We start from the raw sequence: 72,089 nt of genomic DNA on the forward strand, positions 1-72,089 counted from the left end.
ATAGCACTGCATCATGGGTTGTTTTTCAAACTTATCTAGGGCATGTGAATGTTCATTGGAGGCCACCATTCCCATTGCTGTTACTGTAAAAGCACTAACAACAAGCTATTAGTTCCCATTATAGTTATAGTGTGTATGATAAGGTCATTCTATGGTATCAGTTGCACTGTGGTAATGCAGTAAAGGTGTCCAGAATGTTAATGTGTGACCAGAGCAACCATTAGTTTCTGGGGGACACTCCATGTTCACCTCATAAACTCATGTTTGCTTAAGCCATGCTTTCACTGTCACAGTATTTTCTGTTGGAACACTGTTGAGCTATTCTAGGTGTGTTTCAGCTAAATATTTGAGAGCAGGTTGCATAAGAACCCAGGGACAACAGCCAACCAACAGACCAGGGGATAAGTAAACACTGGTGTTATTTCGTACATATACTTCAATTTCGAATAACATATTTGGTGTGTTGATAATAGTGTGACAGGCTTGTCAGTCTGTTTGCGGTACTCCTATCTAAACTCTGGGCAACAGCTATTTTCTGGCAATAGCCCAGTGCTTAGCAACACAAACCATTTTACATTTTACTGAGGCAAGGTAAAAAGGCGACATTTGGTTTGTTGGAAATAATGTCAAGGGCTTCTGTCTGTCTGTCTGTCTGTCTGTCTGTCTGTCTGTCTGTCTGTCTGTCTGTCTGTCTGTCTGTCTGTCTGTCTGTCTGTCTGTCTGTCTGTCTGTCTGTCTGTCTGTCTGTCAGTCTGACTGTCTGCCTGTCTGCCTGTCTGTCTGCCTATCTGTCTGTCTGTCAGGGCGCAAGACCATGATACACACCATGAGCTGTGGTCCGGTGGGTCAGGTAATGCTAGTCTCTTTTCCTCACCTGAGAGCTAACATTTCTGCTGTGTGTTTTTGCATGTGAATTGAATGTCAGCTGGAAAAATGCAGTCAGGGGATTTAATGCTGATGTTCCAGTGCCATCAAGTGGAGCAACTTGAAAATACAGTACATTCAAGTAAAAGCTTTCCTCAGAAAGACTTGGAAATACCCACCAAATGGTATCCTCTCTACACCATTTCCCTACACACACACACACACACACACACACATTCACACTCTATCAATAAGTGGTAATTTGGTATAGGGGCTTCCAGAAATCAATGGTTTTCATGCGTAAAACCGCCTAGTAATCAGTTACGTTTGCCGGTTCGGGGAATCAATGGGGATTACTCGACCAAATGTGGACCATCGATTTGGCTCAACAGATACATTCTGTTATTGGAGAATTCTCATTTACTGGAAGGACCGTGTACTCATCAGGTCCAATGTCACTTTCACTTTATACAAGCCTTGTTCTAATTCCTGTATTGATCGCTGACTAAGCTAGAAACTGCACTCCCATTCTTTTAATATTCACCATGCTGTGTTTCTGATGGAAGTTATAACACAAGTTATTAACACAAGTTCACTTCCACACTAAAACCATACTGTTTTTGTTATTAGGAACAGTTTACCATACTGTACCTACCTACAGCATGTAAATCACCTATAGACAAGTAGACGAGTATGATGTCAATGTTTTTATCCTTCTCCTTTTATGTAAAGCACTATGTGCTACATTGATTTGTATGAATAGTGCTATATAAATAAAATGACATTGACATTGATGTCATTACACATTTTGTAAAATTGTATTAGAATTACTCTTCATTGTCCAGCAGATGGCACCCTGTATACCTGTTTAGGGCCCTATCACCAGGCAGGTTTTCTTGATCAAACTAGGATATTTCCACTGTTTGCCAAGACCATAGGTTTTGAAAATGCATTGATGTTGGTCATTGTGAATGGAAATGCTCGTACAGTCCACTCAAATGGCTTATGTATGGCAGTGTAAAACCTTCAGCTATGCAGAGTTAGATAAGGATTAGTTGGCAGCTCTGTGGTATGGTAATCTCTCTGTTTGGAAAGAAAACATTTCTCCTAGTGCTGGCTGTTTTCTGAGACCAAAGTGATTCAACATTTGCTAGTAACAGACTTTTATGTGAATGGAGAGGGCATGGAATCTAGGATTTCAGTGGAGATAATATTCAAAGGAATTAATTACATCTTCATGCAGTATTCATTATATTATCCCACTGCCCGACAAGCACCGTTTTCCACCGTCGGCCTAATCCTCTCTTTGTCAAGTTGTGAAACTCTTCAACAGCCGACATTCTGTCAGCCGTGAGATAATACCACAGCCTGCTCATTACAGTAAAGTCAAACGCTCATCTGACCTCTCTAAATGGATATTTACTCTCAACTGAATGAACAGTCATCATCGTATGTGGAATTAGAGTTAGATGAAAAGCAAAAGAATCAGTAATCACCACTGATATTAAAGGTGAGATATATCTTATTGCATTAGAACAATCCTCTGTTCCATTGGCACAGATCATCAAATGTCTAATCACAGTGTTATGAAAAGGACTGGCGCTCTTGCTCAAAATGTCAGAACTTGAGAAATCAAATATTCATATAAAATAGAATCCAATAATCCTACAATTCTGCATTGACTGGTTCACATGACATAGGAGCTATTGGAGAGAGAGGGGGGGGCATTAGAGTCTTCATATAAAATAGAAAAATAACTAAAATCCAATAAAAAGAGGTGTGTCTTTGATCAGTGTAGTTGTAATATCTGGTATTGATTTGGCGTCACTGGGTCACATGACATGGGAGCTATTGAAAAAAAGATGAATTGTCATTTAATATACAGTATTCATATAAAATAGAAGAAAAACTACAATTCAAAAAAAGATGTGTGTCCTATTCATTCAATGTAGTAATAGCCTACAATTCGCCATTGATGTGGAGTCACGTGACACGGGAGCTATTAGAAAGAGAGAAAAAAAGATGAGTTAATAAAAATATTAAAATAAAAGAGTCACTGAAATTCTATAAAAAGAGGTGTGTCCTATTTGTCCAGTGCAATTAAGTATGACATAGTCATAACATATATTTAGGTATAGGCCTAATTGTTAACACTTTTACAATAGGTTACATTTGAAAAGGGTTTAAGCTACATTATTAATGGTCAGGTTTTTAACATTTATTATGTTAAATTAAAAACTGTACTGGGATAGATGCCAACATACACGTTGTTATAGGCTAAAGTTTTACCGGTTTATTGGATTATTTGTGTTTGAAGGTGCAAGGGGAACACATGATGTCTCAATACCTCTGTCTAGCTCTACTGCATTTTAACCCTGGGGTGTGTCGGCGTGAACAAGACCATTGGGCAAGACTGCCCCCGCCGTGGTGACTGATGAGCTGGATGGGCCAACAGGACTGATGAGCTGGATGGGCCAACAGGACTGATGAGCTGGATGGGCCAACAGGTTCTAATAGGCGCGGTCAAGTATCCACTGCTATATTAATAGGCGCGAGCGGTGAAGAGTTTAGTTTCACGCGATAAAAAGTAAATGGGAGATAGCTGACTACAATATGTTTACAACACAGGAAGAATAATATACGATACAGGTATTGTTTTCGACTCAACGATAACTATTTCCTCTGTGGACTTGAAAGAATTGCATTGAGAGCATTCCCGTAAGAAACTTTATCCGCAATAACTTTTTCAGAATTGTGTTTTTTATTATTTATTTTTTTATAATAGAACGATCCGTTGTCTTAATACTCAAAATGTAGGCTATTGTTCTGCTCTGGCTGAAGTGCTCAGAAAAAGTTTTTGTTGGTTTTCGTAGATTTCATTTGGGGGGTTAATACAATTTTTGACCATTTGTGCATTCATAGAGCTTTTTTTCAACCGTTCTGGACCTTATGGCTACAACATCCTGAAGAGAAACTGTACAAAGTAAGGAATGTTCTGAATACTTTTCTGAATCCATTCTCTTTGTTTTTTATCGCAGTCTTAGATCCAGACTTTAATCCTATTTCCTCCCTCCTCTCGCTCTCTCTCTCTCTCTCTCTCTCTCTCTCTCTCTCCCTCTCTAGAGTGCTCCATCGTTTGGAGGGCACCCCGGACCATGATGCACCAGCAGTCGGCTCTGCCAGGTAACCTGGCCATCAGGCTGTGTCTGAGTCAGAGCCAGCCCCTTTGTCACCTACTGGGTGTCTCCTCCTTGAAACCCATCTGTCCGCACACCCAGCTCAGAGAACCCCAGGATGCCAGTGCCAGCCTTCATCTTGGCCAGTGCTCCTCTTCATCATCCTCCTCGCCGGAGCGTTCGGCGAGCAGGAGCTGCGTCCGCAGGGACAGCGATAGCCACAAGAAGAAGCGAGTCGTCTTCGCCGACTTCAGGGGGCTATCTCTCACGGCCGTGCGTCTGTTTTTCCCAGAGGCCCCCTCCCCCGCCGACGACGCCATGTCCGCAGAGCCCGTCTCGCCCACCGGCACCCCGTTCACAGAGCCTCCACCGTCCGTCCGACCGCAGGCTCAGGGGCCATCGTCGGGGCCGCGCTACAGGCTGCGCCTGGCCTTCCCCCAACCCTCCGCGGACTTGAACACCTTCTACTCCCGTCTGCGGGAGGCGCATGTGCAGCTGCAGAGCTGCAGCGTGACGGAGCGCTCTCTGAGAGGCACCGTGCGCATCTGCGGCTTCGGCTTCGACAAGGCCGTGCACGTGCGAGTGAGCTTCGACTCCTGGAAGAGCCACGCGGACGTCCCCTGCTCCCGGCTGCTGCAGCCGCGCTACGGAGCCTCCGACTCGGACGAGCTGTTCTCCTTCGACGTGGCCCTGCCCCAGAGCCTGGATCCCAAGGAGTGCGTGGAGTTCTGCGTGTCCTACCGCCCCGGAAGCGGCGCCCCTCCGCTCTGGGACAATAACAAGGGACAGAACTACAGGGTGTGCGTGGAGCACGAGGCGGGCTCAGGCGGCGGCCCAGAAGCCCCCGTTTTTCTTCATCGCACCCTGACCTGCGCGCGCCAGCGGCCGCCATCTTGGCCCAGGTGCGGTAACCCCGGTCTGAGGAACCCCTACACCCCAGGGATGTTCTCCTACCAGAGGAGCTGGGATCGGCTGGAGAATCCGGCTCCTTTCTGTTAGAGGGGAGCTGACGGATCTTGATCGGTGTCAACTCTGTAGCATTGACATTATCAGCGTAGCCGAGCATAATGTGTCATGTGGAACCTGATGCTTTTAAAGGAGTATTTAGCATCATAAGCCCTGTTATGAGGTTATTTACAATCAATCTGGTCCATATAAATATGTTAACTAATTCTGCACTATTGAGATATAGTGCTCATTGCTCATGCCACAGCTAAGTACACAGTGGATCTATATGGGAATGTGTTGATATTGCTAAATACCAAACTACTCCTTTAAGTGGGTTTCGATTGAGCTCCTTCCAGTGCTGAACTGTGCCTAATTTAAATGTGAATGATTTTTGCATTCGTTTTTTTTTTTTTTTATCCTATAACATAGCCTTGTTGATATGACTTCAAGGCTATATGGAACCTAATTCAGACCATCTTGCCCATGTGTATATTTTGGAATATTGATTGCACACAACCTGTGACCTTTCTCTGTGAAAGAGCTGAGTGTTTTCTATAACTGCTATGCAGACACAGGCCACGTAAGCTTTCTTTGACATAAGGTGTGCCAAGAGCTTTTATTAAACATTTTTAAATAATCTGGTGTTCTCTCACATCCTCTTTCATAACTATGGTGTGGCAGATGCTTCAGGTTTCTGATTAACTAAAGCAGGGAGTGGAACTAAAAGATTGTTCAATTTGATATTTGCTCCAAGGTTATTGAAGCATGAACTTCCAAAGACTAAACTGATGCCAGTTTTTCCATATACAATGGAGCCCTAGTACTCTCAAATGAAGAGTCGGGTACTGTTACTAGTTTGAGGTCCTCATTAAGCAGAGCTCTGACATAACAGTTACAGTAGCTACAGTATTAGGCCAAAACTTATGTAAGTTGGAAGGGGGCTTACAATTTTTTTTGACGGTTTGTGCACTCTTGAGATATTAGTGCTCATTGCTCCTGTCACAGTAAAGCACACAATGGATCTGTATGGGCATATATTTACTTTGGCATGAGCACAGAAATCCACTGTGTACTTGTACTCAAGAGTGCACAGTTTGTCAAAATCTTGATGTGGACATATGTTCGCAAATAACCTTATAACAGGGCTTACAGTATAATGCTTAATACCAAACTACTCCTTTAAAGTATTCACTGTTCAACAAAAGAGCATTTTAGCAGCCGAGCTCAGCTACTGTAGGCGATCAAGTGAGTGCAGCTTACAAACAAAGGTACTTAGGTGCTCTTAGAACATGGGAATAGACACACTGAACAAAAGGTCCCAGGCATTCAAAAAGTATCCGGACTGAAGTTTTAAAAGATTTATTGTGGCACGGCTACATTTTTAAAAACATCAACATGTTTTGACCACGCATCTGATCTTCATCAGGACATAAAAAATACAACAAAAGGAGCTTTTGTGAGGGTTTTGTGATATTAGTCACGCATGTAGTCACTCTTCCTCTGAACATCATCTAGGGCAGGGCAATTTCTTCGGTAAGACTCCAATCTCCAATTTCCTGTCTTTTCCTGTATTACATCAGACATTCCTGACAGAGGTAGGTGCTGGGAGAAATTATACAGTATCTTATTGGCATGCCATTACTATGAACCTCTGGTTCAGGCACGCCCAACCATCCTTCTCCGTCTGTCTGCGGTTCACTTTCGCCAGGATGCATCGCCCCAGGCAACATGAGCATCATTGCACTTGCGATGGTTGGCACAGCAAGCAGTTGGTAACCATGGCAGCACCAGGGCCTGTGTTTACATGCAATGTGGAGTCATGGTGTCATGACCAGATGAGCTGTGGTGAGAATGGGTTGAGATCTTCTCTCTTTTTATTACTCACCATTTCCGTCTCCTCCAGGCTCTGCTATCCTCCTAGGATTAGGAGGCTTTTGTGAGTTGTACCAGCCAGCTAAATGAAGTCAGGCAAAACTTTTGTTCTTATGTATGTATCCTGTTTGTTTGTATGGTTATTGTCAAAGCATGAAAAAAAGCCAAGCCCCGTCCCGTCTCATATTTTCTTTTACTCGGACTCAGGTGGTTTGAGTTCTTGTATCATGAAAGATGGCTACATGTGACATCATGACATAATTGCTTGTGTACAACAATTGCTTGTGTAGTGTGACTGTTTGAAAAGGTTTCTCTTGCTTCACTCTTGTTTTCTCTGGATATATCATATTTCATTAATAATATTGTCTCAGTATTATTGACACTATATTGGATGGTTACCAACTGACCAACGTTCCCCGGCCTGCAATCCACTGGTAGATGCTGTGAAGTGCTCCAGCTCTACAACCATTTCTTACAAAACACCCTGCTCTAAGAATGAATAGATAGATAAATAGATAGATAGATAGAGAGATAGATAGATACTGTAGATAGATAGATAGATAGATAGATAGATAGATAGATAGATAGATAGATAGATAGATAGATAGATAGATAGATAGATAGATAGATAGATAGATAGATAGATAGATGGAACTCAATTCATAACACAGCAACAAGAGTCTGGGCCGATGTGATGCTGGCTCCGCCATCATACTGGTTCCAACCGACACACAAATAAAGTACTTCCACGCAATCTGTTCTCCCCAGAGCCTGTCTGAAATGCCGGATGTTGTCTGTTATATTCATGAGGCATTCTCTCAGGCATTCCTCCCCCCAGTGACATCCTAGCAAATACAATGGCAGGGAGATTCTGTTGCTGTGGGAACAGTGTCTCTTTGTCGCTGCCATTCTACAGAGTGACAGGAGGTAAGGGGAGATGGAGACCAGGCCTTTTGTCGGCGAGCACGAACACTTTTAAGACCCAGAGGCATTAGGAAGTGGACAAAACTGAGAGCTAGTCACGTTGTGTTCTGTAAAGGCTGAAGAGCGAGACCTTCTGGCTCCATCTTGGTGTCCTGTATGCCAGTATGAAAAACAAGCAGTTTATTTTAGCATTCACACCTGACCCCACCACCACACACACGCACACACACAAACACTTACACAAACACACACACATACACCAACTGAGATATCAGCACATTCCATTATCTTTGGAACATGGATCAATCCAACCTGGCTTCATCAGCGATATCTAGCTTTGGGCTGTGAGCTATTGGGCCATCGCTCAATGCTATCTGACTATAATAACAATGGCTGATTAGAGACTGTTGGAACGACTGATCATGATATTATTGAAGTGTGCTTATTGTCATCATGGGATGTGGTCCAGACAGTGTTTATGAGGTATCATACAGTATTACTGCAGTGTGCAATATACAGACAACAGCTCCCTCTAATGGGGATTTGGGTCAATTTCTTGCATTTCAGAGAAGAGCCCCATACAGTAGCACCTCCGATTCCCCTCCTCTTCCTCAGGGTCATCTAACAGAGTGAGACACAATTGTGAATTTCTAAACAAATGGAAGTTTATTGTCCAAAGATGCTGTAGACTTTTGAAGAGGCAGAGGAATAATTCAGTGTCTAGTGGTATAGTAGTAGGCTACATGGTATGATTGAGAGGTAGATTTACCAGGTAGGTACTAAAACAGAATGAACAACTTGGATGTTAGTTGCCGGGTTAAAATCAAAGTTAAATGAATTGCATGCAAGGACTAATGTATGCCATTTGTACATTCAGAAAGCTGATTAGGTTTCTTGTCTTTGAGTACGGAGCAGAGTAGTCTAGTGACTCAAGGTTCTCAAGAAGCCTTAACGACAGCGGTCGCTGGGCAAGTGCTGGTTCGCAGGGTTGTAGCCAGAACGCGCAAAACACTCGGCAGCCTTCCTGTCACACTTGCAGATGAACATCTCACACTTGTTATTACGTCCTGAAGGTGCGAGAGAGAAGAACAGAAATTAGAGGTCAGATAAAGAGAAGCATAAGAGTGTGCAGCAAGTGTTTCTGGTAGGCCATTTTGATGAGGTTCAGTAAGGTCAATTTGGAAATGATTTTTGGTGCAACTTACTCAAGCAGGTGACCTTCCTCGCTTTCTTGTCACATTTGTATTTGTAGACCTCAATGTAAGGGCTGTCAAGGAAGGGCTTGCAATAACCACTCTTCCTGGCATCATTGTAACACTTGTCATGTGCTTGACAGCACCTGTAGGACAATACAACCGTACTCATCACAGGTTGTACAGAACATTCACCTTGCTGTCTTACCGTTAAGGCATTCTACTTATTATGGTGTATATGCATAGAGGACTACATGTATTTCATGCTCAGCAACCCATGCCCCCTGACCTGTCCAGATCATCCACAGGCTTGCCAGAGCCTCCCACTCCACAGTAGCAGCCGTAGTCAACATAGTCCAAGACGGGCCAGCTATCAGGTACGCAGCACTTGATTATGTTTCTGAACTGCCACAGGGCCCTGGACTCAAGGAGAGCCTGGGATAAGCCTGAAATACACACACACACACACAAATGGATGGCTATAGCATCAAACACTGGAATGTAATTTATTTTGTAAGAATTTCTCAAAATCTAACATCAGAATGATGGTAAAATGGCCCAAGTAGACATCTAATGTGCTGATACTCACCAACAGAAAGGCTGAAAGCCACAAGGAAGACAGCTTGGAGGGTGTTCATATTGTCAAGCAGGGAGAGACCGAACTACTCAGCAATAACAGCGTGGCAGAGCCGTCTTTATACCCACTCTGTAACCTTGACCGGCACTGCCTTACTCTGTAACCTTGACCGGCTCTCCCCTTACTTTGTAGTTCTTCTTTTTTCTGTGAATTTTCGAATCTAAACATGGAATTGATAAGCTGGTCTCTCAACGCAATCGACACAATCTTTTCAACAAGAAACTCAGGACCGGGGGAACCTATGTGCCCAGACGGGACCTTTGCCGCGGGCTACTCCAGGGACGCGTTGGACAAGTGGCAGGTTCTGTGCCTTGCGCCCCTTTCCATAGAGGACATTGAATACATTTACCTATTTGCCTTAATGATAACAGGACATCTGCTCTTCGGACTGAGCTTTGCCCTGGTCTATCGAAGAATTGGGAAGACGGCAGTCACTCTAGCCCAAAGGGTGCACGTCATGCTAACGGAGCTGGGCAGAGCAGTGAGTAATCTACCTGTGGTGATTTCTGAACTGAACCGTAAGATCGATACCCTGCAAGGCGACGTGGCAGAGTTGAAGATCAGGCTCGATAAAGAGAAGCATTACAGAGAGGAATGACCATTGGAATCTGTTGTTCTTCTCCCTAACCCAAACATCTAATCTACTTTGGCTCCCACCCGGCCGTCAAGGCCGTTTCGCCCAAACTCCCCTGAAGATTCACAGGCTAAAGAGGCGCTGCACCGTCCCCCCTCCTCCCTGCCCTCCCCCTGTTGACTTTTGGTCTTGAGGATCGATGACGTCACCATAGCAACCTGCTGTTATCGCTTAGACATTCCGTCAGAGTACTCGGCCAGAGGCCTTCAGGCATACACATACACACACACACACATGGACTGAACTCACGGACTCAGAAACACACACACACAAACCACACCACACGCACCCACCCCTTCCCCAGCCCTCCTCCACCCCATCCCCTCCTTTCGCACCCCCCCCCCCTCTCTCATTACAGTACAGTGCTGTCAGGTTATTGGCCGCGCCGATTGTATGGCTGCATGTCGAGGCTGGCTGCCTGTATGGTAATTCCCTCCCCCCTCCCCTCCCCTGGTAACTGTAACTGCCTCGTACTGTATTTTGTAACTGCCTTGTAATGTATTTTGTATGTCGTAATTGCCTTGTATTTTGTATGTATTGCATTTTTGTATGTCGCTCTTTCTTCCTTTTTATGTGTTATTTGTATTGTAAAGCGCTTTGTGCATTCGTGCTGTGAAAGGCGCTATATAAATAAAACTTACTTACTTACTTACTTACTTACTAACACTCTAGCGCCACCAATGTGTCACAGTTGGAGGTGCGTTCATGCTGAACCGTATGCCCGATTTCCAAATTCCGGTGCCGTTGGATTCCTTGGATCAAGCCGAGTTCAACGGAACCCATTAAGTAATTTCTCCCAAATTGGATTGTCCACCACATTGGATTTTATGAAAAAGTCACAATAAAATTCAAGGGCCACAATTTTCTTAAAATCTTCACCAACATCAGTACAGATGATCTTCAGACCAAGCCCCACAAAAGTTATCACATAGATTTTAGATTTTGTTCCCCTGTGACAGCCAATCGAAATCGGTGGCAAAGCCACCAAACAGGAAGTGGGGTCACATATCAACGTTTTGAAGTAGCAAAACCACATTTGGCACACTCATTGCTGACGGTCCTGTGACCCCTGTCACCAAGTCTATGTTGACACCTCAAACTCTCCAGCGCCACCAATGTATCAAAGCTGGAGGTGTGTTTATGCTGAACCATATGCCCAATTATCAAAACTGCGGTAGGGATTTGAATGCGGCTATGGCGTGTTTCACTTGGTACCTTTGATGCGATGGTTGCACTTCCTGCTTGGCCCCCATATCGCTGCTTGCAGTTATATTATTGAAGTGTGCTTATTGTCATCATGGGATGTGGTCCAGACAGTGTTTATGAGGCATCATACAGTATTACTGCAGTGTGCAATATACAGACAACAGCTCCCTCTAATGGGGATTATTGGTTCAATTTCTTGCATTTCAGAGAAGAGCCCCATACAGTAGCACCTCTGATTCCCCTCCTCTTCCTCAGGGTCATCTAACAGAGTGAGACACAATTGTGAATTTCTGAACAAATGGAAGTTTATTGTCAAAAGACGCTGTATACTTTTGAAGAGGCAGAGGAATAATTCAATGTTTAGTATAGTAGTAGGCTACATGGTGTGATTGAGAGTAGATTTACCAGGTAGGGACTCAAACACGATGAACAACATGGATGTTACAGTACTTGCCGGGTGAAAATCAATCTGATTAGAGTAAAATAAATATATGCAAGGACTAATGTATGCCATTTGTACATTCAGAAAGCTGATTAGGTTTCTTGTCTTTGAGTACGGAGCAGAGTAGTCTCGTGACTCAAGGTTCCCAAGAAGCCTTAACGACAGCGGTCGCTGGGCAAGTGCTGGTTCTCAGGGTTGTAGCCAGAACGAGCGAAACACTCGGCAGCCTTCCTGTCACACTCGCAGATGAACATCTCACACTCGTCATTATTTTCTGAAGGTGCGAGAGAGAAGAACAAAAATTAGAGGTCAGATAAAGAGAAGCATAAGAGTGTGCAGCAAGTGTTTCTGGTAGGCCATTTTGATGAGGTTCAGTAAGGTCAATGATTTTTGGTGCAACTCACTTGTGCAGGTGACTTTCCTCGCTTTCTTGTCACATTTGTAGGCATAGATCTCAGTGTAAGGGTTGTCTACGATGGCCCAGCATGCATCATGCTGCTTGGCATCACTGAAACACTTGTCATGTACCTCACAGCACCTGTAGGACAATACAGCCGTACTCATCACAGGTTGTATAGAACATGCACCTTGCTGTCTTACCGTAACAATGTCAAAATGTATTCTACTTATGATGTATATGCATAGCCCCCAGACCTGTCCAGATCATCCACAGGGGTGCCAGAGCCCCCCTTTCCACAGTAGCAGCCGTAGTCAGTGTAGTCCAAGATGGGCCAGCTATCAGGCATGGTGCACAAGATTATCTGCCTGAACTGCCACAGGGCCCTGTAGTCAATGAGAGCCTGGGCTGAAATACACACACACACACACACACACACACACACACACACACACAAATGGATGGTTATAGCATCAAACACTCAAAGTTAAGTTAATCTGTAAACATTTGTCAAAATCTAAGCTCAAGAATGGTGGTTGAATGGCCCAAGTAGACATCTAATGTGCTGATACTCACCAACAGAAAGGCTGAAAGCCACAAGGAAGACAGCTTGGAGGGTGTTCATATTGTCAAGCAGGGAGAGACCGAACTACTCAGCAATAACAGCGTGGCAGAGCCGTCTTTATACCCACTCTGTAACCTTGACCGGCACTGTACTGTAGGTGTGATGCACACTGTACATACCGTTCTGTACAGGTACTGCGCTGAGGAGTATGTTCTGGAAACCATCCAGCATGTGCAAAAGCAGGTGGCAAATCCCACGCTTTTCATTATTATTATTGCTACAGTACATCTTCCATCAAGCTAGTCAGTCATGTATTCCATTCTGCATATCAATGTGAATTCTATACAGTCCAGTATGTTCCAAATTGTCTGGTGTGTTGTACTGCTGTGCAATGCGAAAAAACAAAAACAATAAAGAAGATATGTCAGATTCACCACTATGGCTTTAAATCTAAGTGGTCGTAGTAAATGTACCAAATAACAATGTCATGGTAGTATTTATTATGTATGTACTGTAATACTGTATCATACAATAATCCAATGCTGATATCACACACAATACATGTTGTATGTTGAGAAATATGTTAGGGTACACTATTCATGTTCAAACATGTAAGCCCATCCACTTGTTAACATTAGGAGTTTTTTATCTGCCCAAGGTCAATGTCCTTTTCACCCCAACATCCCCAAATGTCCCCTTTGCTTGGAGCAGTTCTAATTTTAGTTTGACATATGGGCCCTTCCCTTAGATACCAGTGACTTTATAAGCAGGAAATATACATGCAGTGTTTGCGCATGGGAGAATGGAGGCATGTATAACACATTCAACTCTGTATGTAGGCCATTGTATGCTGGCACCATACATGTAGTTAACACATTATACTTAAGGGAAAATACACATTGTGATTTGAACTGGATTTTAATAAAAAGCACAAGCTTAAATATTATCGTATTATTTGTCCACCCTATGCTGAATCATTTTACAACAATCTTATTGTTGACTACTGTTTGCAAACCAAATTGCCCCTTGAAGACAATAAAGACTATCCAATTCAAACTAATCCAAGAGCATATTCATTGATATCTATTATCTATCTATTTTTATTTAAAATGTATTTATGCAGGGAGGCACCGTGCACCTTGTCTATAGACAACGGACACTGCACTACAGTTGAACAGACACCTGACAACACTTGAACATGGAACACTATGCACAACTGTATACTTGAACGGGATTTAGTTGCACTGCCTACTGTACATCATGGACACAGACATGGTCATCCATGATCGGATGGGATAAGTAGATGAGAATGATACTGATAAGACTGCTAGACGACGGATAGTATAATAAATTGCCAGTTTAGGAGCCTTTAAATGTCTGAGTACCTACAGGACTGGAATGAGGAACTGATTAGCACTGATAAGATGCTCTAAGGACAAGTGATTACAAGAATTCCAAAATACCTGTATCCACTCTTGTTACACATGGCAAATAAACTTTCTATTATATTCTATTCTATTTAGACAAAGATCTATTTTACAAGGAAGTCAGTGTATAATCATATCCACTAGTTGTATTTGGAGTACACAATCAGTAATTGGCCATTTAGTCAATTATATTCCCGTCGCACCCCCCAGAACTGGAGATATGGTAATCGAACCGGGCGCCATAGATAATGAATGGGGGAATGTATTTTGCTTCAGTCCATGATCCATGTATTTTGCTTCAGTCCAATTGCGGTCAATGAACACGAATCAACTATGATGTCCGCCTCTTGACATTTGGTTGATTTTACTGACCGCTAGATCGACCAGAAGACGAACAATGCTAACGTTGCTTAGCATAAGTGAGTGTAGTAGGCTAGAATATAGAAAAAATTAGCATCACGACTAGCGGACAATTTCTGCTTGGCACATGCTGTAAGAAATCCAAAGATGTCCACCTCTTGACATTTGGTCAATTTTACTGACTGCTAGATTGACCAGAAGACAACCAATATCATGCAACAACTGCTTGGAAATATCCCGTGAGAGGGTGTGTGATCCTAATGAGCGGAAGAGACACATTATCATTCATAATTATCTATCAGTAATTGGCCATTTAGTTGGCGCTAATTACCTAATTTAAAAATTCAGCATGGTCTGCCCAGAACCCCTGCCAGTGTCCGTGCCAAATAAAAGCTGTCAGGCCGACTGTCTGAGGTCAATGGGAACAGACAGCTCAAGAGTAAAGGGATCTGCTACAGCAGTGCTTCAGCTAGCAGGCTGGCCGGTGCTCCTCAGGAGTAGGACGTTTCGATTTGACATAATTTTGACATCGAACCGTTGTCATTCGACACCTCCAATAAAAGGCTTTAATTGCACTCCTCTCTCAGAGATACTGTTATTTTATGTTAGACATACAGTACAATTATAAATACATGAGATGCACGTAAATACATAAAATACAGATGAAAACAAAATACAATATACAGAACGTACAAAGTTGCAATTCACTTAATGAAAGCAATTATAAACATCAGGAAACCAGGCCAGGTCAAGCCTGGCTTATGGGCGGTGCCAGCTTGTTTCTCTTAAGGACTGTTTAGTATTGGCCCTTAGAAGTAAATTTTAAGTAACATAGTTCTTAGATAAGCTAAGTGTAGGTAGACCTGAAAGCCCAATCGTAATACTATCAGAATGACTGTTAACATAGCACTTAACAGAATTAGGTAATACACAACTCATGACTCAAACTTTTCCTAAATGCTTTATTAAACAAACAGACACAGTAAAAGTAGAAATAAGTTGTAATTTTGCACGTGCTCTCAGGACTGACCAGTGGTTGTGACCATTTTGGAATGAAGAGAGGCATGCAATGTACATGTAAATATGCATGCAAACTACAACAACAATAAGAACGACCACAACAATAGGTATATACATATAGACAGTGTTGTTTTGACTATATCTGGTCAAAATCTTCAGGATTGGTTTGCTCTGTTGACAGGTCTTCATAGTCCTTGGAATCAATACACCACAAATGGAGTAAAAAGACATTTTGCCAATTGAGTATGCTGGGTTAGTACACATGTGTGTTTGTGTGTGAAAACTCTGTTAATAAAAAGTGGGGTTCCTGGCATATGAAACGTGGAATGTGTGTTTATATGGTGGCTAGTACCAACACGTGTGTTTATTTGTGTGTTAATAAAAGGTGGAGTTGATGGCATGTTAATCACCTAATGTTCCTCCTCAGCCACTCTGTTGTCATCGACACAAGAAACTAATATTGGTAAATGTAATGAATTAGTAGTGTGAGAAGTTGAGGTAATCCTAGAATTGGTTTGAGGCAATGGTTTCACTTACTGTCTTGTGGGCACCTCTCAGATATAGCTGTGATTTTGTGCTTGACTTCCATAGTAATGGGGGTGGGATTGGGCTGGAGAAAGAGTGTGAGAGAGAATAGCAAATGCAGAGACACAGTATATCATAAACCTGGCTACAGTCGACAAGAGCCAGAAGTTTATGTTACTAGAAGCCAATCGTAGGCAGCCTGCTGATCTGGTCTCCACAGACTTTGGAGACATTCCATGGGGATGTGTATTAAGCTATCAAACTACTCTCAGTCCACCTTCCTGCACTGAAGTCCAATCAAACCTCCGCGGGCACAACCCGTGGTATATTGGCCATATATACCACAGTCCTCGAGTGAGTTACATTATCGGGAAACATTTATGGGATAAATACCTACTATTTCAGTGCCTTAATATCGTTTAGTGAGCTCCGCCAATAAAGTTAGTTAAAAAAACTATCACATTACTATGGAGTTTGAAAGCGACGAACAATGAGCCTTAGCAACCAAACTAATAATCCTGACCTACATAGCTAGCCATGAAGGAAGTGTATCCTACCTTTGCTGTGCAACTGCGAGTTGCAAAACTGGTGAAGATAAACCAGGGTGGTAGCTACAGGACGGATAGAACAACTCAAAATTGACATTGAATGTTTCCATTTTTCTTGAGGAGAAACCATAACCAATAGTGATAGGTCGGTCGCGAACGATACGGCTCTATATGCCGGCTCTTTTAAGTGAACGAACTGAACACTGTACAGTAGGTAGCTGATAAATAGAAAGTTGTTAGTTGATAGATTTTTTTATTTTATTTATTTATTATTTGTTATTTATGTTATTTGACTGTTATGGATAGATCAGACAAAGACAAAACAATTTTTTTCCACTTATCTTCTAGTGTTATCTCTTGATGCAGATTGTTTTGGTTCTATTTGTCCAGGTTTTAAGACATCTCTACCTGCTTTTTCAGTTAAAGTGGAAAGTGGTGTCTCTTTAAAAAGCTACTGCTGTAAAGGAGGAGGCAGTATGTTCCCTCATAGAGCTGGGAAGTGTGTTCCGTTTGATTGAGTGTGTTCCGTTATATTGAGTGTGTTCCGTTTGATTGAGTGTGTTCTGTTTGATTGTGTTCCGTTTGATTGAGTGTGTTCCGTTTGATTGAGTGTGTTCCGTTTGATTGAGTGTGTTCCGTTTGATTGAGTGTGTTCCGTTTGATTGAGTGATTTGTATAAATAAAACGTTTAATAAACATGTGTAATAGTGTTTGATGTTTTCACATGTAATCTTTTTATACCAAACATGATGTAAAATGATGGTATTCTGGAAATGTTAAGGTTTAGTATAATTATATTGAATAACTTAAGTGATATAGGTCAAAACAGCGTTAAATTTGGCTTAAATATGAAAGGCACAATTGGTAAAATGAAGAGCCGTTTGGGAGCCGAAAGAGCCGGCTCTTATTGCTGAGCTGAGCCAAATGATCTGGCTCACTAAAAAGAGGCCGAATGCCCATCACTAATAACCAACAGACCGTTCCGCAATGGAACTAACGTTTTAAGGCACTGCTTGGAATGCGTCTTAGCCAATCACAATGCGCGGTAAGAACTAGCAGTTGTATAAAAAATCTTATAACATGGATAATGCTAAATTCCGAACCTGTCCTTGAAACACAGGGGTCCCACTTTAAGTTAAATGTCAAATTTCCCTAACTTTCAATGACAAAAAGCTGAATTTCCATGACCTGTAATGAACAGAAAACTGTTGACGAGCAGGAGGGTGATAAATGGGTGCTGAAAAATCAAGTAACCATAACAACCACTCACACAATATGGGAAGTGCATGAAATAACCCGATAAAGAAAAATACTGCAACAAAAATGACCAAATCCCCTGACTTTTCATGTCTGGATTAGACTCTTATAATTTCCATGATATTCTAGAAATTCCATGACCAGTGTGAACCCTGTAAGCAGTCAAGTGCAATGGGAGGGAAGCTTCTTGGGCTACTCACTCGCACAGTTGATGGATGGTCTTGTTTGCCTTGTCGCAGCTGTAGAAGTAGTGCTCGGTGAAAGGTGGTCCACAATCGGCCAGCACTCACTGTGCTGTGTGGCGTCTTTGTAACACTGGTCATGCACCTGGCAGCACCTGTACGAAAACATGGAAAACACAGACTGAGAGTAGCCTATCATACATGCATTACTGCTTGACTATACTGTGACAGTAGACAGGCTCTCACTGCCTATCCTTTGAGCCTTGGTTGTCCCCTGACCTGTCCAGATCATCCACACAGCTGCCCGATCCTCCCTCCCCACAGTAGCAGCCATAGACCAAGATGGGACAGCTTTCAGGCATGGTGCACAGCATCATATCTCTGGACTGCCAGAGACCTAGGACGAGTCTGAGCTGGAACACAAATAAATGCATTATGCATACACACACCATGCAGATATATTTTTAACTTGAATTAGAAATGACAAAAACAAGGCAATTAGCTTGCTACAAAAAAAGCTGCTTTTAATTGCGAAGTAGAGACTCGCCAACAGAGTGGTGTAAAGCCACATGGAATAAGAGGTGAAAGGCCACCAGAGATGTACACAGCTCCCTCTGCTAGACTCTTTATCTACTGACCTTGAGGCCCATATGACCTTTCGCTAAACATATGTAACATTTTCCAACATATGTTCAGGGACATGGAAAGTCTCACGCTTTAAACAGGGTCATGGTTTGTACATGACATGGTAAATGGTAAATGGACTGCACTTATATAGCGCTTTTATCCAAAGCGCTTTACAATGGCCTCTCATTCACACACACATTCACTGCCATGCAAGGTGCTAACCTGCTCATTGGGAGCAATTTGGGGTTAGGTGTCTTGCTCAAGGACAGTTCGTCATGTGGACAGGAGGAGGCGGGATTGGAACCGCAGACCCTACAATCATTGGACGACCTGCTCTACCAACTGAGCTACAGCCGCCCCATGATAAAGACATGATTGTTTTTAATATTTTGTATTGTGTTGGATGTACATTCAGACCACAAGCTGCTGATGTCTTGACCAGGTCACTAATGTTTTTAACCTCAATGGGTCTTTCCTGGTTAAATAAATAGAATAAATAATAATTTTAATAAAACCACACTGCTGAGTCATACTGCAGCGCTACACTCCATACAAAATGTGCTGCACAGAACCATTTATAACAATATCACCCTTTAAAAAAGGTTCCACACAGAACCCTCAAGTCCATAAGGTTCCGTAATCAATACCTGAATAAGGTGCTCAAAGAAACAAAGAAAAACATGCACAGCTTAAATCCTTTATTTCAGAAATCACATTAATTGTGCTACAAATCCAAATCCATGTTAAATGGAATAGAATAAAAATCTGGCACATGGGGAGAAAAATGTACACAACAGCATGGTCCCAAGGGTCACATTGATATGGTATGATATCCATCCCCTCCCTGAAATGTACAGTATACAGACCATTTAAACTGGACACTAAAGGGTCTTGAACCCTACAGCACTAGGCTGTCGCCCTTCCCCCCTGGTCCCTTGGGCCACAGAGTTTAACTTTTGACAATATTAGTCATGTAGAAAATATACACACCAACTTAATAAATACTCTACTATGATTCAAAAATAATATTTGATATTATGTGAACTGCTAAGTGAATTGACAGTGTGACATGAGTGACAGGCATATTGAACCAAATGGTAGGTAAGAGTAGCTGATGAGCAAAACACATTGAAGGGAGTCAGAATAACTCCATGGACAAAGTCCTTATCACTACTGTACAGCAAAAATAGGCATTCCATCTTGGATCAAACACTGGTGATATTACAATTCATCAATTTCGCGTTGACACCAACTGTCTGTCTGATAGCTGCATTCCGAATCGCATACTTCCATACTATATAGTATGCCAAAAAAGGACGTACAGTAGCATGTCCCAATCCATACTGTAGTATGCCACATGCAGTATGGCAAAAATACCAGGATGTCCTACTACATCCGGCCGTAGTTTGCAGTATGCAAGCCTGCAGGGCTTTCCTGGCTATTCTGATCACATGTGCGAGTCGCAACAGCTGTGGACGAGTGTCGCTCTAAGGACTACGACGGATGTGGTCAAATTTCAAGGTGCAATGTTATGACAAAGTAGTATGTCCAAATTGTATGCATACTGCATGCAAAGTATGTACTTTCTAGGGGTAGCTGTAGTACGTAATGGTAGTAAAAAGGAGAAGTATGCAATTCGGAACGCAGCTCGACTGAAGCAAGCTCCTGTCACCCAGCACACGCTCCACCCCTCTCACAAGCCTCTAACCAACACTGGATATTCTCGGCCCCAGAATTACCCATCATCCTTGACATGTTTCTGCCAGTTTGTGCTTTGCTACCTCGTTGTCCTCTACATCTACAGCTAAAGCAAGGCTGGTGAACAATAAATATACAGGGTGCAGTCCTTGAACAATAGGAAAAGGAAGACGAAGGAAGATTTGGGGTGGTTGCGTGACTTCAATCCTTGTCTACTGAGGTTTATGTGCAGGTACAGGTGGAGCACTGGTACGCTGTGCTGTAGAGCGACGATAGAGGCTGATAAGGTACAGGACACCTGGGGTCAGATAGGCTTGTACAGCAGGGTGGTGACATACTTCTTCTTGTAGCGATGAGTGGCACTCAGCACCATCACACCATCCTGAGAGAAAGACAAAGAGAGAGGAGGGGTGGGTGGAGAGAATAATCCACATGAACATCATCTCTCCCAAAAGCATCACTTAGGGCAGTGGTTCTATTCAGCCTGTGACTCCCAAAATAAGATTGGTAGAGACTCACGACCCCCACCCCATCAAAAGCTCTTCCCCTAAGAGCTTTTGACAATCTGACAAGAGCACAAACACTCACACACCAATACAGGCCCTACACGTAGTATACAGCCCCCCAGATAATAACATACAAGAAAATATAGCCTAGAAAATATAACATAGCCTAAGTGTGGCATGAACTGACTCGTCTTAGTGAAATGGGTGGGCCTGCTAGATTCTAGAACACAACAATTCTACTCTGGGTTTGATGCTGGAGACAGCCACTCAGATCATTGTCCAGCAGCTCGGAGATCATCCTCCACATTGAGTCCTCCTGATCAGTATTTGTTTTTAAAGCTGCATGAGATAACTTTTGTATAGTTAAATATTAACGGTTTTCTGCTAATAGTTTATGAATTGGCCTTAGCGAGACCTAAAAAAAACATTTTTGTGACATGAGACCGCATGACTGCACACTGTGAATGTATAATTAGGGGCCGGGAAGCTTCAGCTGCCAATCCCTCTGGTATTTCCCTGTATTCTGAATCTTCTTCTGCTTCTTCTTCTTCTTCCTAGAAAGACTGACTTCCCATGCATGAAAACCACCAAACTTTGCACATAGGTCCAGTCCTGTACCAGTCCTGTACCAGTCCTGTACCAGAAGTCCTCAACTGGCATAGGGGGCCAATAGTCCTGATGGTGGCGCTATAGCAACGGTCTGAAGTTTAAAACTTAAAAAATAATTTAGTATCATACCTACAAACTCTTTCTAGTCAGCATTACAACTTTTGTAGTTCGGGACAATGTTTTTATGGTACAAAGACTTAATAACACATTTTTATATTAAATAAATAAATAAAAGTAATAACATTTGAATTTGGAAATTCTGCCGCGACCCCTAGTATGAGAACCACAGACTGGCAACCTATTCAATTACACCTTGCACCTCTCCATAGGTTGGACTCCGTCCGACTGTTTGAGCTCTCTGCATGCTTGATCTCACCTTGATGGAGAGAGCATAGAGGTGGTTGAGCATGACGTGGTTGGGTTCCGGGAGTAAAGCAGGGTCACACTGAATACAGAGAGAGAAAATAGGCAACATCAAAACATATTCTGTAAAGTTATCAAATGGCTCCTTCATTCCTCTGAGAAATTGAATATCCACTCATGGGAAAGAGAATATCCACTCATGGGAAGGAGCGACAGAAAGATTGTTGGCAAATAGGACACAGCAGCTATGGGTTCATGCTCACAGAGATCCCCGTGTCCTTGTTGAGGATGACCTGGAGCAGGTGAGGTGGCAGGATGGGCGGAGACTTGAACCTCTCTTCCTGTTTGGGGATGTAGGCATCCTGATGGTACGGTCCGGGAGGGGAGCTGGAAAAGTCTAACTCAGCAGGAAGTGAGGAGTCAAGTTAATATATAAATAGAAAAGTGAACATTAAGAAGTTAATGTTTACCATTTTCTGTTAACACCACTGACTCAGATTGTTTCCATTACATAATGTGGCTTTCTCATGGCAATTTATTTCAAGCAAGAAAAATGTGATCATACAGAGACAGAGAGGGACAGGGGGGAAAGGGTGGCCAGATTAATGGAGGAAGGTTTAGAGTAAGGTAAGAGAAAAATGAGAAGAGCCGGAGGTGCACTGACCTGACATATCAGAGCACTTCTGTGAGTCTACCATGAGGGCATCAAACACCTCAAAGTCTGTCGTCTTCACCTGAATGATGTTGTTGACGGTGCCCAGCTGGCTGGTTACAACAGGCTTAGAGACAGAAATGCAATTATATTAAAACATCACATCGAACCCTCAAACTACTGTTTCTTAACTGTAAATCAATCCTATAGACGAGAGCCTCATTCATTCCCATTCATTAGAAACGTTGGCATAAATGGTGCCTGTTCAGAAAAAAAGCTGCTCACCTCAGTAGGGTCATGGGTCCACAGACCGTCCACATAGAACTTGTACTGATGTTCTCCTTCCGGAAGATCCACTATCGCCACAAAGTTGTTCTGACTTTGACGGCACATAAGACAACAGTCAGTCAGTCACCCACAGGGCTGAAAATTAACACCTGCCACCGGCCAAATGCAGGTAAAATTTCCAATTGCCGACTAGATTTCGGAAGGCTATCTGAAAAACATATATACTTGGCCGGTAGATTTTGTAATCTGCAGTCCCCTTGGCAGGTGACTCACCATGAGCCAAAAAGTTAATTTTCACCCCTGGTCACCCACATTCTTACAGTGATGTGCAAGGCAGACCCATGACTATTCACTCACCTCCTGATCAGGGGGATCTTTTGGGCCCAATTGTTGAATGACCCAGACAAGAAGACCTCCTTTCCATCTCCAGTCCAGCGGAACACCGTGGGCCGGTCTTGAGTCGGACCTTTGTCATCCGCATCCAAGTCCTGACGCCACGCGAGGAACTCCTCTTTCTCTAATGGAGCCTGTGTGGAAGCATGAATGAGATGAAAATGATTGCGTTTCCCTGAATGAGTTGCTAGTTAGACTATGCGGCAGCCACAATGCAACCCATTCTGTAAGATGGATAGTGACCAGCGTCTTAAACCATGTCTCACCTTGATGTCCTCTCCATGGAAGATGTCGGCATCCTCAGGGCTGTCCATCAGGATCTTCGGCCGGTCCCCCTCCTTCACCCGGCTGTCGCGCCTGTGTGCTTTATCCCCCTGGCCCATACCGGCCCTCTCACTGCTGGTATTACCCATGGCCAAGTGGTTTTATTGAGCCACGATGACTGTGAATAGAGGTCCACCATCACACAGTTGTTTCTAATTAAATGAGGGACACAGGAATCTGACAAGTAGCCTACATGTTAGCAGTAAGATAGCATGTTAACAACAGAATGAAACTGATACAGCAGCCTGCTTTGGCAGCCTACCATAACAGTTACTGCCACCCCAACACTTGACCAAACTAGCTTGCAAGCTAGTACGCCCCCCCCTACTGACGTTAGGTTAGCTAAATGATTAAACGCTAGTTATGAGCCAACTAACGTTAGCTAAGTTTGTTAGACATAACGGTATCCACAGGGGCGAGCTGTTTGCTTGGTAGCGTTAGTGCTAGCTATGTAACGTTAGCTAGCGTTAGTGAAATGTTAACGTTAGCTACAATGCAGACAACTCATGTTGGGACAGCCTGGTAGTTCTATGTGAGACAGCAGTAATTACTGCACACTTAACTCTAGTTATCTGATATTTGACTAGCTAGCTATAAATGTAACTTGCCAATTTGAACTGATCTTGCTAGAGACATTAACATTAGGTACATAGTTAACGGTAGCTAGCTAGCAGTGCACTGCTAGCAACCCGGGTGATGAGATTCTAGTACTGTCAGGCTAACGTTAACCACTGATGACATCAAATCAGATTAGAAGTGTTGTGGATCGAGAATAGTTTTACCTGAGAGATTAGAAGTCAACGTTTGCCAAACCAGGTGTTTTCATTTTGCAGACATCCTCGAAATCAACATTCACATAGCAGAGTGCCCCGCCCACTTCATCCTGCTGGTAAGATGTTCAGAGGCAGATGGACAAATGTGGCCTAGTCTCGCGATCAGGGTGATCTCGCGAGGATAGGAGAGATGGCGTACAGTGCGCAAAAGTGTGAAGAGTGTGAATGTCGTCCATGACCTCTACACCCTCATGTATTTATTTTTTGCAAATATGATTTTGACCAAAAGTGTAATAACTCAGTAATTGGGTTGTAACCTACTGCCCACATGAACTAATTTATCCAAAATGTGAACTCCTATACATTAAAAAATTTGGGAAGGTCTAGTGATGTGTTTTCGAAGTATAATACTATTTATGTATGTATTTATTTATGTTTTTATTTATTTATTTATTTATTCGTTTGTTGTTTTGTTTGCTTGCTTATTTATTTATTTTACTGATTAGGTGTATTTATTAAAGTGCAGTTTCTATTTTCTATCACTAGATGGCAGTGTCGACTGAAACAACAACAACAAATAGGCCAAATCTACCATTAGAGTGTGTCTGGTTTATTTAATAGCTAGAATATTCTATGATCCATTCAATGTAGCCTATATTTTGTTTGTTTTTTTGTCTGTTTGTCTTGGTTGACATCTTTTTCCTACATCCCCATGACTGTCAAAAAAAAACTTATGAGGGGCGGCTGTGGCTTAGTGGTAGAGCGGGTCGTCCAATGACCGTATTGTCGGCGGTTCGAATCCCGCCTCCTTCTGTCCACATGTCAAAGTGGACAGAAGACACTGAACCCCCAACCTCCCAATCACCTTGCATGGTGTGTGAATGGGTTAATGAGAGGCCATTGTAAAGCGCTTTGGATAAAAGCGTTATATATAAGAGTATATAAGATATATATAATGGTATATAATAGTATATATATGGTAAATATGGTATGGTATATAAATATCCCATTTACCATGTCATAGCATAGGGATAACATGTCATAGCATGTTATCCCCCCTACCACCCGCTCTGATGATGGCTCACTGTTTAGTCTGTCAGAGTCTGAGAAGTAGAATTGCAGGGAGACTGCACTTCCTTACTTCATCAAACACAAAAATACACCCCAGTGCATTATTTGCAGTACACCCAGGTGTACCGTAGTGTAAGCTTCGGATAATGAGGAGCTAGATGAAAGTGTCTCTCCATGTCACTGGTGCTCATTCACAGTGGGCGGCTCATTGTCACCAACCCGTCTCTAAAAACAGAGCAATAACACAAGTCTCCAGCCTTCATTAAGAATGTCAGGACAGAACCCTGATAGCAGGCCCATAGGCCAATTTTGCGTCACACTGGGCCACAGATGTCTGTCTACATGAGGTATCCAATTAGTGTGAAGGTCTTCCATGACCTCTACACCCTCATATTGAAATATTAAGCTCTGCTCGTTCTTTTCCCCAGGAAAACAACAAAGCTTTTTTCACATCATCACTGTACTGGCAAACTCCCCACTGAGAGCGCATGTGTGTATGCTTGAGTTCTTGTCTCCTTTGGGCTGTAAAATGTGTCATTGACACACTGTATGCGTTGTGTCTGTGTGTGTGTGTGTGTGTGTGTCTGTGTCTAGGGCGAGTGGCTGGAGATGTGACATGTCTGCATATGTGTGTGTGTGTGTGGGTGTCTATCTTTGGAGAGTGGATGGATATGTTTTGTATCTGCATGTGTGTGTGTGTGTGTGTGTGTGTGTGTGTGTGTGTGTGTGTATTGTGGGGGAGTGGGTAGAGATTTGTTGTGTTGTGTCTGCATGTGTGTGTGTCTGCTTGTGTGTGTGTGTGTGTGTGTGTGTGTGTGTGTGTGTGTGTGTGTGTGTGTGTGTGTGTGTGTGTGTGTGTATATATTGTGGGAGAGTGGGTGGAGATGTGTTGCATAACATTTGAAGAATGCTCTCACTGGACTGGAGCCCTTCAATGTTTCATCGAATGTGCTCTTGAAAAACAGAGTGAGAGATAGTTTTAGTGCCCTGGAGCCAGATGTCTCTGTTTGGCTCACGTCATCTGTGGAGACTGGCTGGGCCACTGTGGACCAGCTGGTTGAGTGAAGTGGCGTAAAGAGATCCAGCACTGTAGGAGGGAGGGGGTGTTTTGTTTGTGTGGGTGGCTGGATGTTAAAAACAGATGCGCGAGTTGGGAGATGAGTTGTTGGAAATATGTTAAGCGTGATCTGAAAACGGTTTAGCACGGGCACTCTTACACTAACGTGGATTTGGGGACGTCTCCATGAGATCATGGCAACGACTTATATGACCAGGCTTATATTTTGTCCCAGGAGAAATGCCAGGGCGGTTCCTCTTCATAAGACCGCTGATGAAGAGTCCAGACGTGACCCAGATAGCAAGCGGATCTGGGCCATATACAGGCCAGATCTGGCCCTTGTGGCTTAGTTCTGGCCCATATATGGCCCAGAATCATAACACATCCGCTTGCTATCTGGGGACTGATGTGCTGACCTTTCGGAGTGGCTCCATTAGTCAGCCAGCCGGGCAGTCTGGGCCTGCTGTCAGCCGCCGCTGTCGCGTATCCCAGCATCCCTGTGGAGCGCTGCCCGCCACACAGCAGTCCTCCGGAGGCCGGCCCGTTCAACGGTCTTCCTGTCACTCTCCGTGGGACACGGGCTAACCTTTACCTCCTGTGTGCGCACAGCACTCCCGTGTTAACGCAGGCTACTGTCTACATGTTATTACCTGTGTTTTGTGCCTAAGTAACCTCCCAGATAGCAAGCGGATCTGGGCCATATATGGGCCGGAACTAAGCCACAAGTGCCAAATCTGGTCTGTATGTGGCCCAGATCCGCTTGCTATCTGGGCTGGAAAAAAGTGCCATCACTAGTCAGCTGTGACTGTTAATCGACACCCTCATATAAAAATGAATGTGTGTGTGTGTGTGTGTCTCTCTCACACACACACGCACACGCACACACACTCTCACACACACTCCCTCTCTCAGTATCTGTCCATGGCAGATTTTTCTTGGAACACTTCTGATCATTGTCATTCCCAGAAAAAGCACCAGCCCCAGGACAATTCTCAGCAAAGACGTAGGGGACAGCCAGTTACTGTTGCTTTGTGACTATACTGTAATACTATACTGTAATAGCCTACACTACAGGCTTGGTCTCCTTACAAAGGCAGCGAGCCAGGGAGAATGTGGTCCACTGTCTTCTTCCACGCTCGCTAGAGGCTGCAGAGGGGCTTCATTCGGTCTCTGTGCTGTACAACACTCTCCTAGACAAAGTCCCCAGGCGAACGCCACTCTGGTCACGCTCAGCTGCTCACACCATGCGGGCGTCTGCACACACTCCCACACACTCTCCACAAAAGTACTCCCTGGCCAGGCCAGCGATTTGTTTTCTGGCTCACCTGACATGACACGGTTAATAATTTTACTGTTATTAATGGTACAGTACTTTGAAAATAAACCTCTTAAGATGAGCAAAGACACATATTGAAGATGCTCTATTATGAGAGTTAATGTCATGCATTTATTTCACAGTCACATATACCTCAACTTGTACTCGACTTGTACCATCTAGGGATTCAAGTCATACTCCAGGCAAATTAAAAAATAAAAGAACCCCAAACAGCATATCATCCAACATCCAACTGTTCAAATAGAAGACTGAAATTGCAGCAGATGACTCCAATGTGTCCGGTTGTAGTTGTCTGTGTACAGAAATACATACTCAATGGCAGTATTTACAAGCCTTCTATAGCTGGTTAACTGTCATTAATAAATTCACAACCTTCATCACAATCAACACTCAAAGATAACAAAGAGTAGTGGTTTGTAAGTGTATGGAATAAACAAATGATACAGTAATAAATACAGCTTTTTAATGCATAACATCATAATATGTACTTATAGGTATGTCTTGATATATAATATGTATGCAGATAGCTTTCATTCCTGTTTGATACATGTGCTGTGCTGATCCTGGTAGTTGCAAATTAGATGACACAAATATCTCAATCCACTTGTCAGCCAATACCTAAATGATAGATACCTGTACCATATTGTGTTTGTTAACTACATATGATACACACGTATGATGGCAGGTGATTCAATCTATTAGGGTGACATTACCCAGATAGCAAGCGGATCTGGGCCATATACAGTCCAGATCTGGCCCTTGTGGCTTAGTTCCGGCCCATATATGGCCCAGAATCATTACACATCCGCTTGCTATCTGGGAAACATGAAGCTCAAAAAGGTATGATATACTGGACACATGAGAGCAGCTTAGCACGATGTACTACACTGTATATCAATCTGATGTCACTGAATCAATGCATCAAATGAAGGTGCTTTATAGTGTTGAGTATGCCTTGAAGGTGTAGTTAGTATCTATCATTTAGGAGGACAGTTAATAGTCTTTATCTTAGTCTATGTTTTCAGAACCTTCCAGACATTAGTGAATTGTCATGAATTGGAGCTGTTGTCAGTTGTTGTTGTTGATGTTTTTTGGCCTGCACATGTCATGAGTGTCTGTACCCAGACGCTTGTCAGCCTGTGTGTTGTCAGTGTTGTCGTCAGTATGGTGTGTCAGTTCAGCGGCCGTTTGATTGTCCTGTATGTAGTGATGCAGGGGGGTTGTTGATGGCTTGGATCGGTCCAGTCTCTGAGCGTCCTACAGTAGTTCTTCCAGTCAGCCTAAGAAATGATCTGCCTCTCCTACAGTACACCTCTCTTTCACAGGACACAGGGAGACAATTTCTCTCTCTCTCTCTTTCTCTCTCTCTCGCTCTCTCTCTCCCTCTCTCTTTCTCTCTCTCTCTCTCTGTCTGTCTCTCGTTCTTTCTCTCTCTCTCTCTCTCTCTCTCTCTCTCTCTCTCTCCATCTCTCTCTTTCTCTCTCTCCCTCTCTCTCTCTCTCTGTCTCTCTCTCTCGTTCTTTCTCTCTCTCTCTCTCTCTCTCTCTCTCTCTCTCTCTCTCTCTCTCTCTCTCTCTCTCTCTCTCTCTCTGGGCTCCGGGTGCAGCTCCTGCTCTGGGATTATAGCGGTAGGCGGATGTGCATGGCAGAGCTGTTGGGCCGGGCAGCCAGGATGTAGATAGCGCTCTCCTTAAGGAAGTCTGACCAGGTCAGGGGCCTGGAGATGGAGATAGAGAGGATTACTATGGGTTCAGAACCAGCCACACGCACACACACACACACACACACACACACACACACACACACACACACACACACACACACAATCTGTAGCACACACACGCATACAGACCTCTGGTCATCTTTCTCAGAGTTGGGTAGTGATTTGTCTCTGCTTCTTTCACTGCTGGAGCTTGCTGGGCTGCTCTCAGAGATGGGCCCCACATGGCTTATACTGCATCAGGAGACACACACACACACACACACACACACACAGGGTCTGTTTACACCTGCTGTAAGATTATTATGTCTGTGAACAAGACAACATCTTGCTTTGATACACGATTCGAGACAGCTTTAGGAGGTCATGCACTACCGCTGAACTTTCTGCAAAGCCACAGCTAAGACATGAATATTTAAACATCAACAGTCGCTGGAGGTTCAACTCTGTGCACCCTCTAAACAAAATTCTTTTAAACCTTCTTATGCTTTATATTGCCACACACTGTCTTGTGGTTTTATGAATGAGCGAGAGTTGAGAAAGGCTGAAACAGCAAAGGAGGTGAAGAAGCAGCATCTTAGCCAAGACTGTCTCTAGTTAGGGTGGATTAGAGTACAGATTGAGTCATGGTTATAAGCACCACTCGTGTCCACTCAGCACCAGAGTCCTCTTAAAGCTAATGAGTGAAGCTCTCAGCTTCTCACAGGAGAATAAAAGCCCCTCGTTTGATCTTACTACCAGAGGCCTGGCAGTGGTCTTATCCAAGGCTCATTAACATGCTGTAACCATATCAAGGGCTTTCTGAGTCAACGTGACATTTTATTCATGGGACTTGATTCATTTATTCATATTGTCTTAGATCCAGGTTGGGTACTGTGGAGGGTTATACTGCCGAGGGCTCCTTGAGATTGAAGTGAGATATAAGATTTTATCAGGTACTATATATAAGAATGCAACTCTACAAGCCCCCTGGGTTCATCCCCTTCCTAGCACTGTCTTTATGTGCTCAACTTAAGTAAACTTGAAGGTGTTGAGGTGAGGTAGTGAATAGAGGAAGCCCATGCCATTCTGTATCACTTACCCACAATTCATAGGAGAACACAATCCCATAAGTCTGTGCAGGACGCCACATGTGGGATAGGTAAAGGGGGATGGAATGGTAGGATATGACATATGACACGTGTAATACAGACACATGCCACACACTCGCATGCAATGCATACAAACTCTCTTGGGTACACAGACACACACCTACGGTCTGACTGAATCAGGGCCTTAAGCCTTCTGTACACTGTACGACTGAAAAAATCTTAGATCGGGGATCCCTTCCCACTGTAGGCTACGACCGGGACTCCGTCTCAAGACCATACGACCATACGACGTGTGTATTCACACTATGCGATTTGTATTCACACTATACGATTTCTGTCAGCCCCGATTACGACCACGATTCATCTTGGCTGAAGGATGTCTTGGCTTGGAGGTCGTAGCCTCGCTGTAGAACGTCGTAGCAATGAATCGCAGATCGTACACCTTCTCACACTGTGCGACTTGCGAGTCCCGATTTTGCATACGATGAGCTACGATCGTCTGCGACAACCCACGACCACCTTACGACCTCAGGATCGTGGGTTTTATCGCACAGTGTACATGCGGCTTTAGTCAAGGTCTAACTTTCTTATGGAGAACACTGAGATGAGATGCTATGAGCCGAGGAGAGGTGAGTAGAATGTGAATAGGGCTTTTGATAGCTTGTAAGAAACTGCGGTAAGAGAAATGCTCAAAACAAGGAGCCTGTGGGTCCCAAATTTAGGAATCAACCATCCAGATGTGATGTTATTTCACGGTTCTGCCAGTATTAGTCTTCGGTTGGACTAGTGGTTAGCCTACAGACAATTACATCATCAAAGCGTCTAATACAATTGTTGGACAACATTGTTTGTCCTCTCTGTCTGTACAGTAGCATGTGAGAGAGAGATGCGTATATCTAAAATATGTGCGGTAAAGAATGTTGCGATGTCGGTCACAGATGGTCTGAGGCAGCATTTAAAAGCGCTCCGCCGTTATCTCCCCTCATCTCGCTCTCTGTCTCCTGCAATAATCACCTCAACCACTCTCCTCAGTGCTGACTGCGTTCATATTCAGACGAGCTTTCCAGATCCTCCAAATGAAATTCTCTGTCTGAATTGTCAGCAAACGTTCAGTTTAAAGTGATTTATATTCCCTCACGGTGCACCTGCATGCAAAGAGGATCATTTAATTCATGTTCTGCACGAGTTTAATGATGAAGTCAGCATCCCCTCCCGGGTTGTAACCGGCTTCGTTAGTAGCAGCAGCACATTAAATGGTACTACCACATCAGTCATGCATGAGCTTGTTTTTCTCGAGTGAGAGGCTTTGAGCTTCAATCAGGAAGTCATGCATTGAGTCTAGATTGACTCCAGACTTCAGTCGGCTGGGTCATCCCAGATAGCAAGCGGATCTGGGCCATATACAGGCCAGATCTGGCCCTTGGGCTTAGTTCCGGCCCATATATGGCCCAGAATCATTACACATCCGCTTGCTATCTGGGTTGGAGCCTCACCAACGCTGGCGCTTACCTCACGTTGCAGGACTGGGAGTCTTTGCTGAGCTTGTGGAACCAGGATTGCTGGGCCCAGCGACTCTCCGCCGCCGAGATCACCCCGTCTTTGTCCACGTTCAGGCCGAGGAACACTGACCTTGCACGGTCGCGCTCCTTAGAGGTCAGCTGACGAACCAACGAGTTCTGGAGACAAGACCAGACAGAAGTTCGTTTTTTTAAGTCGACGGTCCCCTAGTGCCCTCTTCCAGGCTCGGAGGGATGGGGTTCTGGATGGTTCTACTACCTCCGTACGGAACTTCATGAGCACCCCCAGAGACTCATGGTACAGGAAGTCAGACCACTCGATCTGACCGCTCTTCTCCGGGTCCAGGGCGGCGAACTGGGCCAAAACCTCCTCTTCCTGCTCATCAGACAGGTCCTTCTCAAACAGCTGCTTGGACACAAAATGGCGGTACTGAAGGAGCTCGTCCAGTACCAGGCACGACTCTGGAAGACAACGAGGAGCAATTCATCACATCAGTCCAACAAATCACTAGGCAGCTATACAGATATAATCACTCAGGGGCGGGGATCCTGGGGGGGGGTCTGGGCGGGACATGTCCCCCCCAATATTTACATTGGGGCAGTGGCATTCAAATGACCATACAACCGCGTAGGAAGATGTCCCCCCAAAAAAATACCCTTGCAAAATTTCAATGTAAATGTCCCCCCCAAAGTTGAATACAGATCCCCGCCACTGTAACCAATGATCAATTGATGAATCATCAATTGATGATTAACTTTCAGAAAGGCAGAGCCACCTCCCCTTGACTTTGTATAAATACCACAAGGAATATAAAACTGGACAATTATTTCCCCCCTTTACCAGTAAAAATACCATCCATGGTCAAAATAATCTCCAGATAATCGACCAATCCCAGCTCACCGGGGATGATCTTGCACTGCTTGAAGGTTTCCATCAGGCTGTACATCTCCTCCTCCGTCAGCAGCAAATCCACGTTGTCCTGAGAAAGAGAGAGGAGGCAGAGAGAGAGAGGGGTCACTCCCAAAATAACAGAGAGGTCACGTGTGTGGAGGGACGAGGAGGATGGTTTACAGTCGAGGGAATGGAGTGGACTGCCTGCAATGTAGTAGAGGAAGTGGGTCAGTGTGTGTGCCCTGATCGATTTCACATGCAATTTGTCCTTAGGCAGACCTTATATGTCCCATATGTCCAGACTGTTCTACCGAGCCCTGTGTACTAGGCACTGTATGCATTGTGTCCAATCCAATTTAAATATGGAACCAATCTGGATGCTGTCCACCAGACCAGCTATTAAACTCCTAATTATCTGCAGCAGGTGTATGGAGGAAGCTGCCTGTTTGGAGGATGCCCGATATCTCTCTCTCTCTCTCTCTCTCTCTCGATTTGCTCCATAGAGCAAGGCATCTGATTGGTTCTGAGCATGTAGATGGGGTGCACACAACTATCCAGGTTTAATGAAATGTTGATAATTTTAAATGGAGATGATGCTGTGTGATGCTCCTATGTGGTCATCTCTCTCTCTCTCTCTCTCTCTCTCTCTCTCAGACAAACAATAATAACTTGCCATGTGTGCCAATGTGTGTCATTCCCAGAGATCACAGGTACATGGGGATCAGGCGAAGACACCCGTAGAGCTTGTTGACATAATCCTATTATGATTAAAACACCACCAGTATGAAGGTCAAAACAGGATTGAGGCCAGCACTTGATGTATGGTATGTGGCCTGTGTGCTCCCGCCAGCCCCTAAAACACTTGACTGAACTAACACGGGTGGCAAAGGCCAGTAAGCATGCGCTTCATCACATAGCCCACGTATGTCCCAGAGAGCTCAAAACACTGCCTGACACCATGCCTGTGTGCCATGTCCTCTTCTGGGAAATATGTGGGTTTGACTTTGAAGTGTGTGTGCATTTATTCGCTTGTCCGTGCGAGTGATTGTGCGTGCAGGAGGGAGTCCAAATGTAATTGTGCCTGGGGACTGGAGACAGACAGGCTGCCGGTTGACATTTGGGCTTCGGCCTAATGTGAGACGATCCCAGGACAGCACAAGCGCACCACAGGGCTCAATAAGAGTCGAAAGCAATCCCATAATTCTGAGTGCATTGATTAGCCTGTGAGGAGAGGTCCTGTCCTGGCCTGGCCTGCCACCCCCCCCCTTCTATCCACCTTGGTCAATTCCTCCCTGCCCAGAGAACACTGATGACTCCAAATAAATCAAAATAAATATACATAAAAATGTTAATAATATACATTTAAAAGTAGTACTTTTAAATAAATATATTACTATACTATAATCCATGTTGCTATCATATTCTACTTTCTAAACCATGTGCTTTTCTTTTCTGTCATCTTTCAAAACTCATATGCAGGTGCCCTGTCAGGGTGAGAAGAAAGTGATCTGATTCACTCTCCCTCTGGGCCAATCTACACGAATCAGTTTGACAAGCTGTCATACATGTTTTCTTTCATGACATTTTCATCTACTGACTAAAGCCCCTAGCATATTTTGTACACAATCTAAATGCCCATTGTACTCAGCTGAACACAGAAAGCCCTTAAAGGAATGTGTGCCCAGTATTAAACCATTTAGAGTTTTGGAAGAAGTCTAAATGAAGCTTAGAAGCTTTGGGAGAAGTAATTACTTCTCCCAAAGGGCCTGAGGGAATCATTATGAAAATAATGGGAAGACTTGTGTCTCCTGTCCCCATGACCATGGAGAAATATAAGCCCTGTTGACAGCAGCACCAGCTCTCAGCACCTGACAGAGCCCCAAGGCCGGACTGAATGACAGCCCAGAATAACACGATGTGTGATGAAAACATAAATATGTCGTCCTTCAGAATGTTTTGTATTTTTTTTTCCACTCTTCCGTTTGGTAGATGACTTCTACTCTCGCAGCGTGCAAACGTAATATACTGTCGGCTCTCCTCCAGTTTGAAGGGTACTTTAGGAGCTGTACCATTGTGTTGTTTGAAATTTCGTGATGCTTCTCCCAGATCATGAGAGGGCCTTGATATTCACAACACACTTGAATTTCTTGAGAATGTTGACAACACTCAACATTGTTTCCATAATTTACAACATCATTTCCAACATACCATTGAGATAAATCTTAATTAAAATGTGCCTTTATGGACCCTCTGAGTGTATGTGTGCACAGTACTGTATGTGCATGTGTGCACATGTATGCGTTTGTGTGTGTGTGTGTGTGGGGGGGGGGGTCGTGACGGACTTTAGTGAGCATGTGGCTTTTCCTACGTTAAATGCAATTATTGTTAGTCGCATTGGATAAAAGCGTCTGCTAAATGACTGTATTGTAATGTAATGTAGTGTAATGTAATGTGATGTGATGTGATGTGATGTGTGATCCAGACTCACGCAGTAGTAGCAGCTCCAGCCAGTGGCGCTGTGGGCCGTCTCCTTCATCTCCTCCAGGGCTTCCGGCCGCAGGACCGCCATCTCCCTCAGGCAGCCGTCGTGGTAAACCCGCGTGCAGGTCCGGCAGGGGAACAGGTCATCCGCCGTCCACACCTCGCACACCTCACACATCTCATCGTTCACCGGCTGGGGGAACAGGGGGCAGAACATGTGGCTCTGGAACATCTGACGTCACTAGCAAATCACGGTTTGTATATGATAATAATGCCAAATGTTTCAAAACGAATCTTCAATCGTTCATACATCCTCCATTAAACTGATCCGTCAGGGTTTGAATGCCCCCCTCTCTCTCATACAGTCAGGTAAAGAGGTTTTGTCTCTTCCCAAATATGTAGCCTGCAGCACCTTTCAATGGGAATGTTTTCCCGTTCAAATTCAAATGACAACTTGAGGAGTCTTAAAAACTCTGAATAGAAGCAGGACCTATAATACATATATCTACTTTATATGTCAAAGTCAACTTTATTTGTATAAATAATATAATCTGTTCATACAAACAAATGTAGCACACAGTGCTTTACATAAAAATAAAAATAAATAAAAAAAAGTTAAAATAGTAGATAAAAATAAGAGAATAAAACATGACAAATCATATATGGTAAAAGAGAATAGAAAGTAAGAGAAAATAAAGTAAGTAAAAAGTTAAAAGTGAGTGTGTAAAAAAATACAATTAATATAGGTAAAACTACATGATGAAAGCAAGATTAAAAAGGTATGTCTTAAGATCTCGCTTAAAAGTTCCCATAGTTTGGGCCATCCTTAGGTATTCTGGCAGGGTGTTCCAGAGGCTGGGAGCGTAAAAACCGAAGGCTGCCTCCCCATGTCTCTTGGTCCTGGCTCCAGGAACCGTTAAAAGTTCAATTCCAGAGGATCTCAGGGTGTATGCCGTAAAAGAATGCCTGATATGTATTCAGGTGCATGACCATGGAGTGTAAACAAATAAAATAATCTTAAAATCTATTCTAAAACTAACCGGTAACCAGTGTAGCAATTGTAAGACTGGCGTGATGTGTGCCTTCCTTCTGGTCTTAGTGAGGACGTTTGAAAAAGTATTTTGTATCATCTGAAGTTGACTAATAGCTTTCTTTGGTAGAGCAGATAGGAGAGCGTTACAGTAATCCAACCTGCTACTGATAAAAAGCATGCATTAGTCTTTCAGTATCGGCCTGGGAGAGAAAAAACCTTAGCAAGTTTCTGTGATAAAAAGATGCCCTTGTAACATTCTTAAAGGACCATACCGGTCTAAATATGATTTGATCTCCTTAAAAGAAGGTTGGACATTGCTTGGGTGTCCTATACACAGTAACTGTCAGAATTGGGGGCTGGCACTTAAAAGTGACAGCTTAATATTCAAAAGAAGTAAAATCATCAAAGGAAGTGCTCTTGCAGCTCAGAGCATCTGAAGCTACGGTGGCTACCCCTCCTCCTTTTTTTCCACTTCTAGTTGATTGAAAGAAAATATAGTTGGGAGGAGAGGTTTCAATAAGCGCTGCTGATCCATTTACATTTAGCCAAGTTTCCGTTAAAAACATGCAGTCTAATTAACATTCACATATAAGATTGTTAATGAGAAACGTTTTGCCAGCTCGGGACCTGATATTTAGCATTGTCATTGATATATTCTCTGGATAGAGGAACTGATTTGAGTTAGATCCTGTTAGAGGCACAGATATCAAATTGTCTTTGCATACTCCATTTGGTCTGTGGCTGGCTCTGGGATGTTGAAAGAGAATTGCATTGTTCAATCGTGTTTATACACCTCCCACTAGGAACACTAGGATCACTAAAAACTATCAGATCAAAGGTAGTTACTATGTCCAAAATCCCGCCACATCCATTTGTGGGCACTGGGTCAACAGGATCGGGGCCTAGGGGAGATGGATCGCTAGGACTTCAATACGATGTCAGCGCCTGAGTGAAGAAGCCATGTTCTCGGAGAGCAGCCTGGCCCCCTGTCAGTTTGGGTGGAGACCCTCACGTTTCAATAGTCTAGGCCTCTCCCAGAACAGTTGAAATTGGAGATGAAAGGGACTCCTATTGAAGCCCAGTAGTCCTGTAGCCAAGTGTGAAGCCCGAACAGTCAGGACCATCTCTCAGCACCCCTTCGGTATGTAGGGAGGGGCCCAGAGATGAGGACCCATTTTCCAGTGTTATGTCTAGCAGGGAAATTATCAGTGCTTTAATCATCTTTAAACATCATCTTTAAACTGTTCCTACAGCTCAAGCTCTGTTATTGCACTATTCAATGTTTATAGTGTTCTATTTATATATTATATTGCACAATGTATTGTTTATATTGTTCTATTTCACTGTACTTTGATGCTTGTACGGTATATTGCTTGTCGTTTTCTGTCCATGCGCTTTCACATTTGTCTGTCTGTCCGTGTTCTTGTCTGTTCATTTCTGTGTTGTTTTTAATTTTGTTGTAAAGTGCATTGAGGCACCTCAGTGTGATTTTGCACTCAACGAATACATTCTATTCAATTCAATACAATACATGTAGGATGATGGATTCGGCCTTGGTGTAGCCAGCCAGGATGCTTGCGAGTTTGTGGTGGAGATCACAAACTCAAGCCCCTGGGAAACAGTGAACTCTGGAGGAACCTCCAGATGATGGAGAGATGACATGTCTCTGACTATAGAGCTAGAAAATACACACACTGGAATTGCAGCTCCCGGTTTCACTTTATTGATAAATATGCAACGTTTCGACCTTTAGCAACTTCACAGTTCAAAGGTAGCAGGTATATACTGTATAGTCTGAGAGCCCTTGACATCACACTTGACATCATCTGTCAGTCAATTTATGGTAAAATGGTGCTTGCCATTCAGCACAGTTGTTGGCTGCAAATATGTCTACAAATACATCAAGAATGGCATACCTATATTTACAGCAATCTCAATCAATACAAAGTTTAATTCATCCATTATACAATAGATGAGGCCATATTAGGGAAAAAGAACAAAGATACAGAAGAGGCTATAAGCTATAAAATTGACTTATCAAAGTGTAATTCCAGTGTGCGGATTTTCCTATTTCTCACACGTGTGTATTCTTAATTCTTAAGCACCTGGCCTAACGTAGGTTGGATGTGCGCACAACTACTTAGCCTTTTCTGACTATAGAGCTGCCAATAATAATGGTGGAGATGGTCGAGTCAGGGGGAGGAGCCAGCTGAGAGGAGGGGCAGGGGCATGAGGCAGGGGGCTGGGGAGGAGACTGTGTGGAGGGGTGGGCGGGGGGCTGAGGGGTGTGGCTCGGGCAGGCTACATAGTGATGTCATCTCCATCCCCGGCGCGCTGACTCCAGGCCGCGTGGTGATGTCATCTCCTGTCCCCAGCGTGCTGACTCCAGGCCGCGTGGTGATGTCAGCTCCCTCACCGAACCCACGATCTCCAGAGGGCCCATACCCCACGTCAGTTACTACCAGGGGTTGGAACCTGTTGGTTACACAAACCCAAGCCTGTGGTGGGAGGAAGTTGTTGGTTCTCTTTCGCGCTCCTTTCACATATCCCAGGGCTGGAACCAGGAAGTGGATTTCAGTGAGAAGGTGGCTGGGGTGGAACAGCTGACAGACTGAAGGGAAGGGCTCACCCGTGTGAGACAGCTGGTTCAGCTCACCGCCAGGGTTGGTGAGGTTGAGCTTCAGGGGAGAGATTTCTCTCGCATGACCGCAGGCTAGGTCCACGTAAGTTCAACAGGAAGCCATCCTTCTCCTTCAGCATCTCCTTCAGCATCTCCTTCAGCCGGTTCACCTCCTCCTCCAGTCTAGCGATCCTATTGATCCTCCCATCACACTGGGAGCAGTGAGTGGGAGATGGAGGGCACGAGAACGGCTTCGGTTAATGGTGCCATCTGGCATGCTGAAGGATAAAATAAAAACTGGCCAGCTACAGGCTCAGGCTCTGGCCTCTAATAAAATAAAATAATGAAAAAATAATAAAAGCTAATAAAATTTTTAAAAGTAATAAAGGTAATAAAAACGAATAAAAACATAGGCTATAATGCAGAGAGGCTCAAGGCGAAACTTACAGGCCAGGGCTCTTATTAAAAGAGCCCAGTGCATTGTTAAACAGATGTTATATATGACCAGTTGAAACAAACATCACTTCTGAATCAAGTCCAAGACCATCCTGATCTCGCAAGGCTTTTGAATCTACATTCTTCCTCCTCCAATTACTATGGAGTGCCTGGGACCTTGACCCCAAGAGCACCGCCTACTTTTGATTACACTGCACTCACTTGAGTGCCAGGTGGAATTTTCCTCTAAGAAATATGTTTGTGCCGAGGTAAATTTCATCAGCGTCCTATGAGGAGGAACTATACAGGCAGCTACGGGCATGGTTTAGGTCATGGGTTCCCAAACTCCATCAATGTGGGCCTCCCCTCTGAAAACAGTGACAGTTCCCCCCCAACCCCCCAAATCTGTCCATTTAGCTAGCCCATAACGTTACACAGCTAAGTTAGCTCGGTGGCACCTGTTGCTAGTTAACGTTATGACGTTTTCGCACAATACATTCATGCCTGCGGGAGGAGGCTCTCTCTGCACTATCCACAAATTTTGGATACATCTCTCCCATTATTTATTTCGATTTTCTGACCTTTAAAATCACGTTTCATTCATAAAAACCATAGAAAATTCTAAAATAAAAAATGTTTTCCTTTTTTTTCTTTTCTAACCATCCCTCCGCGCCTCCCCTGAATTTCTTTGGGGCCCCCCAGGGGAGGCCCGCCTCACAGTTTGGGAATGCCTGGTTTAGGTGATACCACAGCGAGAATCGCTAACATGGCACCGTGATAGATGGTGATAGACAGTTCATCATCCAATCATCTGCCAAGTATTTTTGTACTTTGCCAAACAGTTTCCAACAACACATTCCCAGATGGTTGTGTGGAACAAAGTTGATGTTTGATTGAACTGGTTGCGTGGAACAAACCATCTGGCACGTCAGGTTGGTTTTTCCTGAATGAAATGCTGCATCATGGGTTCAGGCCAGACGCCCTAGCCTTCATCTACAGGTAGAGCATGTTCAACCACAGACAAGAGATGATAACAGATGTGACCCTGCACACAGAATCAATCCACTCACTCCGTACATGTGCTCGGGCTCTGCCGTCAGGGTCAGATATGCCAGCATCTTCCTGGTCATGCGAAGTGACCTTGACAAACTCCGAGGTTAGTTAAGATCTCAGGGAAGACGACATCCCCTGGTCAAACTCACACCCCCGGTTTAGTGTGTGACTGCTACATGCTCTCAAGCTAAAAAGAAAAAAATACATGAAATGGCTTCCTGTCAGTGTGTATGAGTCATGCATCCTGAGGTGATAATTACAGTCATTTTGTAAAGGGGAGGACAATTGTTCTCCATCGATTTTACCGTACCATTGAGTGAGAAGAGGGTTCCTGCTTGACATCATTAATTCAACCGTTTTCAGGGGGGCGGGGGGGGGGGGATTCAGCAACTTGTGAGTTGAATACCTCGTTCTATGGACCTGGTTTCTACTGAAGCCTGTCATAAGACTGTTTCCAAGCATTTTGTTGTTATCATGACGATTCAGTCAACACTGTTCAGAAATTGACCTAATTCACCTGGACTCACTCACCTGAATTCACTCACACCTGCCTCACATGGCTAAACCCTTTCAGAACACATACAGGTTCAATACACACGTTCATTAGTGCAGAAAAGCCACCTTCTGTTCTCTTTCTTTCTGATGAGCGATGTTAGTGAAAAACATGGCTGTTGTTCCTCTGACAGTCGCGTATTATCTGCAGCAGGTAATGCTGCCTGTTTGGAGGATGCCCGCTATCTCTCTCTCTCTCTCTCTCTCTCTCTCTCTCTGTCTCTCTCTCTCTCTGTCTCTCTCTCTCTCTCTCTCTCTATTTCTCTCTGCAGTGTTGGAACGGCCAGACTCAAAATTATGGGGATATTTGGAGCAGCCGGACTCAAAATAAATAAATTCATTCATTCATTCATTCATTCATTCATTCAATCATTATTTAGTCAGCACTGTCTGGATGCTCCTGCTCTGCCTGTGTGCTTGCGACTCCCGCCCCATCTCCAGTCACCAGAGTGTCTCTAGACGCTGAGGCCACCCCCCCCCCCACACTCTGACTACCCCCCCCCACAGGTCCTAGCTGTGAAGGGCTCTCAGGCACAAACACAGAGCCTCGCCTCCGGAATGGAAATAACCAGGATGACAGCATCATGTCTTATCTCACCTCCAGCAAATGGTGCAGTCGCCCGACTCTTTCACCGCAGCCTATCACAGACTGAGACTCCCCATCCTGACTAGTGTGAAGGTGCGGGGTGATAAGGCTGCACCGTTGCCATGGTAATTTCAAGCATCTGTGTAAATCTTGTGCATCCCTGTGGGGATTTTAATGACCGGGAGATATGACGGTACAGTAGCCCGCGGCTTGCGCATCGTTTCCATAGCGCCCTCTGGGCGGTCCTCACCTGCTCCCTCTGGTCCAGGGCCACCTCCACGGGCTGGTCGTCATCGGCGTCCCTCTTGGGGCGCACGAACGCCGGCGGGGTGAGCTGGTGGCCGGTCTTGTCTAGATCCTCAGGCTCCACCCCCTTGCCGTCCCGTAGCCTGGACCAGGCCTCCTGGTTGACCTTGCACTCGTCCCTGGTGGCGGCCGACGGCCCCGCCTTGCCATCTGTCTGCTTAAGCTCCGCCTGCTCGACGCCTTCCTGGCCGGCCGGGGGATCGGCTTCGGGGGGCCCGCCCCCCGCCTCTCCAGAACCCTCCGGCTGGTGCGTCGAGGACGGGGCGGGGCGTTCCCTCAACCCCTCCTTGAAGGCGGAGACCACCACGCTACATTTCTGCACCTTCTCCACCTGCTGCTTCTTCGACATGAGCACCCCCATGACTGGAGAGAGAAAGAGGAGAAGAGGAGGCCTTGTTACCAAACAATATTGATTCATATTGATCATGTGGATTGGGACTAGCAAATTAAGATCAGAGAGACAGAGATTTTAATCGGGAAAAACAATAAAAGTGATACTGTATCACTGGTGTGTGTGTGTGTGTGTGTGTGTGTGTGTGTGTGTGTGTGTGTGTGTGGTTTAGTCATTGGCTACGTTCCCTGTAACTCATCTAATTACCGCTTATGAGCAGAGCCTAGAACTCCTGGACAGCTGCCGTCACTGCCCATCAATCATAGCTGATTGCCACATGAAATAACCTTTGATGGAGATAACATCAATAAATCAACACATTAAAAGGGAGGGTGTAACAGAGCAGTAGCAAATCTTCCTGCAGCCGAATACAAACCAGAATACAGATTGTCTAGTAATTCCAGTCAGATTGCAGCTCAACCATGAATTCAATTATTGAAAATGACGCTTTTTAATAATGCAATAGTTTCAGGTTGATTACACAATACTTATGCGAGACGTTTCATGATCTGCAACTAAATGTCATCCGGACACGCTCTAGACGAGCGCTTGTGTGAAATCCGATTCGTCTGGGGTGTAGGAGTCGTGTCCTCTTCATCTCTTTCTGGGCCGCCAGGTTTGTGTTGTGTTGCCAGGTTTGCTTGATTTCCTCAATAGACAGAGATGTATGAGGACACTCCTGTTACACCTACTGCTCACGTCAAGCCTGAGGCTCCAGCTCGGATGTGGGAGGAAACGAGAGGAAAAGCTTGTTTGAAGCATCCGGGGGAGGAGGGGATTAGTACGATGCGGGAATTAATCTCACAACCAGTGATGTGTCCATTGTCCTCCTGCACAGGAGGGTGAAGGCAGATGGCCGAGTGACTGATGTGGCTGATATGTCCAACACTCCCTCTTTAGGACCCAGCGCTGGTGTGTCTGGGGGGGGCTGTCTGGTTACTGTTGAAACCATTAACTAAAATGGGAACTCATTTCATGTTAAAGCAAGCGTGGATATAGGACCAGGACAGAGTTGTGTGGTGAATGCTATCAGTGCGCCTATTATAAGGTAGTCGGTTGAACGTATTTCTAGGTCAGATTCCACAGGAAAAACGGGGCAACCATGGCGACCGCGGAAGAGCTGTGTGCTGTAGGTCAAAAGCCACAAGCTGAAAAAAACATGACTTGCTGGATGGTACTCTCAGCGAATAAGAAAGAGTCAAGGCCTCTTCAGCTCATGTCATGCTCACAGACCTCCGTGACGCCATAGTAAGAGTATAGTAGTATGTGATCTGCAGCTCTCAGCTGGGGGTGGGTACCCACTTCCTGTAAACCCGCCCCCTTCACTACCCATCATCCTCCTGCGTGTAGATACCAGGGCTCTCGGGAGACCTCGGCACATTTGAGGTTAACTTATGAATTTTAAATGACTTATTTTCTTCTGTGGCCAAGCTGACACATGTGGGTCAGCACTTTGATGCCTTGCCACAGTAAAGGGGGATTGAGTAAACTGACACTTAGTTACTGGGCAGTACTTACAACTGAGTGAATCTGGCAAAAAAGCAAAATATATATTACCGCATGACTGACTGTTTTCAGATCTTGCATCCCAGAACAGCAGGGGTGACACACAGTACAAGGTCTTACTTAGATTGATTTGAATTGTACCCACTGCAGCAGTGTACACCCTGCCTAAATGCTTTTGATGCCAGGCTGAGAGGATCTTATCTTAATATTGCCTCAGGTGACTGCCTGTGCCTCAGAATACAAAAAAAGCAGGGCCTGACTGACATTCAAATGGGTTTTAAGACTGACGGTACGATTCTAATGCCCCTGATCGTTTGTCCCAGACGAATCTCTCCTCCACTGTCCTCTCCAGCAGATTGCTATGTGGTATTAAGCTAGCAATTTGCAGGGCAGGACAGTGGAGGAGAGTTCCCCAGGGACTTCACTAGTCTCATAAAGGAACAGCTGCCTCCGCTTGCTTCCCCTGCTGAACTCCCGCCACCCGGACCCCTCTGAATGATTTAAATGCCTCTGGATTCAAAAAAGGAAGAAGAAAAAAGAAGAAGAGTATGAGGAGGGAGGAAGCCATAGCCACTTCTTGGGGCCGGACCTCACAATGTGGCAGAGGAGCCCAAGCTGCACCTCCTCAGAGGGTGTCTAGAGAATATAGAGGCAGCTTTAACAGCAGAGAAGTCCCTGTTAGCGCTCATTCTAAATGAGCACGGGAAGCAAGCTAAATGTGAGTGAGCATGGTGAATTTACAAGGCTAAAGAGGACCTCGCTGATCCTTTTTCATTGGTATTCATGAATGAGGCCCCGTATGCTTTGATGCATCTTTGTGATTGGTGCCGCCCGCATTGTATGATCTGAGTCCATTTGTACAGTCTGTCACCGCCAACAAACGAGGCCTATAGACAAGTAACCACATGTGTGTTTAAACATTAACAGATGTACAGGCCATCCTAATAATATTTTGTGTGAATATGCATCACTTGCCAGGACACAACATCTTATATTTAGTGCTATGCATTTAACCCTCTTAATGTAAAAGTCAGAAGACAATGAGATTACAAAACAGTAACACAACTGCAAATGGAACATATGGTTATTCGTCTGTACTCTTCAAATAAGCAATCTTGTTTTGCTCCATAAAGCAAGGCATCTGATTGGTCCTGAGCATGCAGATGGGGTGCACACAACTGTCTAGGTTTAATGAAATATTGATCGTTTTAGATGGAGGTGGTGCTGTGGGATGAGCTCCTACAGTACGTGGTCATCTCTCTCTCTCTCTCTCTCTCTCTCACACACACACACACCCACGCTGCCCCGCCCCTCTCTCTCTCTCTCTCTCTCTCACACACACACTGCCCCGCCTCTATCTCTCTCTCTCTCTCTCTCTCTCTCTCTCTCTCTCTCTGTCTCTCACACACACACACACACACACACTGCCCCCCCCCCTCTCTCTCTCTCTCTCTCTCTCTCTATCTCTCTCTCTCTCACACACACCCACGCTGCCCCGCCCCTCTCTCTCTCTCTCTCTCTCTCTCTCTTTCTCTCTCACACACACACACTGCCCCGCTTCTCTCTCTCTCTCTCTCTCTCACACACACACACACACACACACACACACAATGTCCCGCCTCTCTCTCTCTCTCTCTCTCTCACACACACACACACAAACTGCCCCGCCTCTCTCTCTCTCTCTCTCTCTCTCTCTCTCTCTCTCTCTCACACACACACACACACACACACTGCCCCGCCTCTCTCTCTCTCTCACACACACACACACACACACACACTGCCCCCCCCCTCTCTCTCTCTCTCTCTCTCTCACACACACACACACTGCCCCGCCTCTCTCTTTCTCACACACACACACTGCCCCCCCCCCCTCTCTCTCTCTCACACACACACACACACCCACACACACACTGCCCCCCCCTCTCTCTCTCTCTCTCTCTCTCTCTGTCTCTCACACACACACACACACACACTGCCCCCCCCTCTCTCTCTCTCTCTCTCTCTCTCTCTTTCAGTGTCATCCTCATGAGGCTGGCCAGACAGGATTTATCAGACAGGATTTATCAGAGTTCAAGCAGCGCAAGTCCATCTGACTGCAGAGTAGTAACAATAAACAATGACATGACTCAGCACTACTGAGAAACTTTGCACAAGTCAATTTCATTTCGTAAATGTCCCCCCCAAAAATCCCTGGACGCCCCTAAATGCTAGTACATCTATTTATGTCACACAGAGACATGCGAACAGGGTATCACCGGCCAGCCAGGACACCTTGGGCTGGGTATTAATATTCAGCGGGACACCTCGCCTGTACAGGTGTAACAGTGGAAAATCACCAGGGTTTAACCTAATTAAAGCTGCCTTCACCCTCCTAGAAAAAGCAGACACTTTATTTCAATCACACTACAAACCCAGCCACTACAAAAGCTCTATTCATGTTGTCTCTATTAGTCCAAAAATAATAACAATAATAATAATTTGTTACAGATTGTTCAACCTATAAGCTTTTCTCATACAGACAACACGGTGGCTTTGAGAGGCAGCACGCAGTGAAGGGGTGTACCGGATCTACTGAACCCATTGACAGGGCTGCGAGCTGCAAGATCTGAGTACACCGTGTAGTGAGGATGTGACTGTACTGACATGTTTTTGCTCTCAAGGGAGAAGGGGTGGGGGGGGTGAATGGAGGCATCACAAAGCTTGTCTGTTCATGGGAATGTAAGCCCCTTTTATCCAGAGATCTCATCCACAGCCCATTAAACTAACGAGCTCACCCAGACCTGCTCACACACAGACACACTCGAAACATCGCAAATCACAGAACCAACCGTTGCTAAAGCAGGCCAGGCAGCAGTAATCTAATGAATAATATCCACATCTGCTGCTCTCTGCGGTGTGTGAGTGCCACGAAACACGCCTGATTCCCCCTCCCTGCCAGGATCCGTTCTCTCTGTTCTTACCAGCACCTCAACTTCTCCGGCGTCCCCAGAAGCCAGACCACGGCCTCCCGGGGGGTGTGTGACAAGCGTGCGGCCGTCCCAGAGAGCAGCGCACGGGGGGTTTGATATTCTACTGGTGAGTTGTCTACCGGGCACAGAGGCGCCAAGATGAGTAGGAATTTAAATCTAAATGCATCTTAGAGAGGAGCCCCAGCGTTGGCATTCACAAGCTGCCATGCAGACAGGGAGGGAGTGTGTGCCAGCCAATACCCTGAGAGAGAGGAGCGGACAATGAGCCCAGTGATGGCGAGCGGGGGGACACACCAGGGGCTCCAGGGGCTTGTGACAGGCTGTGGAGCAGGACTCAGTCTAGGGCTGCCTGACACACACACACACAAACACACACACACACGGACCCCAGGATTTGTCCGCTGGCTAGGGGGTGGGAAGTCCCAACAAGAGGGCATGTTGAATATGAGAAGCAAATGCCGCAGCACAGGAGGAATAGGCCGTGTTGCAGAACACTGAACCATAAATCAGACATGCTGAGTATAAGGTTGGATTATGACAACATTCTTACAAATTGCCTTGGCTTTTTTTTTTTGAATCCCCCCCCCCCCATGTAGGCTAGAAATTTCCTCAAGTCTGTCTTTTAGCTGGTGATCAATAAAGTTCCCAGTCCTTCGCTCAAACTTCAACAAATCCTAACAGTCTAACTAATCTACAGTCTAAGAGGGAGACAGCCTACTAACGGGGTTTTTGGATGTAATCACCTTGTTAGTATAGCATATGTGATCTGGGGGACATTTACCGACTATATAGTATAGCATATGTGATCTGGGGGACATTTACCGACTTTGGCTCATTCCAAGCTCATGCTCATTTCGAGCATTCGTTTCAGAGATGATGCTCACGGTGAGTGCTGGCTAATCTAAATTGTGCGGCTACATCATACACCAGCAAATGCATTTCTCACCCCGGCAGTCGCACAGTAGCCTAAAGAGGGGTCTTAATGACGTGCATGGACCCACCTCAATTCAACCTATAATACCTACCTCTTCATGTGTAATACGCCCACATTGTTATAGCCTAATCATTGTTAGATGACGAAACACATCATCTGCAAATCACCAAGAGGCATTTGCCCTGATGTAATTCAATGTATTGCGACAAAAACGGCAACGTTTTAACGTGGGACAGTAGGCTATGCCACTTTTGCATTACATACATACTATATAATAATGGTTCATTTAGCCTACCTTTTGTGTAGAAATAAAACACTCCACCGAGACTTTGAAGTTCCTTGTGACTCACGCGCGGCTACCCAGCATCTCAAGTGTTCGATTGAATGAAAAGTGGGCGATGCACCTTTAGGCTATACTCGTGAGACGTTATCTGAAATAGTTGAATATTTAACTTAATCCCGCCGACAATAAATTAGCACAGTTCTATACAGTAGCCAAAATGTCAAAAGCTTTTGTCAGATCAGAGCGACCAAAGAAGAGTCCTCCAAGAAAACTGGACAGCTCCGGTGCTGAATTCTTGCCACTCGCGCGTGAGAGCGCAGCGCATCCGTGCTCCGTCAATGAGAGCGTCCTTGAAGACTGCACCCGTATGCACGGTGACAGCTCCAGCGAAGTAGCACCCTTGTTATAAAGCTATTCACGACTGCACTCACTGACCACAAGTCTTCAATCGTGAGCTTTGAGGAACCTGACAACTTCTGGACTACTCAATGTGTACTGGTAGCCTCTTGATTGGCCAGGAAACGGCTCTCGAAAATGACGTTCATACCGGGATAGACTGCTCACACAACCAATAACCTTGCAGAATGTTCTGTTCACGAGGAACACTCACTGGGCCTACTCACTGCCATATGAAACATAGCCTATCATGAAATAGCATGATTATCATATGATAAATTATTTTGGAAACACATTGGTCTGACATTGGGTCTAGTTACATTCCACCATACAAATATGACACATGACATTGCAAACTTAATCCACAAAGCAAGCGTTTCTCCTAAGCCAAAGACTATGCTTCATTCAGACACACTAGTAGGAGTTACCCCGCTTGCCTACTCGAGCGACGGAAATGCGCTCTCATTAAATGCACTCTCGTGTGTTAGCAGCAAGGCATGCTGGGTAAAATGGAAGCCCATGCATTAATGTTGAGGTTAATGCATACTGACCCATGGGTCTCTGAGAGAACAGCCTCAGACAGCAAGAGGGGAGAGGGAAGAAGGAATGAGGCAACAGGATGCGTCTCACAGGAAACATGACCTCTTGACCCCCTTGCTAACCCCTGGTGTCTCCCTGCTCCTATAGGCAAGGCTATAACCAGTTGAGTCTCATTAATAGTATTTTGCATTCCTGACGTGTCCATCCAATATGAATAGACATTATCGGTGCAGAGTGATGGTTGAAGTTAGTACTCTTGATGAGGGAAAGAAAATGAAATGGGAAGACACTTGGCCACGCTGTGTTTGATCTCGGGTCCACTGACTTGCCAACGCACATAACAAAACAGCGTTATTACGCCGCCGAAAAGCTATGATTCAATGGCACGGGTGAGTGGTATTCATGCCGATTGAGTTTAAAACCATTTCAAGTCGGTTAGGCCTGTGTGTACAAGGCCCTGCACTCTCACGGAAAAGACAAAAGGTTTATATGCACACCCCCAAAAAACGGCACTCATGCCCTTCTATGGGATTGACAGGGCGTTGACATGCTAATTAGGAACAAATGGCATGTGCTTCCGCTTTACGATAAGAATACAGGTGCGAACAAATTCTGCGGTGTACAGTAAGAACACGTCATGAATCAGGCGTCGACTTTGCTGAGGACCTATTCAACTGAAGAGTGAAATACTGTAAAATGGAACGGGAAAACAATGGGCCTTATTCACCAATATCTAACTAAAGTTTTTTCTTAAGTATGATCTTAAAGGAGTAGTAAAGGGAAAATGAATGTTTAGCCCTGTTTTAAGGTTACTTATGATACCATATACAATGGTTCAGATCAAAACGTTGATCCCGAGAAAGTCTGATAATTGCTCTACCACCGTTTAGGTCATACAATGGATGTGGGTGGGCACCTTGAAAAATCATTCAAAAACATGTTAAACTCGATTTCAACGACAAGACGCTCACCGAGGGGTAATTGGTGTCCGTTGGTGATCTGACATCAAATTCGCCGCAAAGTATGAATCCTGTAGGGTTTTATTGATCATTTTATTAAATCCATTGACTTGTATTGACGAGTTGTGTGCGTAGATGTTGTGTGTAGATGTGTAGATCAATCCGCAGAGGGGATTCAGGAAGCGGAACTACTTACAGTAGCTATTGTTATTGTTTATGTTGCTAGGCTATAGTTTGCGGACGTTTACACACGTATGTACTGCAACTAAATAGTTATATGCAAATTTTTTTTTTTTTTTTACTTTCCACATGAACTAGAATCTTACTTTATGGCGAATTATATGTCAGAACGCCAACTACTACCTTTCAACAAGTTTCTTGTCTTTGAAATTGAGAGTTTAACATGTTTTTTTGAATGATTTTTCAAGGTGCCCACCCACATCCATTGTATGACCAAAACGGTGGTAGAGCAATTATCAGACTTTCTCAAAAGTGCTAGTTTTGTCAACTTTTTGATCTGAACCAGATCATAACTAACCTTAAAACAGGGCTAAACATGATTTCCCCCTTTACTACTCCTTTAAGAAAGGTCCTAGTCTACGTCTGATTCGTGACATTGGTGAATGCCAGAATCTTCGTGAAAATCGCGTGAGTGGGGTTTAAGACGAAAATGCTCATTAGAACAGTTGGTGAATGAGGCCTGGTGTTGTGGTGAAAAAGAACTGCCTGACGAAGAAAGACTTCACCGGCGGTGCTCCGTAGATGAAACAGAGGAAGAGAGGGGATGTTGTGCAGTGACGACTGTGAATCAATAAAACTCATGTTTTCTTATGTAAACCACGTCTTGAGTTCTGTAGTAGTCTCACATAGCCAGACCTATCTCCACACTTCGTTTACGCTGTGCGGTGCAAAATAGTCAAATAGTCTGGATCGAATCTGATTGGTGCCGAGAGAATCACTCGGCCCAAATCAGATTAATTTGCGTTTCCAGTCTCGCCACTGCCAACCTACATCCGTTGAGTCAGAGAGAGGAGAGGAGTTTCAATGTCCCATAGACCGGATTTTCTAATAATTACTACAAAGCCATTTCGGTGAAGTTATCAAAACAAAAAATTGTGAGTGTCTTTACAGTAATAACCTACTAACCGTGAGAATTTCAAACAGTATTTCACCTTCTTTCACATTTTCGAAATTGCTCCATTCCTCCAGTCAAAGTCAATGGAATTTAAGAAAAATATTTTATATTTAATAATATTGTGATTGAAAATCAACTATGATCATCAGAATCAATAACGTTTGTCTCCAAGTATTTGCCGTTTAAGGCATTCTACTAACTTTTCGGTGTCGACCAAGATATCATTTTTCAAAAGACGTGTCTATGAGAAATCCCATTCATTCTCTCGGCATTAGGAACGCTACCACTAGGGGGCGATGAGATTACTTTCCCTCCCTATACTGTAGGCTAGTTATTATTATCGTAATTCCTGCGCACTTTGTGAACTGAAGCAGTAAGAAGAGAGGAGTCTGTAAATTCATTATTGGAGCACTTTCAACAGGATTGGAGTGCTAATTAAGACATATAGCCTAGACCAGGCTGAGCCAAGCTTGGAGCAGCTGAAAACAAGCAAGGTATGAAACCAAACCCCAGTGGCTAGTTTGTCCAACAGGCCAAATTGGCAGTCCATCTACAATGCAATCACATTCCCATTATTTCTCATTTGGCCGAATTAAGGGGAGCGGGAATGGGCTTAGCTGCTGTTTCAGCGCCCTATAAACAAATGCGCCACCATAACAGATACTACTGAGCAGCAAACATGCTCTCAGCTCCACCAGTCTAGCTTCTTTAGGTGAATAGAAACACTAATACAGTTAGCACCCGGTGCTTCAGAGGAAATATCCCATTCTGCTTGAGATTCAATTTCCCCTTATGGCACCACACCTTCAATCAGATTATGCAATTTAAACAGATTCAAACCTACAGTACCTATCAGTTGATCTCGCCATCCTCTCACTCTAGATGACATTTCCTTCATGACTTCCTCAGGATTCATGAATATAAGGTCACGTGTATTGTCCCCTTGCTCTTTACGTTACTATGGTTCATCCTGTACCCCTTGGAGCACAGTAACAAAAGTCCAGGATGATTTTTGAAGGATGATGAGCGTTGGGAAAAGGAGCAGGAAGCCTGGCACACTTGGGAAATAGAAGAAAAGTTGTGAGCTGCTCAGTGATAAAAATAGTTATTCAAGTATTCTACCTCAGGTGCTTTTCTCTTGAAAAGAGAGAATGGCAGCCAGATCTATCTGCTATCATCCAAGCCCCTGTGTTATTTCAGCATGCTAAAGAATACATTGCTCTACAGCTCTTTCCAGTCCACGGAATATCATCTGTCTGCTAAACTCAGTCACGTTTATGCAGCCAGCGATTAATTGTCATTTAGATAGTGTTCTCTTTCACATTTAATATTCTTCATCCATACAGTTCACATCTCACTGGTCCTCAATACGTCAAATGCAGGCTGAACAAGCATGTGGCCCAGGGACTGGTGCAGAGCAACACTAAATATCCATCAAAACGTGCTCATTTGTGTTTGTTTGTGTCCAGGGAGAATGTGTAAGATTGCAGTGGATTTGTATACAGTGCAGCTCCCACTGTTTGTAATTGCTTCAGAGCTGATGGGTGTGTCACATAATCACATTTACAGACAGAACGGGGAGTAATATGAGGGCGGAGCACAGTTTAGTTTGACTTCCCAGCAGGATCTAATTTACTGTAATATGATTCAACAATGCAACCTGAGGCTCTGTTATAGAAAGTGTTTTAAAAAGACCTTTAATGCTAGATTACAAAACTGCCTCTATATTCAATTAGAATTCTGAAGTCTGCAAATTTTGATAAGGGATAAAAAATTCAGACAGAAAATGAATCTACTGTAGATGTGTTGCGTTAGATAGGATTTGATATACAGTGGCATGTAAACATAGCACACACAGTACAGACCAGCTTAAAATGGTATATGTAGTCTGTGAAAATCGGTTGATGGTGATGCCAAGACTGTTGCCTAGCAACAGAGTGGCTCCTTAAAAGACATGCTCCAATTTGTGAAATATCACCTCCCCAAAAGTTTTGAATATGAGTACAAGGTTAAGGCTTGGCTTATTTGATACAGGTCATGTCATTTGTGAGGCCCCTAATGACCGAAGAGAATGTCCAACGAAGGACCTCATTACGCGCCTTCCTTAAAGGAACACGCCAACTTTGGGGGAAATTATCTAATTACATACCCTTCTCTTCTCTGTGTGTGCAGTAGGAGGCATTGAGACCCTAGCAATTAGCCTAGCCTAGCCTAGGGCAATCACATGAAGTGGATTTGAAACTTTAGTCTCAATGCTTCCTAATGCACGCACAGAGAAGAGAAGGGTTCTGTATGTTTCTTATCTGATACTGGGCTATAAGTGGTGGGCTAATCTGATTTAGGACCTATGCTGAAATGGGATAGACTGATATGATCTATCCATACACTGTGTTCAGTACAGGAAGATCATAGCAAAGTAGAGTGGACAGCTGTACATCTCCACTGGTTTCAAATTCTCATCTTGCAATGTTTGATTTCCACCCAATGGATCAACCCCATTTGCACAGAGATCAAACAGTGTTGGCGCTCAAAGTTTTCTTCGGTTCGCATCATGGATTCATCAGTGAAGGATCGGCCTCCCAACCGCCGCTGTGGACCTGCTGCCACACAGCCATTATAGACCACAAAGATCCATTAGGACCAGAGAGGAGGGCCAAGCAGAACCACTGACAGTTTGAGAAGGGAATTTAATTAAATATGTCACAGGTTCCTGCCTATTTATGGCTGTGCTGGAGTACTGGGGACAGGCTATTACTCTGGTAAGCCTAGCTTGTAAAATTTAAAATGAGTCTCCCCCCCAACAAACTTTTTTATTTTATTTTCAACACTGGGAGATTGCAAAGACCTACTGGTATGACACTTATACTGTATAACGGATACGCATTAATCTACACAAAGAAATAAGTACAGGGAAAAGACTGGCAGAACCCAGTTTAATGTAGCAGAATATAACCGAACAGCTTGGAGGTTTTAATGATCTAATTCTCTACGGGGTGTTTGTTGATTCAGTCTTTGCAGTTATTTTGCCACTGTCCACAACAGATTTGACCATAACAAGAGCTGTGTGAATTGCATAACTTTATCTCAATAATGATCCATTAGTTGGAAGTACCCCCTTAGAGATACATGCCAAAGAACAAACAAGTTTAAATAAGTTTAATAGCAATAATAAGACCTTCATAGCATTGCATTTGCAGACATTAGGTGGTGGAGTGTTTGGGGACCAGAAATACAGACAGGTGTGGGAGATACAGTAGGCTTAGACCTCGTCCAGGGCGATATCCTACAGATAACGCCCTGTTACTCTCAATGCAATTTACCTATGAATGCGCTTCCTCGGCCCGCTCGTCCGAGTCTACAGACAAAACCGTTTCATTACTCACCAAAGAAAACACATCGTTGGAAAGATGAAAGCCTTTTCTCCGAGGTCGCTACAGTTTGTAGTCCCCCACCTTTCAAATAAAAGGCAAATTTGTACACTTAAATGGCTAATATCCACAGGGCATCGACTGTCTTCTTCTACTGGTGATTCGGCGCTCTCCGCTTTGTTTAGCCTACTCACTGCTGCCGCCCATGTTGGGGATGATGCATTACATTATTTACATGTTTTATTTACCTGTTTTAAAGTTTAAAATTTGCCATAGTTAATAACTCAGCGAAATGTTCTCCCGCTAATCAGATACCTCAACGCGAGTCTCTCAACACCATTTAAGATGTAATGCATCATCCCCAACATGGGCAGCAGCAGTGAGTAGGCTAAACAAAGCGGAGAGCGCCGAATCGCCGGTAGAAGAAGACAGTTGACGCGCTGCAGATATTAGCCATTTAAGTGTACAAATTTGCCTTTTATTTGAAAGGTGGGGGACTACAAACTGTAGCGACCTCGGAGAAAAGGCTTTCATCTTTCCAACGATGTGTTTACTTTGGTGAGTAACGAAACGGTTTTGTCTGTAGACTCGGACGAGCGGGCCGATGAAGCGCATTCATAGGTAAATTGCATTGAGAGTAACAGGGCGTTATCTGTAGGATATCGCCCTGGACCAGGTCTACAGTAGGCTATACAATGTTAATGAGTAATACTGGTCCCTTTTCCCACATGGACGTGGAACAGATGGGTTTTACTGTAGCTTGGCCTCCCCTAGTTGGAGACATGAAAAGTGGGAAGACTGTTGAACAATGGAGTGGCACAATGGTTTGTGAAGCACCATCAGTAGAAATGCAATTAATGGCTCAGAATGATCGTTTTCTCTGCTCATCAAGTGTCCAGTACTAGTAGTTAATGGAGACAGCACCCACTTAAACGTTGTTGTGTGTCTGACTGAACCACACTCAAATTTAGTAGCAGCTATAACTGCCGGACATCAAAAACAGTGCTTAAAAACCTGACTCATTTTGTGCATAATGGAGGTTATCGCTGGTTCACCTGTCATCACTAACAGATCTTCTCTTGTATGACATTTTGTTTTCCATTTTCCAACACCTGTATTACTTCAAATTCAGGACTCATTTCCTTTAAAATCTAACATCAGTTTGTCTTCTGACTTCACGGTACAGTATAAAAGAGATATGCAATGATTAAGACACATCAAACCAATCATTCTATAAACTAGCCTAGTGTGTTAGAAATAGATCACAATGGCGTTTGAAGTTAGTCAAGCAATGATACTGACACGAATAGAAATGCTGTCAGTGTAGAGTTATCCAAAAAAAAATATATATATATTAAAATAACTATTTTTACATTCAGAGAACACTGTGGATGACAGCCTTATGAAGAGACTGTCTACATGTCATCATCACATCTACTACTAGTGAAAGATCTGGAGAGAGGATGGTGGGTCCTGTCCATCTGCTAACCCAGTTCGGATGCTGCTGGAAGCTCTGAAGAAGAGCGCGACAACTGAGAGGTTGTGAGAGTGCGTCACTAATTTCCCATTCAAATCAGAAAACGGCAGAAGCAGTGCCAGAATAAGCTGTTAGAAAGGTCAACACACTTCCTTTAATAACCGTTCCATTTGTTTCCGAAAATTCAAATACTCCCCACAGGTTGTTTTTCCGGTAGTTAGAATTTAATGATTTTCTTTTTTGCATAATGACTTTCCGCGATCTTTGATTTACTGTGAGGGCACTTCTCTGTAGATTGCCTTTAAGGATACTTGGACAGTAATGAACAGAAAGTGCATTAGCTTAAGAGAAAGGAAAGAGGTCTCCCCTCTGTCTGCCAGACAATTACTCAGCTGTCAAATGTACACCAGATACAAAATATATCTTATCTTACTATGGCAATGACCCAACCATGCGCAAGTTCATATTTGATAGCTCCCCTTTCCTGTAATGGAAACTCTCTCTGTGTTTCAGATCAACCTGATACTGAGACTGACAGGAAGTGTGGTCAGCAGTATGGCTGTGATGGGTGCTTATGTCATCACTACCACAGGGAAACCCTGTCACAACCCACCCCATCCATCCAGAACAACACTGCAACCGTCCAATTCTACACAAACACATTTATTGTTCTTTACGGTCCTCCGTTCCAGCCAATGAATACGAAATAGCAATAGATCACTTTCCAATAAGGAGTAACCAAATCACTATGCCGCTTCGGAAGGAGAGGGTCTGACATATCATTTGGAAATAAGCTACAACGGGATAACAAAGCTCTGGATGGCTGCTGGTGGAGAAGCTCGGTTGTGATCTCATTAGCTTCTTCCGCACATCCTCTGTAATTACGGTACGGCTGTCGACCCAAATCACAGGCTGGATTAACCGTGCCGCCGCCTCCGCTGCCGCGTGGCGGCGTGTGATTGGATGTGCGGCCCGGAGTTGGGTGGTTGGTGGCTCGGGGTTCGGCAGAGAGCTGGGCTGTTGTCGTAGGGAACGGGGATGTTCAGGGAACGGGGATGTTCAGGGAACGAGGATGTTCAGGGAACGAGGATGTTCAGGGAACGGGGATGTTCAGGGAACGGGGATGTTCAGGGAACGAGGATGTTCAGGGAACGAGGATGTTCAGGGAAAGGGGATGTTGAGGGAACGGGGATGTTCAGGGAAAGGGGATGTTCAGGGAACGGGGATGTTCAGGGAAAGGGGATGTTGAGGGAACGGGGATGTTCAGGGAAAGGGGATGTTCAGGGAACGGGGATGTTCAGTGAATGGGGATGTTCAGGGAACGGGGATGTTCAGGGAACGAGGATGTTCAGGGAACGAGGATGTTCAGGGAACGAGGATGTCCAGGGAACGGGGATGTTCAGGGAACGGGGATGTTCAGGGAAAGGGGATGTTGAGGGAACGGGGATGTTCAGGGAACGGGGATGTTCAGGGAAAGGGGATGTTCAGGGAAAGGGGATGTTCAGGGAACGGGGATGTTCAGGGAAAGGGGATGTTCAGGGAAAGGGGATGTTCAGGGAACGGGGATGTTCAGGGAACGAGGATGTTCAGGGAAAGGGGATGTTGAGGGAACGGGGATGTTCAGGGAAAGGGGATGTTCAGGGAACGGGGATGTTCAGGGAAAGGGGATGTTCAGGGAAAGGGGATGTTCAGGGAACGAGGATGTTCAGGGAACGAGGATGTTCAGGGAAAGGGGATGTTCAGGGAAAGGGGATGTTCAGTGAATGGGGATGTTCAGGGAACGGGGATGTTCAGGGAACAAGGATGTTCAGGGAACAAGGATGTTCAGGGAAAGGGGATGTTCAGTCAACGAGGATGTTCAGGGAAAGGGGATGTTCAGGGAAAGGGGATGTTGTCGCGCGGAGCAGGATATTCACGGAGGGGAAAGAACAACTAACAACTAAGGGGAAAGAACAACTAACGTTGTTCAGCCATCAAATCCAATATCCCCCCACTACCATCATGCTCTAATGCACCGGGGTCATGAATAATTGATGGTGTAGGGATAGGTGAAATATGGAGATGCTGTTCTATGCACTGAGAGTTGGAAAAACGTTTCCGTTTGGCTGGGGTCTAATGTGAAAGGAAATTAGTTGCCACTTATCCAGGGGCTTCGCTGCCCTTTGTTGACTTCGCTGCTCTTTGTTGGCTGAACTCTCTTGTTGCCAGCATGGATCCCCTACGAGAACAAACAGTGTGACAAAGTGAGGTTCTAAGGTCAAGAGGACGGATCTTTAAATAGCCCAAGGCCAGTTCTGTGGCCTCAAGTGAAAGATGTGAGCCTACAGTAATTGGACAAGAAGATAGCTTTGTGTCGGACAAGGGGACAGCTTTGTGTTGTCATGGCCATGGAATGTAACACAAGGGGCTAAAGCACTTTGCGGTTTCTATTGTGTGAGGCTTGTGGCTGTCGTCTGAGAGTGATTTTCTCGTGCAGGTGGTGGGGTCGCTTGCTGCATCGACTGTTGACTTGTATAACCCGCAGGTGTTGTTTTCTGCATGTATTAGCAGGAATCGAACATCTGGACTCGTTGACCTCGTCCAGGCAATTCTTCACAGATTTTTTGACCTTATCTGAAAATTATGAGAAATAAATGCAATGAGACTGTTAGAGGGTGTAGCCTAAATGTTTGTAAACAAACAGCCAGCATAAAAGATGAATTAGGTCATGGAAATGGGCAGATCAGTTTGGTTTGTGTGTTATACAGTAGGTGATAGACTAGACACAGGATTAATACATTCCTCTATGGAAATACATTTTAAATACATCCTTTGCTGATTGATGTATGTGTCAAACTAACTCTGAAGCTCTGGATGCTGGGATTTTCCCTATGTCCAAACATCAGCATGTCTTTAATTGCTTTTATTGTGAGTTTGTTTTGAGTTTTATTGTCTGAAGTCCATGTGAATGGTTATATGAAGAGCTTTTTATAGCTTTTAGTTTTTTTCTTTTTATCTTTTTCTTACTTGATCCATACTTCTACTACTTACACTATACAATGGATGCTTCACTATGGTTATCAATTTGCAATATGTCTATAATTACACTGAAAAGTATTAGTAATTACTTGTATTTACAGGTGGTAGCACTGTGAAGATTATGTTATTTGATTTCTCAAGTGCATTCAACACCATACAGCCCCCAACCTTGGGAGACAAGCTACAGTCAATGCAGGCGCTCCTTGTGAACTGGATCATGGACTACCTGACCGGCAGGCTTTCCTTGTGAACTGGATCATGGACTACCTGACCGGCAGGCTTTCCTTGTGAACTGGATCATGGACTACCTGACCGGCAGACTTTCCTTGTGAACTGGATCATGGACTACCTGACCGGCAGACTTTCCTTGTGAACTGGATCATGGACTACCTGACCGGCAGGCGCTCCTTGTGAACTGAATCATGGACTACCTGACCGGCAGGCCCCACAGGGTGTGAGGCTTTAGGACTGTGTCACAGAGAGCGGTCAGCAACACTGGGGTCCCTGAAAGGACTGTCCTGTCCCTCCCTTTCCACACCCTACACTGCAGACTTCAGTTACAACTCAGAGACGTGCCTCTTCTGAAGTACCGGGACAACTCTGCTATTACAACGACGACTGCACTTACATAGCGTTTTTATCCAATTTTACAATGGCCTCTCAATCACCCATTCACATAATGTCGTCGACAACGACGACTGCACTTACATAGCGTTTTTATCCAATTTTACAATGGCCTCTCATTCACCCATTCACACAATGGCAGCAGCTGCCATGCAAGGCACTAGCCTGCTCATTGGGAGCAATTTGGGGTTCAGCGTCTTGCCCAAGGACACTTCGACATATGGACAAGAGGAGGCGGGATTTGAACCACCGACCCTACGATAATTGGATGACCCGCTCTACCACTGAGCCACAGCCGCCCCCAGATGTGTAAGAAGTGGACAGGAGGAGGAATACAGAGGCCTAGTGGAGAAATCCGCTGGATGGTGTGTTCAGAATCACCTCCAGCTCAACGGGGGGAAGACCAGGGAGTTGGTGGTGGGTCTTTAGGAGGAAGAGAGACCCCTGTGACCAGTCATGCGTACCTAGGTGTGCCCCTGGACAACAGGCTGGAACGGGCAGGTATGTAGAACAATGCTCAACATGTTCTACCGGTCTGTTGTAGCGAGACCCATCTTCTTCGCTTTTGTGTGCCGGGCAGCTGTATCAGAGCAGCGGACGCTAACAGGATGGACAAGCCGATCAGGACAGCGGGCTCTGTACTGGGGGTCAGCCTGGACTCAGTGGCAGTAGTTGCGGAGAGAAAAATGCTGACCAAACAGAGGGCCATCAGGGATGATGGCTCCTACCCTCTTCATGACCCTCTGATCAGAGTTTAACCAACAACAAGCTACCTACTCAAGGACTCACGAGAACCCAGTTTCACTCATCCGGGTCATGGCGAAGCGCACCATGGGTGGGATTCAAACCCGGGTCTTCTGCAGGACAGACACTGTTTGAACCAGCTAAGCCAGTGAAAAGCTAGCTCTTCAGCATGGGTGGACAGTATTTATACTGGGGAGTTTCACCAACTCCCTACCTACGCTGTACTCACGAGAACCCGATTTTACTCGGCTACATACTGTATATCTTATATTTACATACATATGTCACGCCTGGTTTACTTTGAGGAAATAGGAACGCCTGTACACTTTCTTGACTTGTTCAAGGAAATCAAATGTAATCAAATATAATTTTTGTACAGTACAGTATATTTATACAGTAGTAATATAATATATACAGTATCTGAAGAAGGTCATGTACCGAAACATATTATTTTAATATTGGATTTTGTTAAGCAAGTGAAGACAGTGTTCCCGTTTCCTCAAATCTATTCCTAATTTATTTGAATTGACCCACAGCTTCATTTGACTGATTTGACTGACTTGAATTGACGGTATAGCCAGGGCTGTCGACTGTACCTACGGTAAATACAACCTGACTGTGCGCTTTTTACTGCTGCTCTTTGTGTTTTTTACTGCTGCTCTTTGTGGGTTTTTTCTATCTATCTATCTGTCTGTCTGTCTGTCTGTCTGTCTGTCTGTCTGTCTGTCTGTCTGTCTGTCTGTCTGTCTCTCTCTCTATGTTGCCTAACATGTATATGTGGTGATTGTTTTGATTCAGATCCAGATTGTCTAATCTCTCAGAAATGAGGGTGTTGCAGTGTTACCGTGTGAACATCTTCAACACCGGGTGCAGCCAAGCTTCCTTTTGTTTGTGTCGGTCTCCCTTCTCTCCTCTATGTTTAGCCTGGCTACTGGTAGTAAAAGGACTGCCAACAAAGACGGATAGATTTCACTTCACCACAGATTAGTATGGATCAAACTTATAAGAAGAAACCTTACTGGATTTCAATATGTACTGTATCCCTTAAATTACAAGGCCACATAGCCATATACTGTGTGTAGTATAATTACTCATAGTTTTGTGCTGTGTTCTTACTCGCAAGGTTTTCTTCTCAAAATTGTGTGTTTCTACTGTGGATTCTTGATTATCTGCTGATATATCAGCTCGTCTTAATAGCAGGTACGGGTTCAGTTATAAAACTGGGGAAGTTCACCACTTCTGCTTCCGCATTCCAAACTCTCACGTCCTAATAAAATCTTTTAAGGTCTAACAACAAGAGAATGCTGCTGTCACCCGCTGGGATGAATAGAAATGAAGAGCAAACTAGGCACACGCTTCAAAGGAAGATGGATGGACACAAACACACCACAACAAAGAGCAAAACTCTGTATCCAGGACGGTGATATATTTTTTTCCCTACAGTGCATTTCCCAGTATTGATCGGACTTGCTCCAGAAAGTCAGTCAACATCAGTACCAGCATGATAGATGCAGTAGCTTTTTCTGGGTTCCCGGTGAGTCGAACCCCCCCCCCCCCCCACAGCCCTGAATGATGGGGCTCCACATCACCCCCGCAGCTCCTGCCCTCTCCACACCGCTCCTGAGGAGCACTTAGGAGGATTACAGGGAAACGACTGACCACCAGAGTATCCACTCCCCTCCCTGACGAGCTTCTGTAATTTATTCTGCAACTTGAAGATACGTCTTTTTGTCATTTAGAGCCACCATAAACTCTGAAGTCTTAAGTCTCTTCTAAACTTTGAAGTTCTGACGCACTCTAAGTCCACTGCGGTCGAAGGTAGTTCACTGTTGCCTGTCATGGCTGTTGGAGGAGAAGGCAATTAGGTAGTTAATTAATGGAGTCAGCCTCTCTGAACCGAATGTTAGGAAGCAACGAGTTCTGGTAATATGGTTGTCTCTCTTTTATTGGTAATATGGTTGTCTCTCTTTCATAGTTTTACTCCCTCTTTTCACCATCAACCATTGGTAATATCTGTTCTCTCTCTCTAGTCATCAGTAACAGTTAACGGTCATTAATATTGACTCATCGGCTGTTTCAGTCTGTCATTGTAGTTATCCTCTTCCGTCCTGTACCCAATCACGTTAAAGTATAAATAGAAGATAGCAGCGGATGCTGGAGCATAATGGATGCCTGTCTCTCTATCCTCGAACAGAAAATGAGCATTATAGTAAGTAAGTAAGTAAGCTTTATTTATATAGCGCTCTTCACAGCACGGATGCACAGAGTGCTTTACAGTAATAAATTAAAATGGCAATACAACACGAGACAAAATTAAAACGACACAGAACAGAAAAAGACAACATTGCGAGCAGCAAGGCGTTATAGATGGCCGAAGGCCTGCTTGAACATGTGTGTCTTAAGAATTTTTTATTATATTGACCACCACTCAACGTGTAGACTTACTGAAGTGCATAATAGTGGAGTATAGTGTGTCGTGTTTAGAGGAGGATTCGGAGGGAGGAATGCCGGTGTTAATATGCCTCCGAATGCTCAGTATAAATCAGTAGACTGTTGAGTGCGAAAACATAGAAAACCTCAGGTATGTAATTATCAGGTTTTAGACTTCAGCGAGGTCCTATTGTGTCCACCTTGTATGCATGTGACTCATCCTCTTTATGGCTACAGCATCTGCTGAATCACATCAGTAATTCTACCCTGTTTACATCGTCCCAGCAGGCCTCTGCACCCACCTATGCTCTCACACACAGAACAGGAGCTCCCATGATGCACTCTGATGGTTTGTCTGTGTTGTGTGGGGGAAGGCTTGGTGGTCCTATAACCCTGTCTAATAAATTAATCAGAGATCCCCCATGGTGACTATCGGAGATAATTCATCTGTATCCCCTTTTTTTTCTACAGAGATAGTATTAAAAGCACATCCTGAAAATCTTATACAACCGGTTAGAACTGGTCCGAAGGGCCAGGGAACAGTGAAAATTGCATAGAAACAGTTTTTCATTTTAATGCCTTTGTCCAGAGCAGCGTATTGTGTCTCAGAGACATTTGATGAATGTGCATTGTTCACACAATGAAAGTAAACCTTTGAGACATTCTCCCTCTCCAAAGCATACTCTCATAAAAGGCGAATAGAGTCTGACTGACAGGAAAGTCCAGTCATTACCCAGGAGCCCTGGGTAAATAGTGCATTAGATGTTTCCAGGGAATGGGGTTGGTGGGTGGGGGGCTGGGGGTTGGGGTGTGCTAGGAGCAGCAAGGGACCAGCCCACCGGCTCCATTAGCTTAATGTGTTGCTCGTTTGGCCTGTTCAGCCTTCTTTCTCTCTCTCTCTCTCTCTCTCTTTCTTTCTCTCTTATACCTCACACACTCGCACATATACATTACTGTACAGACACTCACACACAGACACACACGCACACACACACGCACAATTCACACACACATTCTTCTCCAGGGAATTGAATTAGAGAGACATAGAGAGAGAGAGAGAGGCAGGCTAAGATGCTGCTTAGAGGTGATTGTGTGAGTACAGGATGTACACAGCAGACAATAGTTATCAGTGGAATAGAGCACAGAGATATTGTGATCCAGATGACACTACACTGTGATACTGAGGGGGACTGGATGTGACAGGACTTATTCCAAAAACTGGAAGACAACATAATAAGTTCACCAACCCGGCTATTTTGGTACGAAATGGACATTTGAATGTTAGAAATTGGAAATGAATTCCATAATCAATGTAAAGCAGAATATGTTCAATGTCGTTGGGCAAACCAGATAACATTTTGATTCGTACTGTTATGGTCGTTAACAAAATCATTGCAGTTGCATTGAAAGTGTTTTCCATCATAAAGTCGTCTGGCAGCCCATCTAGGAGCGTAATGCAATCAAAGTGTTCCGCGGTGCAGGCAGCAAAGGATTCTGGGGGCATCTGGAGTGTGTGTGCTATGTGGTCAGAATCTAAGCTTCAGCCTCAGAGGAGATAAATCAGTGTCACTGCATGAACAGCTGAGACCGATAGCCAGGATTACCTGGCAGCTAGGGAACATCACAGAGACTGTGTCAGCACGCCTGGCTGGCTGCAAGCACAATCATCCAGCCCCCAATATGAAAGCAATCAAGCATGGCAACATTTTCATATTGAGCACTGAATATTGTTTGCCTTGCTCAGCTAGGGGCTGGGCAGCTCGGCTGGCAGTATTTGAATTCAATATTCTGAATGTTCTTCACTGGAAACTTCTTCCTATAGGAGGTCTGACTCCCCCTGCATGAAAAATCACATTGCACATTCACTCTCATGCCAAAAGTCTTCATCTGGCATTGTGGGCCAATAGTCCTGATGGTGGCGCTACAGCAACTGTTTAAAGTTTAAAACTTGAAAAAAATAAAATCATAGCAAATCAGCCGTATGTGCTATCACTTTGCAACACGTGAGCAGAAAGGTTCATACTGTATGCTTTGAGCTGGCAGGAATAATGAAGTCCATCACTGTTTTTCTGTAAAAAACTGTAAAACCTATCAAACTTACCTCCTCCCACATGTTTTGGTCATTTGACACCACAATTGCTACACTGCATCTTCAGACCGTCCTCCACAAATGATCTTCACAGACTTTATCAAAGCTTGAGTGAATTTTACTGAAATACTGTATGCAGCTATACTGCAAATTCTCGAGAAAAAAAAAGAGGCTCTTCGAAGGTTTAACTAACTTGTAGCATAAACAAGAAAATGGTCCTGAAGTGAAGGAACCAGGAGCTGCTGATGACAGATCACACAACAAGCAGGTGTGCAGACTTGAGGAGGTGAGAGCAGGTGAAGCTGTTGTGTTGTTGTTGTTGTTGTTGTTGTTGTTGTTGACCAAACCCTCCCCCCACTGGCTCTGACCCGAGGGGGTTGCCCCATTCACTTAGACTTCAAAAATAAGTAAGTGACAGGACCCGAGGTGGGGGTCTTTATTTCGCCACACAGTGACACACACACATTACAGAGCAGCCCGGTATCACAGCTAAACGTGTCATCGTCCAGTAGACCTAGATAGCAAGTTAGACCCGTTGAATAGAGCCATTTTAGAATTCAGGTCAGTACTGGACACAGGGGTCAGGATGATTTATGAACCTGGGCCCAGGAGTGGAGCTACCTGGACGGCGCTGAGTGGACGCGCTCCGCATATCACAATACCCCAGCTCGGGCACGCTCGCCTGGAATTGCTCGCTGCTCGCTGCCGAGCACACCTCCTGTTTGTCAAACTATTGTTATTATATGCGATAAGAGAAACGTCTCTATTCAACGTTTAAGCAATTATTAATTGATTAATTATTAATTATTAATAATTCTCGTCTATCCATGTTTAGCCGTGATACCCTGTTTACATACTGAGCGGTGACACAGCACACAGCACACACACAAACAAATAGGCAGCCAGGAGCAGTGGGCAGCAATCGCTCACGACGCCCCGGGGACCAAGTCCAAGTGCTCAGTCCAGGTCCTGGTCAGGGACCGGACTGAAGAGCATCTGTTCTTCTGCGTGTTTTTCGTATTGGGTTCTTTTGGGAGGAAACCCTTGCCAACAAATGCAAACTCCACATAGAAAGTTCCAGAGACCTTCTTGCTGTGAGGCGATGATACAAGGTAAGGGAGGGATTTTGGGGATCAGTGTCTTGCTCGAGGACACTTCGGCACACGCCGGGAGCTGGGATCGAACCGGGGACCTTGCGATCCCCAGGCAGCCGCTCTACCTCCCGAGCGTGAAACCCCGATTTGAGCTGTACATGCTGCGACATGCATCACGGGCGGAGGTATGCGCTCTCTAAGCGCCCTTTTCTAGTTTAAAGAATAGAAACATGGGCAAAAGCTTGTCCAAGGGAGTGATAAATAATATCACAAAGATGGCAGAAGGCAGTGACATCCATAGCTCAGGCTGATAGGACTGTCAGCTCAAAAGGATTATAACACCATAACTCTGAAGAGGTTTGTGTTCACCCCCCCCCCCCCCCCCCCATACAAAATAGAGGGCCATTAGTTTGACAGGTTTGGGTGTGAAGCCAGGATTTAGAGGAATAGTCTGTTGAGAGCTCACCCCCACAAGGAGGGCTCACCCCCTCGGTTCCATCTATAGACATGTCACTTTGTCGTCTGTGCATAGGCGTCAGTCTGAAAGAGGAAGGGTGTTGGAGCACTTCTGAAACCTCCGGGATCAGTCTTCTCGGCACATGGGGAGTGCAGATGGATCCAAGAATGGTAATATGATATTTAAGTCACATATATGTGATTTCTTTACATTTTATATTTCGGACGTTCATTTGTGAGAACAAGGTGCATAGATTCTAACACTGTAGAATGTTTAGAGTCACCCAAAGCTAGAGAGGATGGGTTTTATTTTATAGTAGACTGACTTTGATGTCTCACAAACGGATATTGGTTGAGCGTGGTGTGGGTGGGTGGATGAGTGGGTGGGGGGAGCAGCTCTGGGTTGAACTCATCTGTCCTCGGTATTTCTTGTCCTCCGGTAACCTCCTTCAATAAGGGAGTGGCAGCCATATCTATTTTATGACCTTGCGTGCACAATTTCCTCTCACATCATCTCACTGTCCCTGGGTCCGTAATCCCCAGGGTTATTCCTTCATTTTTTAACACTCGTTTCTGAAGATTAAGTTTTAATGCTGTATTGTGTTCTGAATATGGAATTTTGAGATTCCAGAATTCCAGAATTTTTTGATTACTATTTCCCATCATGTTGACCACAGAAAAACAATCACAAGTGAGACTTTGGCAAGAAAAGGTTAATTTAGCCGCAGGGCAGTGAATGAATCATGGAGAGATATCATGTGTTGTTTATTTACATAAAACATTTTATATTAATTAATTTATACGCTTAGTGACTGTGGCCTACTTTACATATCTACAGTACAAGTTAGAGTCCCTGCACCATCATAAAACAACCCGTAGACCAGTCTCAGTGGTGGTCACAGCATGGGTCAAACTGCTGGTCAGCTAGGTTTACAGATGTGCTTGCAGGCTAGCCTGTTTGCTTTTGGTTTTAATTTTAACCTTTATTTAGCCATTGAGACCAATGTCTCATTCCCAACGATGCCTTGGTTACACAGCACATATAAAAAATATAAAACAATATATAAAAACAATTTAACAATATAAAATCATATTCATACATGTTATACAGTCATACTTACAAAGACCTCAACCCCATATTCCTGAATCATAAATTTTAAAAGTGTCCAAAGTGCCTAATTTAAAAGTCTCCTGAAACCTATTCCATGCTCTATAAGAGCAACATAACTAAAAGCAGTCTTTCCTATTTCAGTTGTGACCCGAGGGACCTCTAGACCTCTCTTTTATAAATACACATGACAATAAAAGCCTTGAACTTGAACTAGAGCCACCGATCCTGAGACCTTGTCTGCTAATTGCTTGAACGTCAGGTAATGTGAGGATGGTTGTCAGTGGAGACCATCACAAACGTTTTTTCCCACGTCCTTTACCTGAGGACAAAGTGCACATAACATTGATTAGCTACTATAGTCAATAGATTACAGAGGGGTTAGATTCATATAATTTAAAAAATACCTACAGTATTTGCATGATTAATTGACCAATTCATAATTGTGTTTATGTGGGTTGTATCAAATAATCTCACCATTTTTTCTTGTTTTGTTTTTTGCTTGTCTCTTGAGTTTCTTGATGAGTTTGGCCACCCAGTTTTTACCAGAGGCAGGAGGAGCACACAGTTTCTTATTCCTCTTCGTGACAAAACTGTTGACAGGAGCAGCTCAGGTCAGGTAGGCTTTACTGTACATGTGCAGTCACAGAAAACCTGGCAGTAACTAATACTTTAGTCAGAATGTGTATTTGTGTATTTGTGCAAGCTCGTCAACACTGTAAATGAGGGAAACCTCAGTGCTTTACGAGTATAAATAAAGGTTCGAAATGAAATGAAATGAATGTTAGGATTATGCCGGAGCTATTATAGTATAGTATACATCAAATCAAATCAAACTTTATTTGTATAGCGCATTTCATACACAGAGGCAACACAATGCGCTTTACAGAGAGCAAAGGGGGGATGGACATAGGTCCACACTCACTACCTGAGTGTTACAGTAGCTTAGGTAACCATCTCTAGATCTGAACAGTAACTCACACTATTGCCTGGATCAGACAGCCTTCGTCGATGCCCTTGAAGAAGTAGGTCTTGACCACCCTCCAGGGGATGGGGATATCCTTTGTTTGTAAGCAGCAGTCAATCGCGCCATCTGGGTTTGCTGAAGGAACACACACACACACACACACACACACACACACACACACACATAAATACACTGATCTGTCTATTGCAGCAGAAGATTATCAGCATGTTATCAGTTACAGCTCTGTCTGCCCTGTCTGTGCGTCTATCTCCTTGCCATTGCAGAAACTTAAAATGTTTTTTGTTACAGTATATATATACAGTACATTGTTGTTGTTGTTGTTTTTTACATAATTACTGACTCATACATTTGCAGTAGAACACCCATATTATCAGTTACAGCTGTTGTTGTTGTTGTTGTTGTTGATGTTGCGGTTGATCTGCTGAGAGGGGATCTTACCGACTGCATGGCTCCAGAGTGCTGACGCCAACAGGACAAGAGCTGCCACCCGGAATATAGAGGACATTTTCAGTTCTCTTGTCTGAGTGTTAATCCTTTAACAAGTTTCCAGGGACCTATTGACAACTCAGGTCCCAGCTCAGTTTTATATACTCCCAGATACTCACCTTCACTTTCACTTTTCAAAGTCATGTAATTTCCCAGAAATTCCCACCCCTATCTTAACTGGAAATCTGCCAGTTTCAAGGACCTGTAGCTCTAGGTTATACTGTAACTAGTACTTAATCATTGTCTACTGCACTGTATGTGTGGTGTGAGTGTTTGTGTGTGTGTGTGTGTGTGTGTGTGTGTGTGTGTGTGTGTGTGTGTGTGTGTGTGTGTGTGTGTGTGTGTGTGCGTGTGCATGTATGTGTGTGAATAGCAGTACTGTATGTAGGCTACAGGCTGAGTGTGAGTTGGCCTTATTCCTTTGTTAGGGGTAGCACAAAAGACAGACAATGTCAATGTAATTTTATTTATATAGAACCATTCATAGAAATCAAAGTAGCACATAGTGCTTTATATAAAAGGAGAAGGATAAAAACATGAATCATACAAACACAGTGAGAACCGATTTAAAAGAAACAATAAAAGTCAAAGCATTACAAATTATAAGATAGTGTAAAATAGAATAAAAACTATGAAAACAGAATGCAAATTAAGAACACTAAGATATTAAAACAAGTAAAACTATGTGGTAAAAGCAAGGATAAAAAGGTAGGCTATGTATTAAGATCTCGCTTAAAAACTACCACGGTCTCAGACATTCTCAGGTCCTCTGGCAGGATGTTCCAAAGGCTGGGGGCATACAAACTAAAAGCTGCCTCCCCATGCCTCTTAGTCCTGGCTCTAGGACCTCCCCATGCCTCTTAGTCCTGGCTCTAGGACCTCCCCATGCCTCTTAGTCCTGGCTCTACGGACCATTAAAAGCTCAGTGCCAGAGGACCTGAGGGACCTACTAGATGTATATTTTAAAAGCATATCTGATATGTATTTAGGTGCTTGATTATGTAATGACATATAAACTAATAAAAGAAGAATATTAAAATCAATTCTAAAACTGACAGGTAACCAGTGTAGTGATTTTAAAACTGGTGTGATGTGTGCCCTCCTTCTGGTCTTAATGAGGACCCGTGCTGCAGCACTTTGTACTATTATTTGAAGATGACTAAAAGCTTTCTTTGGGAGACCAGATAGGAGAGCGTTACAGTAATCCAACCTGCTGATAAAAGCATGCATTAGTCTGACACACTCACATCGTGTACCTGTACCCTAAAACAGCACCCTCATTAGTATTAGTCCTGTGCAACCCTTTTAGTACGCTGAGTACAGTGGCTACATTTAGAATGTTAATTGGATTCTTCCTATATTAATAGAAAGCACAGTTTCTCAGCTTTCTGGAAGTGTTGGAATGTAGGATTAAAACATTTAAAAATATATTTTTTTTTCAGATTTTTTTAAATTCTTTAGATATTTGTAACATTTTGCCGACAAGACGGTCATATTCAAACGCTTAATGTAGCATGCTAGAATGCATTAACATTAGGCTGTTTGTCTGTAGGGTCAAATCAAATCAAATTCTATTTGTATAGCGAATTTCATAGACAGAAGCAACACAAGTATAGTAAACTGGTTCTCTCTATGCTTACATCAGTGAAGCACGGCACACAACATCATGGCCGGATCATGTAATCTGTTCAGCCGATGCATATAACAGTCTAGTAAAAGTTGAAATTCTGTACGGGTTGGCTACCACAGATCACTTACCTGTTTATGATAAATGTCGAAAATCTGCCTGACTTATACAGTACACCAGGGGTGCGCTAAACCCTCCAAAGTTTATATTACTGTGGGAGGACAGACGCCCTCTTAAGGGAAGTACAGCTACCCATGGATGCTATTTTATGCTCAAATGTTAACTGTGATAATGTCTCACTGTAAGGATCTCTGTGCTATGTACAATAGTATAGTGAGCGCTTTACATGAGGCCAGTAGACCTCTTCACACTCACCCCAGAAAGGCTAAAAACATCAAGCCAGGTTGGAGTAAGTATGTAGCTGGACCCCCATGCAGATGCTAAGGCGGCCCATAGGGCCTGGGTTATTGCTGGTAGACCCAGACGGGGAGCTAACCTAGAGTACAAGAAGCTTACTAATGCTAGGTTTAAATATGGAGTGCGCTTTGTTAAAAAGCACGAGCAAGACTTGAGAGCTCACGCTATGGCTGAGAATTTGCTTGGCAACAATGCCACTGAATTCTGGAAAGAGGTTAAAGCAACGAATAGGGCCTAAGCAGTACTACCATGCAGCATTGAGGGTGTATCTGGTGCAGATAATATAGCAGAACTGTGGAGGCAGCACTATGCGGCCCTCTTCAACTGCATCGAAAGTGAGCCTTACTGTGCAGGTAAGACAGATAAGGAATATGGTACATTTTACTCCCAAGGAGGTCTACCACGCTATAGGGCAACTAGCTGATAACAAAGTGAGCGGCATGTATAACATCACCGGAGAGCACTTCAAGTTGGCCCCAGGGTCACAGGGTCAGCCCCAGAGTAGCAGCGCTGCTGTCCATTTGCCTCACAGGGCTGATGACGCATGGTATACTACCAGACTCAATGCTGACAGTCACTTAAGTACCTGTCATTAAGGACAAGGCGGGTAAGGTAGGGCGTATGGACAACTATAGACCCATTGCCCTAGCCAGCATACAGATAATCAATTAGGTTTTAAGGCTAAGCACAGTACAGATCTATGTATTCATGCCTTGAAAGAAGCTGTTGAATCACACAGAAGATGGGGTTCAACAATGCTGATTGGGTTTATTGATTATTGATTATTATTGAGTAAATCACCACAAGCTCTTCGCTAAACTCAAGCTTAGGGGCGTGTCTGGAAGCATCATACGCATCCTGATATACTGGTATGCAAAACAATGTATGCA

The 72,089-nt window shown here is 44.2% G+C and overlaps 5 protein-coding genes across 5 annotated transcripts; 1 reads left to right on the plus strand and 4 right to left on the minus strand.

The window, feature by feature from the left end:
* Positions 1-4,019: 4,019 nt before the first annotated feature.
* Positions 4,020-5,039, plus strand: ppp1r3c2a (protein phosphatase 1 regulatory subunit 3C2, duplicate a; the record flags this gene model as incomplete). Its single annotated transcript, XM_084454908.1, has 1 exon — positions 4,020-5,039. The coding sequence occupies one exon, from the start codon at positions 4,020-4,022 to the stop codon at positions 5,037-5,039; it is 1,020 nt and encodes a 339-aa protein (XP_084311034.1).
* A 3,693-nt stretch (positions 5,040-8,732) lies between these two features.
* Positions 8,733-11,501, minus strand: LOC311322800 (phospholipase A2-like; the record flags this gene model as incomplete). The annotated part of the gene is made up of 4 exons (XM_084454918.1): positions 8,733-8,851; positions 8,990-9,123; positions 9,267-9,395; positions 11,464-11,501. 4 exons carry the CDS (start codon positions 11,499-11,501, stop codon positions 8,733-8,735), a joined length of 420 nt encoding a protein of 139 aa, XP_084311044.1.
* A 550-nt stretch (positions 11,502-12,051) lies between these two features.
* LOC311322811 (phospholipase A2, minor isoenzyme-like) lies at positions 12,052-18,539 on the minus strand (the record flags this gene model as incomplete). Its single annotated transcript, XM_084454929.1, has 5 exons — positions 12,052-12,170; positions 12,301-12,434; positions 12,551-12,701; positions 18,286-18,332; positions 18,457-18,539. 5 exons carry the CDS (start codon positions 18,537-18,539, stop codon positions 12,052-12,054), a joined length of 534 nt encoding a protein of 177 aa, XP_084311055.1.
* Positions 18,540-19,589: 1,050 nt separating this feature from the next.
* Positions 19,590-24,507, minus strand: prkab1a (protein kinase, AMP-activated, beta 1 non-catalytic subunit, a). The gene is made up of 8 exons (XM_084449622.1): positions 24,420-24,507; positions 23,580-23,755; positions 23,278-23,447; positions 22,918-23,011; positions 22,645-22,759; positions 22,244-22,377; positions 21,994-22,062; positions 19,590-20,884 (listed from the first exon to the last, which is right to left on the minus strand). The coding sequence occupies exons 2-8, from the start codon at positions 23,724-23,726 to the stop codon at positions 20,807-20,809; spliced, it is 807 nt and encodes a 268-aa protein (XP_084305748.1). The 5' UTR covers positions 23,727-23,755; positions 24,420-24,507; the 3' UTR covers positions 19,590-20,806.
* A 4,987-nt stretch (positions 24,508-29,494) lies between these two features.
* On the minus strand, positions 29,495-42,521 carry phf24 (PHD finger protein 24; the record flags this gene model as incomplete). The annotated part of the gene is made up of 8 exons (XM_084452752.1): positions 29,495-29,591; positions 29,727-29,828; positions 30,676-30,708; positions 32,195-32,361; positions 32,462-32,664; positions 33,104-33,182; positions 35,583-35,768; positions 42,105-42,521. 8 exons carry the CDS (start codon positions 42,519-42,521, stop codon positions 29,495-29,497), a joined length of 1,284 nt encoding a protein of 427 aa, XP_084308878.1.
* Between the last annotated feature and the right edge of the window lie 29,568 nt (positions 42,522-72,089).

This window comes from Borostomias antarcticus (assembly GCF_949987555.1).
Source record: "Borostomias antarcticus genome assembly, chromosome: 2".
In the NCBI taxonomy this organism is placed as follows: Eukaryota; Metazoa; Chordata; class Actinopteri; order Stomiiformes; family Stomiidae; genus Borostomias; species Borostomias antarcticus.

Coding starts and splice junctions, on each gene's coding strand:
- prkab1a (XM_084449622.1), bottom strand. CDS start 23,726: ATGGGTAATACCAGCAGTGAGAGGGCCGGTATGGGCCAGGGGGATAAA. Junction 22,760..22,917: donor GGACCCATGACCCTACTGAG/GTGAGCAGCTTT, acceptor TCTGTCTCTAAG/CCTGTTGTAACCAGCCAGCT. Junction 22,063..22,243: donor ACAAGGACACGGGGATCTCT/GTGAGCATGAAC, acceptor CTCTGTATTCAG/TGTGACCCTGCTTTACTCCC.